The sequence below is a fragment of the Vipera ursinii genome (assembly GCF_947247035.1).
Source record: "Vipera ursinii genome assembly, chromosome: 4".
In the NCBI taxonomy this organism is placed as follows: Eukaryota; Metazoa; Chordata; class Lepidosauria; order Squamata; family Viperidae; genus Vipera; species Vipera ursinii.
In genome coordinates, this window is record NC_139514.1 from 15,479,442 (window position 1) to 15,544,032 (window position 64,591).

A 64,591-nucleotide genomic window follows, 5' to 3' on the forward strand; every position below is an offset into this window, starting at 1 on the left:
CAAGTCAGGAGGGATACACGAATCTAAGATGGCAACATTTGTAATAGAGTGCACAAGGATGCTTTTCTGCTTTTACAATTTTGTGATTCTTCTATGACCACTAGAGAAAGCAACAACATAAAATGAGCCCCTAGGACAGGGGTAGGCAACCTCGGCTCTTTTATGACTCATGGACTTCAACTCCCAGAATTCCTGAGTCAGCATAGCTGACTCAGGAATTCTGGGAGTTGAAGTCCATGAGTCATAAAAGAGCCGAGGTTGCCTACCCCTGCCCTAGGATGAATTAGAGTAAATGCCTAATTTTCAGCAATCTCAGAAATATAAATATCACTCATTCTCTACGCTGTTATAGTTAACCTCTCCACACTGATAGCACGGGTCTTGGGACTACAACTTCCAAAATGCTGCCTGGGAATTCTGGAAATACTGTAGTGACCCAAACATATCTGGAGGTTGAGATGATTGTTAGACTGTGAGAAAAAAGTAGGGCAAAACAGACCTCCGTTCTTTTCTTTTGTAGTCTGGATTTTGTCAGAGTGGTTAAAGTCACTTCCTGCTGTTTAAATTTGTCTGGGTTGATGAGCCATTCTATATATTTCAAAGTGCTGAGTTGGTTTATGTGTTTATGCAATTTATAAGGTCACTAGTCTTGCTCCTGCGAGTCTGAGCAGTTAACATAATTGTAAAAGGGTACAAGCGACAAAATAAAAAGTATATCTGAAACAACACGCTATGACAACTGAGGAAAACAGCAACCAACCCAACTTCCTCCTGCCTGGGGAAAATACACAGGCCTTAACAACTTTCCAAAAGGCCAACAAAGTTGTGCTAATCTGTTGTTGGCTATTACGGTGTTCCAGAAGGATTCTTTTTTTTTCTTGAAAGTAGTTTTTAACCTGCTATAATTAGGGACGCGGTGGCTCAGTGGGTTAGGACACTGAGCTTGTCGATCAGAAGGTCGGCAGTTTGGCGCCTCGAATCCCGAGTGCCGCGTAACAGAGTGAGCACCTGTTACTCGTCCCAGCTTCTGCCAACCTAGCAGTTCTAAAGCACGTAAAAATGCAAGTAGAAAAATAGGGACCACTACGGTGGGAAGGTAACAGCGTTCCGTGCGCCTTTGGTGTCTAGTCATGCCGGCCACATGACCACGGAGAAGTCCTCGGACAAGCGCTGGCTCTTCGGCTTTGAAACGGAGATGAGCACCAGCCCCTAGAGTCGGAAACGACTAGCACGCATGTGCGGGGGAACCTTTACCTTTACCTTTAATTAGATAACAGAAATGTCAAACTTGACATTTGAGAGATATTGGTGTAGTAGTCAAAGGTACTGAGCTAGAAACAGGATATTGTTCTAGTCTTGTCTTGGGCACAAAACCAGTTGGGTGACCTTCAGCAAGTTATTGTCAGGAGGAGGAGGAGGTGGAGGATTCTAGAAAGAGTGCAGAGAAGAGCAACAAAGATGATTAGGGGATTGGAGGCTAAAACATATAAAGAAGAGTTGCTGGAATTGGATAAGTCTAGTTCAGGGGTCAGCAACCTGAAACAGTGAAAGAGCCACTAGGAACCGGTTCCCTCATACATGCGCGCATGCGCAGAACAGGGTTTGACTGAAGAGTGGAGCCAAGGCGAGATATGCACCTACCCTGCATATTTGAATTGATTGGTTGAACTTTTTTAGTCCCATTTTTTTTTTTTGGACTGCACATGGCAGAGGACTGGGAGCGGCAGGAGACGGCTGAAAGAGCCGCATGCAGCTCCGGAGCCGTGGGTTGCAGACCTGTGGTCTAGTTTAATGAAAAGAAGAACTGGGGATGACACGATAGCAGTGTTGCCACAAAGGAGAGGGAGTCAAGCTATTCTCCAAAGCACCTGAAAGCAGGACAAGAAGCAACAGATGGAAACTAATCAAGGAGAGAAGCAATCTAGAACTAAGGAGAAATTTCCTGACAGTTAGAACAATTAATCAGTGGAATGACTTTCCTCTAGAAGTGAATGCTCCAACACTGGAAGTTTTTAAGAAGTTTTGTCTGAAATGGCATAGGGTTTCCTGCCTGAGCAGGGGGTTGGACCAGAAGACCTCCAAGGTCCCTTCCAACTCTGTTATTTATTTATTTATTTATTTATTTATTTATTCATTTATTCATTTATTTATTTATTTATTTATTCAATTTATATACCGCCCTTCTCGCGTAGGACTCAGGGCGGTTCACAAGGTTATTTAAAAAACAAATACAACAGTTACAAAATTTAAAATCAATTAAAAGAATTATATAAACCTTGAAATAAAACCCCAGTTAAAATAAAATGGGCCGCTCGTATAATTTAAACCAGGCTTGGCAACTTTATGATATCTTATGTTATTCGGAGGAGGAGGAGGAGGAGGAGGAGGAGGAGGAGGAGGAGGAGGAGGAGGAGGAGAAAACAATAGCATACTTCTGAAATCTTGCCTAGAAAACCTGCTGTTCAAAACTGATTCAAAGAGGTACACATATGTTCACACTCACATATACAACTTATTCCTTTGCAAATCTATCCTCTACAACTTTTTTCCTATGTATCCCAGTCGAGGCAAAGTGAACACAGCTGAAACTAACTAGAATGAATTAGTAACTGATCAGATAGAATAGAACTATTTCATAGGTAGGCTAGAGAGACAAAAAGCCCACATTTGTTTTCTTTATCAGAAAATGAGCCGAAGACCAAGCTGATTAGGATTTGTTTTATTTCTTTTTTTCTTTTTCATGGCTGGTCTTTGTGCTTGTTTACTTGCAAACTTAACTATCTCCTTTTTTCAGGAAAAGAGGCATCATTCAAAGCACCAGGGTGCTTGGTGAGTTGTTATTATTAGTCATGGCAGATTGTCCCATCTGATCTGGATTGACAGGGTCACTTGTTTAGTTGTCATTTTCTTAATCTTTCCATTTATAAAAAAAGGAAGTAAGATTGCTATTTCACTTTCTTTTTATCATCTTCCCATACTGGAACAAAAAAAACCCCAGAATCCACAACTATGGTGGCCTGGTCATATCAGAATCAATATCACTGCAGAATTATAATTATTCCCCATCTCCTTCTGCTCCTTTTCCCCAATGGGATGATCTTTGAAAACTTAAATGGTGTTGAAGATGAAGTTTCTACAGAAACTTTATTTTGCTGGATCCTCTCTTGGACATTGCTTTTGTTTTCAAATGGGAAAGGCCAGTTAATCCTGCAGCACAGGTGATCCTCGACTTATGATTGGTTGCATCACGACTATTCAAAGTTATGATGGACTTGAAAAAAGTTATTTACAACCATCTTGAAATTTGTGGTTGTGGCATCACCCTCACAATCACACAATCACATTTCCAGCACTTGGCAAACAGATCTCATTTACAACTGGTTGCAGCATCCCACAGCTAAGTGATTACATTTTGCAGTGTTTTTTTGCCATTTTCCAGCAAAAAACGCCCATTAGATCATAAACTAGATTCAACCTTATGACCATGTTATTCACTCAAGAACTGTGGGGCTCGCTTATTGACTGTCATAAAAATGACCATAAAATTTAGTCCAGTCACATGGTGACTCGACTTATGATCACAACAACCAAAATCTTGGTTTAATTGTGGTCATTAGTCAAAGACCCCTAAACCACAAAGAAGAGGGAGTCAAGCTATTCTCCAGAGCACCTGAAGGCAGGACAAGCAGCAATGGGTGGAAACTAATCAAGGAGAGAAGCAACCTAGAACTAAGGAGAAACTTCCTGACAGTTAGAACAATTAACCAGTGGAACAACCTGCCTCCAGAAGCTGTGAATGCTCCAACACTGGAAGTTTTTAAGAAGAGACTGGACAACCATTTGTCTGAAATGGTTTCCTGCTTGAGCAGGGGGTTGGACTAGAAGACCTCCAAGGTCTCTTCCAATTCTGCTATTCTATTCTATTCTATTCTATTCTATTCTATTCTATTCTATTCTATTCTATTCTGTTCTGTTCTGTTCTGTTCTGTTCTGTTCTGTTCTGTTCTTATTCTTATTCCAAATAAAATTAAGGCTGTTTGGGACTGAAATGAACTTTTTATGGGTTAATGTTATTTTAAGCAATAAGACTATTTAATTAGGCAAGCAATCTCTCTTTTCCCCAAGCCCTCTGGTGATCTTGCTTTGGATAGGTAGATGTAATTCTAATCAAATGTTTGGTCTGTAATATACAGTTTCTGAAGCCTGAGATAGATTCACAAAAACATTTGGTCTATTGACACCTATTTGGAGACCCTTGGGCTGTGCTGGTTTCACTTTCAGATCAATAGTCTCTTCTTGGAAATAAAGCACTGGACTGAGCTGGTGAATGCTATAAATGCAATTGTATTTTTCTACTGATGTTTTCCTCATAATAAATAGAGTGCTGTCTTAATTATTAGAGAAAATAAATGGGTTTCCAAGTATTTTTACCTAAATTTGTAGCTTGGAGCTCTTTCAACCATTAATTTTCCTACATTTATTGAAGAAAATTGAGAATATTTTTGTAGGGAATCTTCATATTAAATGTTATGGGCTTATTATCTCCATAAATGAAGCATCAACATTTCAAACAGTTTTTTTAAAATGAAAAACTGAAGTTTTGTTTTTGTGCCTTTTAACTTTGAACAACCAAAATATCTAAGTTCCTAAGTGGAGTTAAGTTACAAAGGTTTCTACCACTTGATATTATCTGAATCCATAAAATGCAAAACATATTTCTATTTCAAGCTTTCCATAAATAGATCCAAAATTTCCTTCTAACATCTTGAAATTTATTCTGGATTCCTTTGTTTATTCTGTAACCCTAAATATATTCCTTCTGGCCCTCCAGATGTGTAGACTATAATTTTCATTATGTTCAACCAGCATGACCTCTGTCTATGGAAGTGGGTATCATGGGAATTGTAATCCAATCCATCTATAGCAGGGGTGTCAAACTCAACTTCATTGAGGGCCGCATCAGCATTGTGGTTGCCCTCAAGGGGCTGGGTGGGTATGGTCAGGGTGGGCGTGGCCTACTGGGTGGGTGTGGCTAGAGTGCATATGGCCTACTGGGTGGGCGTGGCCAGCTCTACATCGTTCGCATCAAGGGTGCCTATGGGGGCCTGGGCAGGAGTGGGACAGATCTGAGGGTCTCTGGGCCAGGGCCAAGGCAGTGGGGGCCATTCCCTCACTGTTTACAGGATGGCTTTGCGTGCCACATGAAACCACTTCGCGGGCTGCATCCGGCCCCCGGGCCTTGTGTTTGACATGTCTGATCTATAGTAAAAGGAAACAGGTCAGTGAAAGCTCCATTAGGAAATAAACCTCTCTGATGTAGTCACTGACTTACCAAAATGAAGTCAACTTGATTGCTAAATCAACTAATATACTGTGTTTGTACAATATGTCAAAGTACAAAATGATTAGAAGGAACTATGGTCAACTTAGTTAATGTTGTCACCTATAGATTATAATATCTCTTGGCTGCTATTTATATTTAGTTTATTTTTTCATAATTTTAATTGTTTTTATGGTTCTGCGCTGCCCAGAGTTATTGATCTGATATTGGCAGCTATACAAATTGAATGAATGAATGAATGAATGAATGAATGAATGAATGAATGAATGAATGAATATATTATGCACTTTCACAAAGGAATTTTTTTTTCTGAACCAGAGTAAGGTCCAACCAGCTTTACATATGCAATAGATCCATTCAGTATTTAACTGACTTGATTAAATGTTTGGGTAGTCCTTGATTGACAACAGTTCATTTAGTGACCATTTGAAGACACGGTGTCACTGAAAAAAGTAACATGACCATTTTTCACACTTACAACCATTGCAGTACCCCCATGGTCATGTGGTCAAAATTCAGATGCTTGGCAACTGGCTCATACTTATGATGGTTGCAATGTCCCATGGTCATGTCTCACTTACCCTTTTGACAATGGGCAAAGACAATGGGCAAGTTAGATTCACTTAACAACTATCTCGCTTAGCTACAGAAATTTAGGGCTCAATTGTGGTCCTAAGTCAAGGACTAGCTGTATTCTACAAACTCAGTCAATGAAGCTTATGACATTGAACTGATTGAATGGTTAAACTATTTTATGATTTTCTTTAAAAAATCTGTTTTTAATAATGCTATCATAACTGTGCTTTTCTTGATATTTATTTTATTTTATTTTATTATATTTATTTTATTGAATTTATATACCGCCCTTTCCCGAAGGACTCAGGGCGGTTTACAGGGTACTTAAAACATTTAATACAAAAATTAAAAACAATTAAAAAGATTAAATTTAATCCCTGAAAAAATATTAAAAACCCCAATTAAATTTGTACTAGCAAAACGTTGTCTTTGTACTTCTTGTAATTATTGAATGAACTACAATGGCTAAATTCATGTACTCCAAGTCATAAATGATGACATATCTAAATGATGACTTACAAACTGCTACAGCTCAGTTTATAGAACAATTAACCAGTGGAACAACCTGCCTCCAGAAGCAGTGAATGCTCCAACACTGGAAGTTTTTAAGAAGAGACTGGACAGCCATTTGTCTGAAATGGTATAGGGGGTTGGACTAGAAGATGACCTCCAAGGTCCCTTCCAACATTATTATTATTATTATTATTATTATTATTATTATTATTATTATTATTGTTGTTGTTGTTGTTGTTGTTGTTGTTGTTGTTGTTGTTGTTGTTGTTGTTGTTGTTGTTGTTGTTGTTGTTATTATATCATTTGATAAACCACAACCAAACAAACTCCATTTTGCTTCAACCTGGTATTTGAACAAAAAGAGCTGAATCCAGCTTTTGCTACTGAAATGAAATCAGTGAGACCTAATAATCCAGCACTAACTTAAAGCCCATTAATTTCATAGTATCTACATCATTGGCAACTTTAAGATGTCTGAATTTGCATTTGCAATTTGATGGAATAACATGCTCATTTTGATGTCCTACATTGCAGATGTCCTGAAAGGAGATTTTACATATTCTGTAATATAAGATTAAGTTAAGAATCAATCCTCAGGAAATCACTCTTGACATTCATTCTGAAACAATTTGTTGAAATAAACTTTGAAACAGGGGCTCTTGGTACTCTCTGAGCTTGGTTGTTTTCTTGCAGGTGTTTCATTATTCAAACTAGGTAACATCATCAGTGCTGGTGAATGGAATGAGCTATATTCATTTGTACCTCATTTCAATCCTGAGCTACAAATATTCTCCTTAATTTTGAAACAGTTCGCAACCCCGCTTCCATAGGAACGCCCTCATCTGAAGGTTTGTTGTGGGAAGAGTGCAATCATTTTTTCTTGTATTTGTCCCCTTAAATCAACCTCCATTGCGTTGATTATAAAGACTTACAAAATTACAATACACTTTTCTGGGCAAGGATACAGAAGTAGTTGCCTATCACTTTTTTCCAGGATTCTTCTTGGAACTTCCCACATCATCATCACCATCATCATCATCATCATCATTGTTATTGTTGTTGTTGTTATTGTTATTATTATTATTTTGATTTTTTACAATAACAGTCCCTAGTGCTTAGTAAACAGTGTGTTGTCTGGGTTCATATATTTAAAAACAATAATAATTAATTTCTATAGTTAATCAATAAGTTAGTCAATGATATATTTCTTTGATCTTCTCTTCTTCCAGTAGTATTCTCCTTTTATCTGCATTAAACAAATATCATTCTTAATATTTTTGATACATACAAGGTTGAGTATAAACATTTTTCCAGTATTTGTACAATAACATCATATAATACCTTTTTAACCAGTTTATATTTCAATTGTATTGATAAAAGTCATCTTATTATTATGTTTTCAAGATTCTTATTTAAGCTTCATTTCCCCACTGTATTCAAACCACTCTTATCAGTCATAATTTTCTCAGAATTAAATACCTTTAAATATCCAAGCTTCCCACTTTTTGGTATTCCCTGATTGTTTCCAACTAGGTTTTAGACAAGTCTAGTCCTATTTAACCAGGACCAGGCACCTGGAGGGAATGGGGGCCAAAAAGGTAAGATATCATGATGTAGAATAATAAATTTTGCCACAGCCTGCCGGATGTATTTCTTATGCTGTTACTTCCAAGATGTAGGTATGTTCATAGGAAAAAGATGAGCAACACTTTTGTTGCAGAAACCTGCAAGCTATTGGTGAATGTGATTGGTGATTGGTGATTTTTCTTCACAACAATTAGATGAGATAGATTCATCAGAGAGAGAGAGAAAGCGATTGGTCTGGCATCTGTGGGTGAGGAACTTTCCATTGAATCTGGGTCTCCCAAGTGCTAGTCCAATATCTTTATTACACACCTCCCTTACTCTCTTAGTTGCTATTCATTAGTCAGGAATGATTTCTGAATGAAGCCAACAGAACTTTGCATCCTGATTCAGTATGGTTTGTTCAATTTAGATTTAATGCACTGTACCCAGACTTTGTGCTTTGCAAATCATGATCTACTGTTTAGTATAATGGGAACCTGTCTATGGTTTAGATAACAAATTATGGTTAAAGCAAACAATGAGCCAATAACAATATTTTTTTTAAAAAAACCATACATTGTCTTATAAGTATTGTTGATGTACATTTCCATCATTTTGATCCTTTTGTGTTTAAGGGGACTTACTCCCAAATAAACATGCTCAGGAATCCGATTTTAGATTTAGGAAACTTAAGATAATTAGCAAACAAAAGAGAGAGTCAGAGGGAGAAAAGAGAGAGAAGGAGAGGAAAAAGAATAATTTTGTCCAGTAGTCACAATAAATGCAAGAAAATATAACTCTGTTTCTTTGCTTGTACTGCCACCTGCTGATTCAGTAGTTCAACTGGTATGATTATTCACTTCCAATCCAGAGATACTATTCAATGAACTGTATATTCCTGGAAATAATGTGCATGAGACTTCAGGTTATATAGTCCACAGCCATAATAATTTAAAGCTAAAATATTGTTTTACTGCAGCATGAATGTAGGCTAAAGAAAATATCTGTCACTGGCTGAATAGATAGGCCTTATGCTACTGACCAAATGTCTGCCCTCTGGAATATCTTTTCCCACGGATTAAGGTCAACTCCAAACCTCCCGATCTTCAGTAAGAGCCTAAAGACCTGGCTCTTCCAGTTAGTTTGGGGTTCCAATGGGGAAACATCACAGTGGAGGTGATTAATAGATAAAAAACAGATCCCATCTCCTACCCCTCTGCTCCCACTCTCCCCATCTTTAATTGGATCATAGTATTTGGCTTGTATTAATTTATTTATGTTTTTAGTATCTATATTTTTATCTGTTAAGAATTGTATGCTGCTGACAGTTATCCTGTGGTAAGACAGGCAGCCAACAAACAAACAAACAAACATCTGAAGACCCCAATGTCTTATGAAATTACATTTACAATACTTTTAATTCTTACTAAACTAGAACGCTCAGCCGAAGTGGTAATAAAATTCAAGATCTGAAAAATATTGGCAGGATAGGGGAGATAAATCTTCCATAACACCTCTCCAAATTGCATTCCCAGGTAAGGCATTATTTATCTTGATGTACAACTCAAATGTCTAATGCAAAATTAGGTGACCTCCATCAGAGGCCACACTCCTAAAATATGAGCAGGGCTGGAACCCAAAATCAGAGGGGTGGGGGCAAGATCAAAATTAATTTAAGAATGTTCCTGAATCTGTAAGATGTGTGGGCTTTAAGCCCAGAATTCTGAAGCCGGTATGCTGGCTGTGTTGTGATTCAGTGTCAGCCTGTGATACTGGCAGCTGAGTCTGATGATTCTGAAGAGGAGGAGGAGGAGGGGTTTGGAGAGCCTTTGGTGTCAGAGGGAGGCTCTGATGCACTGCAGGACTCTCAGCCTGGCCCCTCCTGTCATGTTCTTCATCAGACTCAGCCATGTGAGCACAAGGTATTGGATGTAGATGATTCACAGCTGGATCTATTCAGGGATTCTAGGAGCAAGAGGCAATCCAGCAGAGTAGAACAGAGAAAGGCCATGAGGCAACTCAGTGAGAGGAGGAGAAGGCAATGAGAAGCCATGCCTTGGGACTGCTGATAAAAGGGGAAGGTGTAGGAGGTGCTGGTTGCTGAAGACAACCGTTTGAAGATCTTCTGCTAGAGTCCTGGTCTGTTATTCCTGTTTAACTTTTGTTTGAACTTTTGGTTTAACTCTTGTTTGAACTTTTGATTTCTTTGTAAATAAATTTGGTTGGGTTTTTTCCAGCCTGTTGACTATAAAAAGGGGTTGTCCCTGACATTCAAACAGGGCCGGTTGTAGGCTGGAACAGAACAGGTTGATGAATTCTGGGAGTTGATGTTCACACACTTTAAAGCAGGGGTATGGAATGATGGCCCCTTTACAACCTGTGGACTTTGACTCCCAGCAGTGCTGGCTCAGGAATTCTAGGAGTCGAAATCCACAGATCATAAAGGGGCTATCGTTCCACACCCCTCCCTTAAAGTTACTGTAATGTATTGGGATTTTTACTTGAACTGATTCACGTGTCTGTTTGAATGCTGCTTAAGGTTGCTCAATGGTGTGTCTGTGTAACAGTCACTGACTAAGCCAGAGTTGTTGTCTCCAAGATGATCATTGGTTGATTTGGGGCGGGAATGGGTTCCTTTAAATCTATTGGCTGTTGCCTAGTGGCCAACTGTATAAGTAGCTGCGCAGCAGCCTCTGTTTCAGTTCTGTTCCTGTTTGCCTAATAAAGCATGTTCCTGTTTGCAACCTTCCGTCTCGCTTATTGCCTGCCAAGAACTGGCTACACAACAGTTACCATGCTTGAAAAACACTGCTTTAGTTTCGCTCATGCTCTTGAGAGACACTTCTGCTAGATATTTCTTTGAGCACCTTTCCATGTTAGCCTTTCCACCCACGGCACACAATCTGTGTGTATTTAATGAACTGATTTGATTTAAATCCTCACAAGACCGTTCCCAAATCTGTTGAGAAAAGCTGAAAAGCAGACTTCAAAAGACAAATAAAAATGCCATCTCTGAAAACTCCATTTAATTTATGGATAAAGCAGACGTGTTTTGCTTGCTCCTCTAAAGATTAAGCCAATGGGGAGTAAAATAGGCACGGAATAAGTGAAGGGCTGAAAGGATAACATCTAAGAGGAAAAGATTATAAGCAGGTAATTTATCTGTTGAAGAGAAGGTTGGAAGTCATTGTATTTCATCAATTTAGTTTCCTCCTTCCTTTTCTTTTTTTCTTTTTTTGAATGTTTTCCTTTTTTTCTTTCATTCCTTTTTTAGTTTTATTTTTTATATTTTTGTTATTTTTTTAAGATTGATTTAGATTGATCTAAAATTCTTAATATACATAAATAAGTAAGTAAATATCAACAGGGAGTAAAATGAATTCTGTGAATGGGGCAGGGGGAGGTAGGATGCTGGAAAGCCTATTTTTCCCCCATACAAAATAAATAGGCCTGTAGTTCAACCAGGTCTGCAGACGATCTTGAGGGTCAACTCCTCAAGTAGTTAAGCTGTAGCTTTTTAGATCATCAAACTTAACACCAACACCAGAATGAATACTTGCTTGGCAACCAGTGCAAATCCTTTACCACTGATGTCACACAACATCTGTATTTCCATATCTTCTTGAGTTAACAGCTTACCTAGTCCATTTCGCACTAACTACAACTTTCTTTTTAATTTTTTTCATCCTACCTTTATTTCTTTACAGTAATTTATAGTAAAGCACAATGTATACCAAAAATGATGAGAACCAAACATTTTTTCCCATAAGGAAAAATGTAGTAAGTCACAAGGCAGTTGACACCAAAGACGTTCTAGCTTGTGCATTGAGTACCAAACAAACGATGAGTACCAGGACAAAATTTTCATATCAAAATAATTTTAGTACCAAATGTAATGAGTTTCAAAGCAGTTGAGTACCAAGGTAACACTGTATAAACAATTCAAGATGTCAGACCTGTCCCAGCTAGTTTTTTAAGCAAAAAAGACCGTCTACTCCATTGGTAGTGATATACCTTACTAAAAGTTAAGTGAGTTGTTGTTGTTGTTAGTTGCGAAGTCGTGTCTGACCCATCGCGACCCCATGGACAGCATTCCTCCAGGCCTTCCTGTCCTCTACCATCTTCTGGAGTCTGTTTAGGCTCACGCCTACTGCTTCAGTGACTCCATCCAGCCACCTCATTCTCTGCCATCCCATTCTTCTCTTGCCCTCAACCTTTCCCATCATTAGGCTCTTCTCCAGTGAGTCCTTCCTTCTCATTAGGTGGCCAAAGTATTTGAGTTTCAACTTCAGGATCTGACCTTCTAAAGAGCAGTATAGCAAAGCCAGAACTGAAGTTCATGCACCAAACTTTCTTGGTTAACTTTCCCCATTCGGTTCCTCCCCAATTCCTCCCCTTTGCTGTCCCTTATTGTCCAATAATATTTGAATAAATTGTTTTGGGAACTGCCTCTTCAACAGCGGGCTGGTTGGTGAGCCATTGCATTCTATTCCCAGCACTTTGACCTTGAGATGGTGTCTCTGGACGGCACGATGAATAGTTAGCCTTCCCCCCACCTGTCCTGCTCCGTCCCCCCTGCCCATAGTTCATGGCAGATTGGCCAGCTTGTGAATGCAAAGCTCAAGCCTGTTGGCAGTTCTGATACAAGGTGACCGACATACCTAATACTCCTTCCCCTTTCTCTTTTCCTCACCCTTCCCTGCAACAACAATCTTGTAAGGTGAGTTGTACTGAAAGTGACTGGCCCAAAGTCACCCAGCTGGTTTTGGGTCTAAGATGGGACTAGAACTCACAGTCACCTGGTTTCTAAGTCAATACCTTGACCACTACTTTCAGACACTTATAAGGGTAAAGGTAAAGGTAAAGGTTCCCCCGCACATGCATGCTAGTCGTTTCCGACTCTAGGGGCCGGTGCTCATCTCCGTTTCAAAGCCGAAGAGCCAGCGCTTGTCCGAGGACATCTCCGTGGTCATGTGGCTGGCATGACTAAACACCAAAGGCGCATGGAACGCTGTTACCTTCCCACCGTAGTGGTCCCTATTTTTCTACTTGCATTTTTACATGCTTTCGAACTGCTAGGTTGGCAGAAGCTGGGACGAGTAACAGGCGCTCACTGTTACGTGGCACTCAGGATTCGACCCACCAAACTGCCGACCTTCTGATCGACAAGCTCAGCATCCTAACCCACTGAGCCACCGCGTCCCTTAGCTTATAAGGGAATCTCCCTTAATTTCTCAAAGAATGCTGCAAACTGCCCTCTCAGTCTTTTGAAATCACTCTCTGCATTATTCCAGTCCCCTGCACTAAATATGTGCTTCTCAGTGAGGAACTTTGCAGATCCAGGAGCAATCAGTAATATGCAAATAAAGGCACTTTACTGATAACTTCATTTAGAAACACAGAGAGATTTGTCATCGTAGTACATTTCAGAGGCTACGCAACTCAAACCAGAAGTTTTTCAGAGAAAAAGCCCAGTTCTTGGACCAAATTGCTCAGTTCTGTCCAGATGTTTAAAGCAGTCTGCATCTGCTGCCACGTCAGTTAGAGAGCCTGGCTGTATGATTTCCCCACTTAATGCAGAAAACATCTTTTTTTTTCTCAGCTGCTCAGTAATACTAAGAATCATTTTAAATAATAGCTCTCATTACAATTAAAGTTAGCATGGAGAAAAGGGACCAAATAGGGGGGGGGAATGTCCATTATGTTACAACAACTGCCTCTAACATAACCTCTCCAAATGTTCTAATAAAAGAACTCCAAAATTCCAGCCAATGATTTGGGGGAATTCTGAGAGTTTTTATCTCGGAAACAAGTTGAAAAATTCTGAATAGCATATTAGAAAGCAGATAGACATTTTTTATACCCATTCTTCACTCCACCTGGAAGCCAGGTATGTTGCATGAATCCAGTCCTGGTAGTTATTTTAGGATACAGTCTAGTGTACAGGCAACCGGTTTCAGTAAGTCTGGATTGTTAACTATAGGATTGTAATATGATCACAGAGCTGTGCTTTTTTCTCTTAACAGTGCCACATAACAGAAACTCCAAGTGATAGTGTTTATTTTAAAAGGTTGTAAGAAAGCATTTGTTAAAGAAAAAAGAACACATTCCAGATATTAACGATGTAAATAGAACACCTGTACTGCAAAAAAAGCTTTTTTCCCCCCTTTCAAATAAGTAGCCTCAAATCAGATAGATAGAAAGCCTTTTCCCCAGTAGTCTTCATTTAATGACCCCAGCTGGGACCAGCAATTTGTTTGTTAAGCAAAGTGGTCACCCACAACTTTGCTTATGATCTTACTTCAACTTTCCTTTGCTTTACAGACCTGCAAAGGCCATAATGCAAGGGTCAGTCCCAACGTTATCTGTTCATCACTCATAACAATGAACAGTTGCTAAAGGAGGACTACCTTCTCTTTTCTCTAAAAAACAAAAACAAAACCACAGTCTGAGTTTTATTTTTGCACAGATATTTAACCATGTTGAGGATTATTTGCCTGTTTTCATCATTCACTAAAAAATTAAAAGCATATCTCATCCAGCCATGTTGTTTACTACCTTCACTGATTTACTACAATTGCTTGTGCAATTATAATCCTTGCTTAGCCCTTCTCTTAAATTAACGCTGGGATTTTAAATTTGCAGGTCTGCTGACCAGTCTAAAGGAAAAGAAGAGATTATCAGTGTTGTGTACTGGATTCGTTGCGCAGGAATGAAGACGAGGCGAGTGAGTTCAGCAAAGATCGTGGTTTATTGCTTGCAGGATCTGAACTAGAGAACAGGGCTGCAGATGCAGCAATTTATACCCTGGCCCCTAGGCGGCGGCCAATAGGTTTGAAGCAACCTATTGCCGCCCTAGGGGCAACCAATAGCAGCGCTGGAGACGGGTTGTCTGAGGAGCTGGGAGCCGTTAGCTAGCTTCCCTGCTCAAACAGCCTCCCAGCAATACCACGTGGTGTTAACAAAACAAGCCCAATACATTACAATCAGCAGTAGCAAAGGAATGGAATTAGAATTATCCTGCTTATAGCTTTCCAATCCATTAATGGCATGTTAATACAGTAAGTCATGAATGTATTCAGCAGGGCAGTAAAATATCAACAAATGCATGGAAATGTAATTACATTGTCCCAAAGAATGTAATTGCAAAATAATGCAATGTGCATAGTGCCTCCAACCTTTCAATAAATTGCTATACTGAAATCTTATGCATATTAGACTGAGAAGAGCTATTAGACAGCCTAATTTCTGGATTGTAATGATATTTTCCTGTTATCTGAAGTATGTTCTTCTGATCTTCATTGACACGGATTTAATTTTAACTGGCTTGTTATCAATCTTCCAGGTGTCCCACTGGATACCCGATACCAGTAACTTCCTTGTGAACCGGTGGACACCGTTAAGATTTGCAAGACCGCATTGGTTAAACCACCAGCCTGTTTTCTCACTAAAGTTACTGCAGCTCTCGACAGGTGGTTCTTGGAGAGCGCAGGCTGGATTGCAACCATCGTTATCCACATCAAAGGTACTGAAAGGTAATGTATCCTGATTATCTTCTTTTCTATATCCTCGAAACGCATCACCTAAGCAGGAACAAAAAAAGAAAAGAAAAAGGGAAAAAAAGGAGGGAACGATGGTTAAGATCATTCAATTTACCTCTCCACAAGTATTTGGAATTAATGAGAGTCATAATCATCTGCAAATCAAACACTCAGAGAAACCAAAAGAGTCTCTGTTAATTGCTGTTACAAATGAACAGCAGGAACAACTCAGAGGTTATGCAATCAAGGGTTCTTTCCCCATTGCAGAATTGAACTGCTTGCCAACAATATAGAGCATCATCCCACAACCCTTGAGTCAGCAGAAAGCTACCAGCATGAAACTTGTTGCCCTCGTTGCCAAATCCTATCCTGGCTCTATTTTCTCTCTTCCCGGTGTCTGGCCGTCAAGGGACTTGGTTTCTCTTCAAGGGAATTGATGAGAAAACCAGATTTACACATCCTCATTCTTTCCTTGAACACTCGTACAGCTAAAGATATTAGGCTGCTTCTCTATAGGCTATGCACAAGATGAAGGCAACATCATAAGGACATGGAAGAAAATAAAATATTGCCAGGACACATTGTGCTATATTAGAGCCTTGGTGGAGCAGTGGGCTAATGCCTCCTTAAGTAACACCAGCTGCCTGCAATTAGTGCAGGTTCGCATCCCACCAGGCTCAAGGTTGACTCAGCCTTCCATCCTTCAGAGGTAGGTAAAATGAGGACCCAGATTGTTGGGGGCAATTAAGCTGACTTTGTAATAATGCCGCTTGGGGGGTGTGTGAAAGCCCTAATAAGCAGGCATATACATAGAATGAAGGCTACTGCTAAGCTTGTAAGCCGCCCTGAGTCTTCGGAGAAGGGCGGGATATAAATGGAATTAAAATTAAAAAAAATTAGGTGCAAGTTTTGAGACTCTCTCTCAGTCTCTTCCTCCCTCCCTCCCTCCCTTTCTCTCTCTCCTCCCTCCCCCCCCCCCCACTGGTTGCTTCTGGATGCAATTCAAGATTTTGTTCACTACCTCTAAAGAGGGCATAGAGCAGAGGTCCACAACCTTTTGGGCACCAGGGACAGTTCCATGGAGAGAGGTTTTTCCACGGACTGGCGGGTGCGTGGTTTTATGTGCTGCCTGCATCTCGTGGATGGGGCTTTGCCTGTTTCTGTGGCCTGGTTCCTGGCATTCCGTGGCCCGGTACTGTTCCACGGACTGGGGGTTGGGGACCCCTGGCACAGAGGGCTTGAGGGACCACCTATTATAATATCTGCCTGGCCAATCTAGTCTGGCAGGGTTTGTGCACTCTGGCTTCCTTCAATTAAACAATAATATCAGAACCCCAGAAACTTTTTCTGTAGGAGGTCCTGCCTTCTGGATTGAGTTTCCTCCCGCCAAGGTTTGAAGACCCCTCCCCATCGTACTGGGCCTTTGAAAGTCCTTGAAGACCTGGCTCTTTGCCCAGGCCTTTCATGAGCATGATTGAAACCTCTTTTCTTGTTATCGCTGCCATCTTTGCTCCTTTTGTTTTGTTTTGCACTGGTATCTTTTTTTTTTGCTTTTAAGTTTTTACAACTTATAAACCTCCCAGACAAACTGGGAGAAATCAGGTGGCATATAAATTTAATTTACAGATAGTCTCATTTAATAAATACAAAGGGACCAGCAATTCAGTTGTTAAGTGAAATGGTCGCTAAGCAGGTAATGGCAAACCACATCCCAAAATCTTGCCAAGAAAATTGCAGGGACTAGTCCAAGCTGTCACCAAGAATCAAGAGTGACTTGAAAGCACCAAAAAATAAATAAAACAAAAAATAATTGCAATATGAACAATTTTACAGATTGCAGCAGGGAATCAGGGGCCAGATCTCACTTTCTCCAATGACAGCAACTTGATTTAATTTTAGCCATTTACGTATAGCTGACAGAATAATTTATTCTGGGAATGGCCCGTGGACTTTTTTTTTAATCAAAGAGCATAAAACTAGATGCCATTTGGCCAATGTAACATAAAGAGTTGGGTTAAAAGGATCCAGGTGTATTCTTTCTTTGTAATTTGGTTTTAGAATATCCAGTGCAACCACAGACATTATTCATTGCCCCATTTTCCCATTTGTAGAAACTTGCTTTGGAAAGACAACTGTTTGGTCATCCAAATCTTACCAGCATTTCCAGAATAACGTCCTAGATGTATTTTAAAGGAGCACATTTCATCCTCTAGCCAAAAGCTGTCATACGATGCATACGCATACATGTCATCTTCAGACTCCAAGCCTATATAAAGCATGAAACTGGTTGTTTTCTGGTTTGCTGTGTGGAAAATCTTTCGGAGGCCAAGCCAAAATTCCCCTATTAAAAAACAACAACAAAATATAGACTTGAAAAACCCTTATCCTTGCTCATGTTCTCGGCTTGCTCTAAAACTAACATTAAACAATTCTAAGGATCTGAAGTTCAAAGGTTTGTCTGCAGAACATCAACCTGCCCATCACTCGCTTGTCATCAGAATTGGGAGATCTGGGGAGCTGAGAAAAAATTACTAGACACATTAGGCTGGCTTCTTCTCTAAAGTCCAAGGGAGGGAGGAATGTGTTACTAAATGCATAAACATTGTATCACATTAGTACAGCAACAGTTCTGGCATGGCCTTTTTCAAAAAATAAAAATAAATAAGTATCAATACCTACAGGATATCTAAGTATAAATAAGGTTGGCATGTATCTTTTGTAAATTTGTGCAACTCAGCCAATAATCTTCAATGCTTTGACACAAAATGTTTACTGATGGAGGATTTATTTATTTATTTGCAAATCCTTCTGGTGTAAGCTTTTCGTTAAAATTACGCAATTACAGGTGTTTGCATGCAAACTTTCAGAAACAGACTGTACCCTGAGGTACAGTGGAGTAACTAGGAAGAGGTGTAGCATGAATAATAAATGGATACCTGAAAGGTCACCAAATCCATCCAAATATTCCGACCATGTCCTTTGAAACTCAACTGCTCCTTCAGTTCTCTTCTGAATCACTGTCCATCCCCCTCCTCTAAAATCCATTTCACACAAAACCTAAAATGATGAAAGGCAGGGGAAGAATCCTGTAATCAGCCAGTGTAATGCATCAGATAACCCATCAGTGTGAAGGGTTAAAACAGAGGAAACGTAGATTGACTTCCACTCTCACCTAGTGATTTGAGGCCGGTCTTTCTTTTTCAACCTAGCCTAATTCAAAGCTTGCTTAGCATGGGGATAAAATTAAAGATCCTCAATAATCCAACTGGTGGTCTCAGTGAAAACTTGCCTCATGAATCTAATGAATCATATTTTTTAACAAAACAAGTTACAAATCCAGCATATGGATTTTTTCGCCTAAATGAAACAAAATTAATTCTCATGTCCATATGGAATGTGAATGTGTATGAAGTTGGATCTTATGTTTTGCATGCAATTGAGAATCAGTAAGAGTCTGGTAGCGTATTCAGACTAACAAATTTTATCAAGAGTCATAAGCTTTTCTTAAAAAATAAAATTTTATCTGCAATGTAAAAAAAAAGCAGACCCTGAAACTTCAAACAAAATAAAAAAGAGGTTTCTTTTTTAAAAAAAAACTTTAAAATTATTTAAAAATGGCTTTGAAAGTATATTCTGCATAATTTTCTCTATTTAGAAAAGAAATATCATGATCCATGGTTACTGGATCAGTAAAATAAAATGTGGTTGCATCTTTAATTTTAGAAGCAGGCAAGAAAATTTTCATGGGCTGCTGCAGTGTAAAATAATTTTAACAATTTGGAGCAGCACACAAAGGTAGCATAATACCTTAATTGTAAGTATTTTGTTGTTTGATGTCATATGGGGGGGAGGAGTGTTTTTTCTGCTACATGTTCAGGAGTATAATTTCTTTGGTGTTTAAAACAGGAGACCTATCTATCTATCTTTCTATCTATCTATCTATCTATCTGTCTGTCTGTCTGTCTGTCTGTCTGTCTGTCTGTCTGTCTGTCTGTCTATCTATCTATCTATCTATCTATCTATCTATCTACACACATACATACACACAGACACACACACTTACTTCTTGGTTTTAATCCCTCTGAAACTTGAAATTTTATTCCTCATTTTATTATCTGTCATGTTTTCCACTGTTTTCTGATCTACATCCATTCTTTTAACTAAGTATTTCTACTTATTTGATGACTCTGATTTTTGTAGACACTGGTATTAATTTCTAAGAGTTGGGAAAAAGTTAACCTTGGTTGAAAGTACTCCTTTCTGAAAGTATTTGTCCTTTCTGAAAGTATTCCAGTGTATGCTGAAACATTCCATGCATTTTAACTCAGGGGGAAAAAATCCATGAATGCCTTTGGGGGAAAAATGCAAATGATTTAAAAGTATGCTTGTTCGAAAATTCAAACTGCTTAGAGAGGGCTGTAATGCACTATGAAAAGGTATATAAGTCTAAGTGCTATTGCTATTGCTATATAACAGCTCACTTTTTATGCTGCGTTTTCTCTATGAAGTTTCCTGCATAGTTTCATCAATGTGCTGAATTAAAAGCACATTTTCTTAGTTTTTTATTAGTCACTCATTTTGTAAGCAACAGTGTTGGGATAGGCCCAAGAAGGGTGGATGGTTGACAGAGCAGCTTAGAACTCTGGAACTGTTTTATGTGCAGTTCTGTTCTTAGTCTGTTTTGTCATAAATCATAAAGTAGCTAACGCTTAACATCAAAGAAAATACTTTTTTCTCCATGAGCTTTCTGTTGATGGACAGGTGAGCAAAGGGTGGGAAAGACAGGCTTACGATTCCAGATATCATGAGGTCCTATTGTTTTGATTTGTCAAAATTACGGTTCCATACAAAATAATGTTCCTCTTTTGGGGATTTTCCAAAATTTTGCCTAACTTTGCCACTGAGCTTTTTATGGCTAAACCCTTTTTAGCCCAGTGAGTTGTGTGAACTCAGCCTGTGAACTGTGTGAACTTGTCTAGCATTCTGAGAAGCCAGAACACGGTATTAATTGAATCAACCTTGGTCAGGTTTCCTGTGGATAAGCTGTCCTAAGGGAAAAAAAATTCAAGCAAATAGTAAATATGAAAAATCAATATTACCTCAAAGGGATAACTTGCTCCTTCTGGATGGATTATATATAAACCGCTTGGAGTTTTTGTAACTGAGCCAATGGTATCTTTAATATCACTGCAATCTAAACCTACAGGACAACATTACAAGGGGATGTTTTAGTTAAATAAAGGAGATCCTTCATGCCAGTTATTTGTTTTTTTATTAAAGAGTTTTACAAAAACAAAATTTTACAATATATCCCCAAATCCCTCCCACCCCAAACCCCCCCACTCCCCCCCCACTTCCCAGAGCTAAATACAGGATTATAGTTACAATAATCATATACTAAATAAAAATTATGCATAATATACAATTAACCAAATTCATAATGTGCTTTAACTCCCCTTTAACATAACTACAAACAACGTACCAATAACAATATCCTACTAAAATCTACTCATAAGCTAAATGGAACTTTTTAGTCCCATATTTGTTCTGAATATAATTTATCCATCTCCTCCAAATTTAAATATATCTTTCCTGTGAATGATCTTTCAAATAAGCAGAAATCTTAGACATTTCTGCAAGATTCAAAACTTTAAACACCCATTCTTCTATAGTGGGCAAACTATCCTTCTTCCAATATTGTCCCACCAGTAACCGTGCTGCTGTTATCATGTTCAACATCAAGTTAGTTTCTTTAACATCACAATCTACAACAATACCCAATAAAAACAATTGCGGAGAAAACTTTATCTTTCTCTTAAAATCCTTTTGAATGTTCCACCAAATTTTGATCCAAAAAGCTTTTATATTTCTACAAGTCCACCACATGTGAAAATAGGTAGCTTCTAAACTACCACATCTCCAACATTTAGACTGTAAATTAGGATACATGTTGGACAACTTCTTGGGATCCAGATGCCATCTATAAAACATTTTATAAAAATTTTCTCTTAAATTTTGAGCCTGAGTAAATTTAACATTTCTGACCCAAATTATCTCCCAGGTGTCCAACGAAATTGGTTCCTGAATATTTTGTGCCCACTTTATCATGCAGTCTTTAACCAGTTCCGTTTCTGAATCCAATTCAATTAAAGCATTATATATCCTCTTTATATGTGCACAATTTAAATCTCTAATTTGTTTTACTAAATTTTGATCTTCATGCCAGTTATTTGTTCAATATTGCAACTCTTGAACATGGATTTCCCTGTACAATAGATCTGAGAGATGTGGGGTGATTTTTATTTCATTCCACTGACAGAACTATTCTTTTCTCCTCAAGTTCTGGCTAGTTATGATAGGTGGAAATCTTCAGAAGCCAAGAAGTTCTGTAACTGTTCTGACTCCTATATTCAAGAAAGATTTGGATTTGTTCCATTACAAAAAATGATGTTATCAAAGCTCTAAATCAGGCATGTCCAACCTGCGGCCTGCAGGGTGCATGTGGCCCCATAAGAGACTTTTTTTGGGCACTCGGTCTCTAAAAGGTTCGCCATCGCTGTCCTAGGCTATTGCTCAATCACATCATATATTAAAGTTGCCAAGGCTTCAGATCCATGTGCATGGCGTAAATTGAAATTTAAAGTAGGGGGCTGTATAGGTGATTAGTAAAATATTAATAATCATCTTACTCTGCTCCTTTTCCCAAAATTAGCTATAGGTGATTTGACCCATAAATTCTTACTGTATTCCAGAGAGTGAGCAGGCATTTGTGACCTATTCAGAATGAAACAAGCAACCGTCAAACTTCAAAAAGGGTAATAAAAACTGTTTGACTTTCCCAACAATCAGACTTTAAAAATGTTAATGCAGTAAAAGCCACTCTATCGGATGTTATCTCTTTTATGGTAGAAACATGTGGTCTTATAGTTCAATACGTATTACAGTAAATACTGTAAAATCTAAGCAGGAATTAATAAAAACTTTTACCATGAGACTGGACTGCTCGATGGGGAAATACATCAATTGGTTTTCTGGACATGTCTGTATTTAATTGCATAACTCGGCTCATAAGTTCATTAATCTGCATACGCAAAAAGAGAAATGTTTAAAAATCTTCAACATGTGGAGGTACTCAATAGTATATTCCTTTGGTCATTGCTTTGTAATGCTAATACTAGATGTGAGCCAACTGAAATTAAATAATTCCTGTGCTGCAGTTAATTTATTGGAGGAAAACTCTATTGCACAAAAAGGGCAATGCGTTGTTATGAATATGGCAGACTGGTTAGGATAACCCCACAAAAAGTGATTTTTCTGTACTTCTTGAGCATAAAAAGTCAGCTCCAAGATTTTTAAAAGCTAAATATTTGAAAGCAGCACCTTAAGGCATTGTGTTTTAGAACTTTCGTTGCATTTCATTGGCTCAAGAAAATAGAAGGGAGAGGAATTTTCCAATAATAAATAAATAAATAAATGTTCAGATATACAGATGTGCACCACAATCCAGGGGAATGCCATGAGAAACCAAAGGACTTGCAGGCAAGAATTTGAGGGCTATTTTCCAGTCAGGAGCCCCTCTTTATTCTATTGAAAAAAAGATTTTGAAATAGTAAAGGGGCTTCATTGTTGGAGATAATAAAAAAAGATCCACAGATCACAATGGTTTGCTTTATCTTTCTCCTGTTTTTCTGGTTGTTCTTTTTCTCACAGATAATAGCATGTGTGCAGTTTGGTCAGGAGTGCAAACTTTTTTGAAAATCAAAATATCTTGGGGAGGGCCGGTGGCAGGTTGGAATTGCGTCTGCAGTAGAGGCCCCCTGTTCGCTAAAGTTCTTCTTTGTTCTGAGGTAAACTTCCATTAGGAAGTTCCATTCAGCCATGACAGCGCAGTGGTTAGAATGCAGTTGTTGCAGGCTAATTCTGCCGACTGCCCGCAGTTCGATCTTGACCGGCTCAAGGTTGACTCAGTCTTTCATCCTTCCAAAGTCGGTAAAATGAGGACCCAGATTGTTGGGGGCAACATGCTGACTCTGTAAACCGCTCAGCACTGTGAAGTGGTATATAAGTGCTACTGTTATTGCCTCTGAAAGTTTTCTTTCGGCCTGCTATGGCAGCATGTACAAGAGTGGAGTTCTAAAAAGGACAACAGCAATTAATATGATTCAAGACTGCCTTTTCTTGTATCACTTCCTGTTCTATCTGAATCCTCATTACAGGTAGTCCTCGACTTATGACTACTATTGAGCCAAAAGTTTCTGTTGCTAAGTGAATTTTGCCCCCATTTTACAACCTTTACTGCCACAGTTGTTAAGTGAACCACTGCAGTTGCTAAATTACTAACGTGGTTGTTAAGGGAATCTGGCTTCCCCATTGACTTTCCTTGTTAGAAGGTTGCAAAAGGTGACCCCGGGACACTGCAATCGTCATAAATACGAGTCAGTTGCCAAGCATCTGAATTTTAATCACACGACCATCAGGAGGCTGCAAGTTGCAAGTGTTCAGTTTTTTCAGCGCCGTTGTAACTCTGAACGGTCACTAAATGAACTGTTTTAAGTCAAGGACACCTGTATGTTGGCAGTCTGGGTTTTTGAAAACTTGCTTGCCTCACGAGACTCATGTCCCTTGTGACCAGACTTGAATTTTGGCATGCATTGACTCTCCAATCATTTAATAACCTAAATTAATAATAATCTAAATTAGGGCTGATTAAGTAAATTACACCTAATATTTTATTGTATAGATCATATCTGTACTTTAAAAAAAATCAAAATATCTAACTATTTGTGGTCAAACTGAAGAATAATTAAGAAACTTCAAGACTCTTATCCAGTGCTTTTTTTGTAAAAGAAAAAGGTGCCGGAACTCACACATGTCATACAACCCGCCTTGCCTACCCTACAAGGTTCCATCCAAAAAAGGTGCCGGAACTCCATTCTGAGCATTCTATGAGAAAACAAGCCCTGCTCTTATCTAGATTTTCAGTGATATGAATGGCTTTTTCATAGCCTTTCAAGGGTGGAATTATGTTTTTTCAGACATTATAAGAGAGAACAATATTTTTTTCCACAACAATATAACAAACTGTTTTTGGAGAAATTGCCCAATTTATCTGTTAATTAGAATTTTTTTATTTTAGTTATAAACAGTTCAATCATATTATCGTTGCCCAAAAAGAAATCCATTTAGCAAATATTGGCCAGTACCTGATCGGAGAGATAATCTAGAGAAGACTGGTGATCATCCATCATGTTCCGTATCATTTTCTTAGTACTTCTTGCATATTCAATTAGAGAATTCTGCAAATTCCCTTTAAACATATAGATTGCCAGCTATGTTACAGTAATTAAGAGAATGCATTGTATAATTAAAAGAGGCAATGTGAAATTTTTTTTCCAGTTTTTCTTTTGTTAGCCATATTAAATGGATTTGTTTGTACAAAACCTTTTGAAACAGAATTTTATTTTATTTTAATTGAAAAGGAGTGCAATGTAAGCTCCAGTTTTTACAAAAATCATAACTGACAGGAAAGGAAAATCATCTGCAGATATAGATAATATTGAGTTAACAAGCCAAATACTTCCGTATATATGCTTGTAAATGTCAGTGTTACTAGATGTAAAACATTTTGAAACAAATTAGAATTCCAACAGAATGAACTGATCTGGAAAATGACATTTATTTCATCACCATGGTAAAAAAAATAACTATTAAGTGTCTTTCTCTGAAAAGATCAGTTCACAAGTAGTGCACTGCCAAATACCAGTATGGATAGGCCCTTGAGCAGAAGTCTAGCATGCAGATAGGAACATATTGTATGAGAGAAAGCAGTATTTTATTTCTTAATGTGAAGAATTCCATATTGTGGGAAATAATCTATACAAGGGGCCATGACAGTGATGGATATGGCATGCATAAGAAGAAATAGATAAGCCATCAATTGATGAATTAGCAATGGCCTATAATAGGGGTCCTCAAAGTGGGCTGAGGAAAAGCAAAGCTGGCTAAGGAATTCTGGGAGTTGAAGTCCACCAGTCTTAAAGTTGCCATGGTTGAGGATTCCTGGCCTATAACATATAGGTTTATAGCAGTAGTCTATAACATATAACATATAACATATAGGCTATAAACATCTCGTCAGAGATTTGACTTGATGGGTTGCAAACTCTTGAAATCTCACATATATATTATATAAGTTGTTTGGGCTCAAATAACAAATCATAGGAAAGAGTTGTTAAAATAAAAAATATACATACGACACATGTAGTGTTTTTCTTTTCTTAATAGTTTAGCTTGAGAATCACAGGATACATGACTCTTTTTTGTCTCTAAATTGTCCGTGGACAGATTTTTTGTTACTAGACCTGCGGGCTCCACCGCTACAGTTGCTGTAGAATTGCCCTGTAACATTAAATCAAACAAAACTTTATTAAAAATATTCTTTAATTTTTGCTGTATACAGTATAGGACCAAAGTGTCTAACATCATACAAACAAACAGCAGAAATTAGAAGCCTTTGCATTTCAGAACTGAGAGAATGACTATTTTCCTTGTTTCAAATACCCTTTTTTTACTTCCATTCATATCATCCATATAATTTTTTTATAAAAGATTTGTAAGTTTCCCAAGACCAGACCGCCTTCATTCAGATCAATTACATCTTTCCCTTTTCTCTTAGTTTCACAAACATACATGTCTTCCTTTCCCTCTCTTTTTCACTTTGCTTCACATGTGATGTTTACCAATGACACCTCTTAAATCACAGTCATCCAGATGTTATTGCATTACTGGATACTCCATAAACACTGACCTGTGCCACCCATCCTATCTTTAGTTAATTAAAGCCTTCACATAATTTTTATGTGAAGACAGAAAAGACGGGTACAATATCGTTTCCAGCCTAAGCCACATCCTTGCCATATGAAGCATTCTTATACATAGTAAGAACAGTGCCAATCATCCTGTCACAGTGAACTATGAGCAAAACCAAACCCCATTTTAATCTCAAGTATACTCACTCTGTTCTATGCAAGCCAAGATCTCTAATCTGCGATGTATTTTGCAAGCCAATATGCCGTTTCATACAGAACTGTGAAAAGGTATATAAGTCTAAGTGCTATTGCTATTCATGCATCCAACTGGTAGGTGTGTGCGGAATACTAACACATGCTTCGGATACAACTTCGCACACATAAACTTGGCACCAGTAATGGGATTCAGCAGAACCAGTAGCTAAATTTTGCTGAGTTCGGAGAACCAGCTGAATGCACACTGCTTCCGGAAGTCCATTCTAGGCCTGGGAAGCCTGGAGGACGCCTCCCAGGCCTAGAACAGCCTGCTGGAAGTGCATGGATGCCACTTCCGGAAGTCTGTTCTAGGCCTTGGAGGCCCGGGCCTGCATCCAATAAGAGAACTGGTTGTTTAAGCATTTGAATCCCACCACTGCTTGGCACCTTCCAGATGTGTTTGGGCTGCCATTCCCAGAATTCCCAGGCAACATAGTAGTTGGGACATTTCAAAAACTAAATTTTTAAGATATCTGGAAAGAGTCAGTTTGATCTAGTGGTTAAGGCACCAGGTTAGAAACCAGGAGAGTGTGAGTTCTAGTCCTGCCTTAGGCATGAAATCTGACTGGGGTACTTTGGGCCAGTCACTCTTTGTCAGCCCAACTCATCTCATAAGGTTGCTGTTGTAGGAAAAAGAGGAGGAAGAAGGACTATTAGGTATGTTTACCACTTTGAGTTATTTATAAAAATAATAAAGGGCTGGATTTTTTTAAAAAAAAAGTAAAAAAGCTTCCAGAAAGCTATTCTGGGATATAAACATACGCTTTTGGAAGAGTTTCTACATCAAATTTGAAGTCAAATGTTTGTGATAACCCTTTAAACATTTCTTTTTAGAGTAAAAGATAATATAATTGAACTATTTTTTGAAACTAGGGTTTAAAAATGTTTTGGTTATTTAAATATTTCTACTGGGCCTTTTTATCATATAAACATATATTCCCTTAGAACAGTTCATAGTAAGTGACACTCGTTGTAGAATTCCCTTTAACTTAATTTGTATTTGGAAAATTCTTGAATGCATTTAGTACAGATTAAAATTCCACTGAATGCAATGGAATAGACTTCCACTAAATTTCTGTGGGGTGTTCATGTAATATTTTGTTTGTTGTTTCTATAGAAAATCATCATTATATCTTCAGTTTCTGAGGCCAATAATATCATGCCAGAACATCATATGAAACACATTCCCTAAAAGAATAACAAAATGTAATGGGCAAAGGCTGAAATTAGACACTTTAAGGGATAGATAAACTGAGAATAAACTAATTAAATCTCTTTCACCTAAACCTAATCCTTTGACAGGAAAAAAAAAATTAAAAAAAAAGAATTTCCAGAACTCTTAGTCACTTAAAACAGAGTGAAAAATAAAGTCCACACTTAAAAGCAAAAAGTAAATTTGTCTTTTAAAACAACCAGAATTTTTTCAAATTTGGTTTGTCTCCAGATAAAATTATAATAAACAAAAAGAATTACAAAAAAACACCAACTTCCCCCCCTTTGTTAATATAAAAATATGAAATAGAACAAGCACTTATTTCCAGATGCATCTAGGAACCAGACTAAAAGATTGCAACACTCCCATATAATTTATCAAGACATGTCTCTATGTTTTACTTTTATTAATAATCTGGTAACTTTCCCTGACTTTGCAGAAGTTAATGTCAAAATTCTTAATAAGTTTCAAGAAAGCTTCACAGAATCGACATCAACAACAGGAAAAAGCAAGCACAGTTGCTGTTCCTAATTGCTCCAATAAAGCTTTAACAGAAATCTTTCAAAACAATTGAAGTGGTTTGGAGTGAAATAAACAATGCCATTTAAAAGTAGGATTTGCCTTTATCAAGGAATACAACACAAACCTTACCATTGCAGAACATGGTGCGACACTATGAACTATCGAATCAGTCCAAATGAAAAATATATTTAGGAAGATCAGTGAGGTGGATCTATTAGGGTAGATCATGTCTGAGTTGGAAGAACAAACATTTTTTCAAACGGTTTCAAATTGCCTTGAAAAAAAAAGGCTATCTACTGGCCAATGGAGTCTTGAATTAAGAATTCAGGAATGTGCTTAGCCCAAAAGCCAACCCTTTCACATCCAGACTTCATAACCTTATATAAACTTGATTTTAGGTCATCACAATGTAAAAGATGACGAGAATCTAGAAAGAGTACAGAGAAGAGCAACAAAAACGATTAGGGGACTGGAGGCTAAAACATATAAGGAACGGTTGCTGAAATTGGGTATGTCTAGTAAAGAGAAGGACAAGGGGTGACATGATAGCAGTGTTCCAATATCTCAGGGGCTTCCACAAAGAAGAGGGAGTCAAGCAATTCTCCAAAGCACCTGAAGGCAGGACAAGAAGCAACGGATGGAAACTAACCAAAGAGAGAAGCAACCTAGAACTAAGGAGAAATTTCCTGACAGTTAGAACAACTAACCAGTGGAACAACCTGCCTCCAGAAGTGGTGAATGCTCCAACACTGGAAGTTTTTAAGAAGAGACTGGACAGCCATTTGGCTGAAATGGTATAGGGCACAGGTCTGCAACCCGCGGCTCTGGAGCCGCATGCGGCTCTTTCAGCCATCTCCTGTGGCTCCCAGTCCTCTGCCATGTGCAGTCCAAAAAAAAAAAAAAGTGGGACTAAAAAAGTTCAACCAATCAATTCAAATATGCAGGGTAGGTGCATATCTCGCCTTGGCTCCACTTTTCAGTCAAACCCTGTTCTGCGCATGCACGCAATCTACGCGCATGTGCGCTCATTTTTTGCGGCTCCCAGTTTTTCTTTTTGTGAGGGAACCGGTTCCGAGTGGCTCTTTCACTGTTTCTGGTTGCTGACCCCTGGTATAGGGTTTCCTGCCTGAGCAGGGAGTTGGACTAGATGACCTCCAAGGTCCCTTCCAACTCTATTATTCTATTCTAAGTCAGTTTTTGATTCTTGGTGTCTGCCTGGACAAGTCCCTGCAGGGTTTTTTTGGCAAGATCTTTGAAGTGGATGCCATTGCCTGCTTGCAAGGGCTGACAGAGACGGACTGGCCCAAAGTCACTCAGTTGGCTCTATGCGTGGTGGAACTAAAAGTCCCAGTCTCCCAGTTTTTGATCTGGTTCCTTAATCGCTGCGGCAAATTGGCTGGTCATTATCCTTTACCTAATGTGCAGTTTGAATTTTTTCTGGTGATCAAAATAACAGTTATGTTATGATTTTGTATGTTTTCCCCACACACCTTCTCCTGTGATGCAAAGTTTAATAGATTTTTGTGTTACGATAGACTGGTGCAAGATCAGTATTAATTTGTGCCCTTGAGTCAGCCTTGATTACTTGTGATTACAAAGACAGTTTTCTTGGCAGCTTTTTGGGATGTGGTTTATCATTGCTTCTTTCTAGGAGTGGAGATGAAGACTTGTTCAAAGTTATCCAGCTGGATTCATGGCTAAGGCAGGACTAGAATTCAGATTCCTTTGCTCAAAGTCCATACTTTAATCACTAGACCAGGGGTAGGCAACCTTGGTTCTTTTATGATTCATGGACTTCAACTCCCAGAATTCCAGGTTTTCAAAGTAATCTGTTCCATGGAACTGTCTTTTGTAGATTTGGCTGTGTGTGAGCATGATAACTCTGTTAAACAAATGATTTTGTTGTTCATTTTTGGCCTCGATCCAAAATAAAATCAACCACATTCAAATGAGTTCACCTATGGCTTAAATAGGATCTGCTCTGTGTTAGTTATAGTTCCCTTAAAGGTAAAATAATCTGCAGGATTAAATCATGTTATAGTTTATCATTGGCCTCAGGAACAAACTATGTCTGGACTAGATGATGATGATGTTGGAAGGGTCCTTGGAGGTCATCTAGTCCAACCCCCTGCTCAGGCAGGAAACCCTATACCATTTCAGACAAATGGCTGTCCAGTCTCCTCTTAAAAACTTCCAGTGTTGGAGCATTCACCACTTCTGGAGGCAGGTTGTTCCACTGGTTAGTTGTTCTAACTGTCAGGAAATTTCTCCTTAGTTCTAGGTTGCTTCTCTCTTTGGTTAGTTTCCATCCGTTGCTTCTTGTCCTGCCTTCAGGTGCTTTGGAGAATTGCTTGACTCCCTCTTCTTTGTGGTAGCCCCTGAGATACTGGAACCCTGCTATCATGTCCCCCCTCGTCCTTCTCTTCATTAAACTAGACCAGGGGTAGGCAACCTCGGCTCTTTTATGACTCATGGACTTCAACTCCCAGAATGCCTGAGTCAGCTATGCTTCAATTCTGGGAGTTGAAGTCCATGAGTCATAAAAGAGCCGAGGTTGCCTACCCCTGAACTAGACATACCCAATTCCACCTCGTACGTTTTAGCCTCCAATCCCCTGCTCGTCTTTTGAAGTCACCCGCCCAAAATAACCAGAGCATTGCCGAAGAGCAGGGGTCTTCAAACTTGGCCCTTTTATGACTCGTGGACTTCAACTCCCAGAATTCCTCAGCCAGCTGGCTCAGGAATTCTGGGAGTTGAAGTCCACGAGTCATAAAAGAGCCAAGGTTGCCTACCCCTGTCCTAGGGCAAGGGTCTTCAAACTTGGCCCTCCTTTTATGACTTGTGTACTTCAACTCCCAGAATTCCTCAGCCAGACACGCTGGCTGAGGAATTCTGGGAGCTGAAGTCCATAAGTCATAAAAGGGCCACGTTTGAAGACCCCTGTCCGAGGGCTAGGGAAACAGCCCAAAGTTTAGCTAAAATAATCCAGATTTTTGCGGATAGCCCCCTTCCTCCTCAGCCAATTGCCCAAAGCTGGCTGAGGAATTCTGGGAGTTGAAGTCCACAAGTCATCAAAGGGCCAAGTTTGAAGACCCCTGCCGAAGTGCGACAGAAAGCCCTGAGGGGGAGAGGCGGCGGCGGGGAGGGGGGGAAAATGGGGAATACGAGGGGAGGGGCCAAGGAAGAAGAAGAAGAAGCGCGCCTGCTTCAATTCGCCTCCCTTTCGGACGAGGCAGGGCATTCTGGGAGTCGGAATCTCCGCGTCAAGCGAGAAAGCTCGGCTGGGCCGACGGCCCTCGGGCTTCTCCCTCCCTCTCCGAAGCTCCTCCCCATTCGGGCCGGAGGCTTGGTTGCCGTGGCGACGAAAGCGGCGTTGCCGGCTGTTGGCTCCGGGAACCCCCCGAGGGGCTTCTCTGGCTGCTTCCCGGGCGGGCAAGTGGGGCTCGCGGGGGGCCCGAGGAGCCCCGAACCCTGTCAGACCCACCGCGCGCCGGGGCGAGTGACTGGGCCTGTGTCGGGCGGAGGCAAGGATGGCGGCGGAAGGAGGCTAAGGGTGGATGGAGCTCGGCGGCGGTGGCGGCGGCGGCGGCGGTGGCTACTACCCCGGCTCCTGGAGGCCGGCGACAGCCGTGGCGGCAGAGCGCAGCAGCCCGGCTTTGGGTAGGGCGTCCGCGGAAGTCGCTGCTGCTGCTGCTGCTGATGCCGATGCCGGAGCCGATCTCTCCGCCGCTCCTCCAGGCTGGAGGAAGGGCTTCTCGGAAAGCGCCCCGCCACGGGGACTTGGCCGCCGGTCCTTGAACGCCTTCGTCCCTTGCACGTATCCTTCCCAGGTAGCTAGCTGGAAGGGAGCCGGGCTTCGTGGGAAGCAGGGAGGCGGGCCGCCTTGCAAGCCGAGGGACGCCTTGGTTCAACCTAGAACTAAGGGGAAACTTCCCGACAGTTAGAACAATTAACCAGTGGAACAACCTGCCTACAGAAGCTGTGAATGCTCCAACACTGGAAGTTTTTAAGAAGAGACTGGACAACCATTTGTCTGAAATGGTATAGGGTTTCCTGCCTGAGCAGGGGGTTGGACTAGATGACCTCCAAGGTCCCTTCCATCTTCTTCTTCTTCTTCTTCTTCTTCTTCTTCTTCTTCTTCTTCTTCTTCTTCTTCTTCTTCTTCTTCTTCTTCTTCTTCTTCTTCTTCTTCTTCTTCTTCCTCTTCTTCTTCTTCTTCTTCTTATTATTATTATTATTATTATTATTATTATTATTATTATTAGCCGTGCTTTGCTTCCTCACGGTGGCACTTTTTAAGAGCGGCGGACTCCAACTCCCAGAATTCCCCCCCGCCAGCCCTGGAATCATGATTTGGATTCCAGTAGAAAGGGGGTACTTGGAGTTCAGGGTTCAACTGTTGTTGTTTCTGAACTGTGCTTGTGTTTTGTCTTATCTTGCAAGAAAACAACCAAGCCAGGCCAGAGAGCATCAAGAAGCCAAATATTGTCTGGGTTTGTAGAGATGCACTTTAAGCCAAACACGGGTGTTTCCAAGGGTGCTGTTCTCAGTGCTTTTTTTGTAAAAGAAAAAGGTGCCGGAACTCACACATGTTATACAAACCACCTTGCCTACCCTACAAGGTTCCATCCAAAAAAGGTGCCGGAACTCCGTTCTGGGCGTTCTATCACAAAAAAAGCCCTGGCGTTTCTATTCAGAAGGGCATCCAAGAGTTAGGGGGCATACAGATGTTACAGGTATTTATTTGAAGTTGGTACCTAACAGATTGATTGGATGGGAAAAGGGTATGGCTTTCATGGGTCAGAAACAGACTGAGGAATTAGAAGCAGGGAGGTCAAATTGGCAGAATGTGTAAAGATGGTAAAACAATTTGTGACCAACTTACAGTGTCTAGAAAGGATACAAAGTTACAAGTAGGGAGGTTTCTAGTTATCATTCCGTGCTTTTCAAGGTAATAAAATAAAGGAATTGCAAAGAGATTTAAGAGGATCTGTGTAAATTGGAAGCAGGGAACTGAAAATAGAAGAATGCAATTCACTGTGGGTAATGCAGTATGATGCAGGCTAGCTTCCAATGTTCAAAACTTCACAGATTCATTACTAAATTTTCGACTGGCAGTGGCCAAACAGGAAATGGATCTCAGAATAATGGGGTAGGACAGGTCAATGGAAATGTCAAATTTGTGTATATCTTTTATAAAAAGTTAAATGTCATGCTTTGATTCATTAGGAAGGGAATTGAAACTCAAACTGCCAGGGTGGTCTAACATAAATCTGTAGTGAGACTATACTTGGAGTACTGTATGTAGCTCTGGTCATCATTTCTGAAAGGAGATAGTGTTCAGCCAGAAAGGAAAGGGCAAGTAAAATCACTAGAGGACTAGAACTGCTTCCATATAAGGAAAGATTAAAGTATCTGGACCTGTTAACTTGTGGCTAAGATATGTAAGGAAACATAGAAATAGAATAATGCATGGTATTGAAAATGTAGATAGTTTTTCTTCCTTTCTCACAGCTATAGTTTAGGGTTAGCATGATGTACAGATAACCATTGTCTATATGCAGTTTCTATATAGATTTGACAAGTGGGATAGGTATTGACGTATCAAAAGTTTCCTACTTTATGAACAAAATGGTTACGTTCTGGATTTGCATGCATGTATAAATCTATGTGTACTGTTGATTAAGGTTTTATGTAAAATATTTAAAAGAACTTTAGTATTCATTTTTAATTAATGCAAAATGTGCAGATTGCTTCTAAGAGATAGAATTGGCTTGAGTTCCCTGTCAAGTGGGCACTCTGTTGCAAATACTGATTTTATGTAATGCATTACGATAGAAGAACTGGGGGCCAGTTTGGTGTAGTGGTTAAGGCATCATACTAGAAACTGGGAGACATGAGTTCTATTTCTGCCTTAGACACAAAGCCAGCTGTGTGTCTTTGGGCTTGTCATTCCAAATAAGTGTATGTAGTGTACGTGTTTGTACTAAACTGAGCTTGGAATAATATATCATTCTTTAGATTAACTATTGGAGAAAGAACAGGAATCAGAGTAAGGAATAAGTAGTTTAAACCTATTTTAAACAGTGATTCTTCTGAACTCATCTGTAAGTGACACAGTGCAAAATTGGCAGTGGGTGGACCAGGTTTGCTGATACTTAATTATTTAGTAGTTAAATTTAAAAAAAAAGATTGAGAAGATTTACAAAAGAATCTCTTTAGCCTGGTTGTGTAGAGAATCACACTGAAGCAATCAGAAATTTTTTCCATATACATTAATAGGCTTTGACAGAGATTTATGAACTGTGCAGAGAATGAAATAAAATATCTAGCATAAACACTGTAGAAGAACAAATTCCACGCATAGAAATATCTGAAAACAAATACTTAAGGTTTGAAAGCTGAATTAAAATCAGGTTCATCATTTGAAGATAAATTTGAAGAATCAAGATTCTTAGTTAAGCAGTAGAATGTAATGGGGTTAGACAAATTCATGGAGAACAGGGCTTCCCCAGTATGCCCTACCATTAAGGGCAATTACAAAGAAGAAGCATTTGAAGAGAGTTACAATCTTCATCTTTGATTGTACCTGATTGGCCTCAGTATGACAGAATGATAAGTTAGACTAGTCTTGTACTTATTTGTTTAAAGATACAACAACGCAGTGCTAATACTACATCTGGATTGAAACAGTTATTTTTTTACAATAAATTGGACTCCTATAAAGGCAGCCACAATGCCAGTACACTATAAAAAGCTTAGTTTGTAACTGTTATTAAAACTGGAAGCTTATACTCTGTGTTTAGAATTTTTGCTAAAGTTTCTTAATCTCGTAATCAGAAATCTAAAGGTTCTCCTTGAAAGAGATTTATCAAAAGAGCGTCATGAGTTGCTAAAAGACCAAAGATTGTTTCGTAATCGAGCAAGAAAACATTCTATAGAAACAAATAAAAGAAGGAGGTATGTAAATATCAGGGTTGCTTTTTCTTTTTCTTTTTTTTATAGTAATGCAGATTAACTGTTCTCTGTGTATGTTGACTTTCCAGTATGGTGTATGACAGAGCAAGTAGCAGCTTCTTACAGTTCAGTTCCTTTATAAGAAAAGAAATGTGTTGGATCTTGATTAGCTCTTTTTTGAGTGGCTCTGTTTAAATCAATAATTTTTAAAAATTAATAATGAGTTACTGGATAGTGATCTTTTGAAATCTTAAAATCATGACAATAATGTATTTTGTTATTTAATCTATGTGATTTATGTAGCAACCCATTCCACAAAATTGACATTGGGTGATGTACAGTGTTTAAAAACACAAAAATTAACTCTTAATATATTTATGTTTATGGTTGCAAGGTGCAATATGCCTCATAGGAACTTTTCCAGAACTATTTTCTAGGGGAATAGCCCTGGTTTATTCCGAATAAATTGGCCTGATAAAGAAAAAATCAGAAGGCATACATCTGTTACTTCTAGAATATTCATTTTCAGCATAGATTTTAAACCACTCTACAGATACTGCTAAACGAATTACTGTGGGTGGAACATATCATGCCTTCAGATAATCAGAATTTTCAAGGTTCAGAGTTTGTTTTGTAAATAATGTTAATCATCTTTAGATCTTATGTTGCTGTCTTATATTTTTTCCCCAAAAGTTAAGGTTAGCGAAATAAGTTTTTTTTTAATGAAATGGACTCTAAATGACACACTTAAAATGTAAGTTATTATTATTATTAAAAGCTATAGTTTTTAAATAGAGCACTTGAAGAAAAATGGAAAGAGAATGAAGAAAAAGAACAAAAATTTAGAGAACAAATATTGCTGCAGAGGAAACTGAAACATCAGGAAGCTACTGAAAAATTCCAGCGCAGTCATATTTCTTCTTCACAACGCAAGAAAGGAGGAGGTTGGTAAATTGTACAGTTAAAATATTATTTATAATATGATGTCAGTTAATAAAGATATGGTTGTTGTTGTTATTATTTTGTGCCTTTAAGTCAGTGCTAACTCCTGGTGACTCCTGGGTTAGTGCCTGCAGTTCTCTTGGTAAGATTTTGAAGTTGTTTCCCATTGCCTCTTTCCAAAGGCTGAGAGAATGATTGACTGAAGGTCACATACCCACCTTCAGGACCAAGGCAGAACTAGAATTCATAGTCTCCTGGTTTCTAGCCTGGTGCTTTATTTATTTATTTAATTTCTATACCGCCCTTCTCCCGAAGGACTCAGGGTGGTGTACAGGGCAATAAAAATACAATAAAAATACAATATACAAAAGTTAAAAATAAGATTAAATAGAACTAGCCCATTACAATAAATAATTAAAAATTACTAATTAAAATACCCCAAACCCATTAGACCAGGCCAGCTTGTTCAAATAGGTAAGTTTTCAGATCACGGCGGAAAGAGCGAAGGTCAGGAGCCATCCGGAGCTCAACTGGTAATTGATTCCAAAGGGCTGGCGCGCCCACAGAGAATGCTCTCCCCCTGGGGGCTGCCAGCTGGCACTCTCTGACCGGCGGCACCCTGAGGAGGCCCTCTCTGTGGGAGCGCACAGGACGAAGGGAAGTTGATGCCGGCAGCAGGTGCTCCCGTACGAAATCTGGACCCATGCCATTTAGGGCTTTATAGGTCATCATCAGCACCTTGAATCTCACCCGGAGGGCAACTGGAAGCCAATGCAGCTCGCGGAGTAGAGGTGTTACATGGGAGTATCGGGAGACCCCTATCACAACTCGTGCGGCTGCATTCTGCACCAGTTGAAGCCTCCGAGTGGTCCTCAGGGGCAGCCCCATGTACAGAGCATTGCAGTAGTCTAGCCGGGAGGTCACGAGCGCATGGGTGACTGTACGCAGGACATATCGGTCCAGATAGGGTCGCAACTGGCATACCAGGCGAACCTGGGCAAAAGCCCCCCTGGTCACAGCTCCTATATGATCTTCCAGACTGAGCTGTGAATCCAAGAGGACACCCAAGTTTAACTGCTACGTAAAACTTGCTCTTCCAGATGAATACTAATCAATGAAATGAATTCTTGGTCTTGGAGCATTCCATTAGAACATGGCTTTTCAACCAGTGGTATGGGTACCACCTGTGGTACATTGGCACCTGGCAGGTGGTACGCGACCATCCTAGAAAAGTGGTACCAGGCAAGGGGAATGAGCTGAACTGGTGGCAGCACTGCACAAGCCTGAGGGAAAGATGGCTGGAGCTGCAGGGCTGTCAGAGCTCAGCTGAAGCGCCAGGATCAGCGGTTCTTCGGGGCTTTCAGGGCTCAGTGGAAGTGCCAGGATCAGCGCCAGGCTCCAGCTGGGCTCGGCGCAGATCCTGGTGCTTCTGAGCCCAGAAGAAGCACGGATCAACTGGAATGTTGTGATTTACATTCAGATGCTTGGCAACTGATTCATATTTATGACGGTCACAGTGTCCCAAGGTCATGTGAAGTGACCAAAACCTGCTGCAACCACCCAGCAGAGGTGGGGAGAATAAAACCAAACACCACCCTACCCCACCCCCACTGACAATAAGGAGGAAGAGCGCCACTGGGCAGGCAGGCAGGTGTCTTGCTCGGCTGTAGCATGGCACTTTTTCAGTGCCATTGTAACTTAGAATAGTCACTAAGTGAATTGTTGTAAGTTGAGGACTACCTATACTTCATCACTTTTTTCGTTTTTGTTTTTTTTTGGTCATCAAGTTTTTGATACCTTGCTAGGCGACTGGTGGTACTCGGATGTTGCCGTATCCTAAAAGTTGTACAATGGGTGAAAAGGTTGAAAAGCCCTGCCATAGAATTTTTTTGAAATGTACACAAAGAAGAAATACTTTCATTTTTAAAAAATAGAATATTAATTGAAAACAGCGGTGAAACTACATAATATCAAAGGGGTGATGAAAGCTTTTCAGGTGTTTAGAATCAAACCATTTGTTAACCCGAATTCTGTCTGCTGTCAATCCAGTTAACTAAAATATCTTAGCAAAAATATAAATTATGCAGTAAAATACATATATCATTTTACAGGAGGAAATTCTACTAGCCACTGCAATGCAGTTTAGTATGTTAGCTTCATATTAATTGTTGAAGTTCTGGCCATGGACTCTTTTCCTATGATAATTTCTCTTCAGCCTTGTGTATCCTACTTTGCTTATATGTATTTTTTGAAAAATCTAGTAATAGGATTCAGAACTTTGGAATACCAAAAAAAGTGCCTTGGATGTAAAGGTAGGTATAGCAATTATCAGATTTCCAGATGATACAAGAAGAGTGAGAGACCTAATATCCTAAGAAAGAAAAGTCAAACCATTTTGACAGAAAATCAGGTCAAGACAACAGAATGAATTTTGACAGATAAAGGCAAAAATGATTTCTTTGAGACCCAGAAATCTAATGTACAGATACAAGATGAGGGTTGTCAATGTGTGTGGAGCCTTCTTGGCTGCAAGATGTTTTCTGCCCTGTGTCTCTTCACTGTTGAAGACAGGCACAGATTGTTGGGGATGAGTCTGTGTTGTCTGCATCTCAAACTGAAGCCCAAATGGTTCCTGTAGTCTGCAATGTTTTCTGGAAATCCGTTCATACTCCCTCACCATTCGAAGGGCATTCATCCCAAAGTGCATAGCTAAGTGTCTGTGGAGATTCTCAATCATCCAGGTCATGGTTGTCCCAAAGGTGCTTTTTCAGGAGGCAACCGAAGAAATGCTTGACCTTGGCTTGGCAATGAAGAGATGAAATGGCAGCTTCAGTGAGAGTGGTAGAAGTAAAAAAAAAAAAACCAACAGCAGTGAAGCTACAACAGAATAAGAACAGTGGATAAGCTACTAGCACATGCTCTCACTCAGCTGTTAGCCAGGGTATCACTCATGATGAAGCCACAGATTTCTCATCTGGCTGAAACATTGATGACCAGCCTCTTGTTAGGTGCCTCTTTGATGTCTTGGGAGTGAGCTGGTCAGGCCACTTTCACTGACCTTTCACATTCAGGGAGGTGGATGTGATTGAATCCCAGCTTCCTGGTAGTAGGAGATCTGGTGATGTTGTAAGAGACAGAGGGAGTTCTGTGGCTGAGATTTATCTCTTGAGATAAGTGACAGTGCCCATCTTATTTTCATAGTCCCTAGTATCTGGAAGGGGAGGGCAGAGACCATCTTACGATATAGCAGCTGAAGTCGTCATCTTGTGGAGGCATTGGGATTTTTTTTTTAGTTTTTCATCTGAAGTCTGATTTCAGAATGGTTTTCTGGACTGTGGTTTTTGCATAGTCTGCATTTGGATGTAAATAACAACAACAACAACAACAACAACAACAACAACAACAACAATAATAATAATAATAATAATAATAATAATAATAATAATAATAATAATAATAAAGTTGGAAGGGACCGTTGAGGTCATCTAGTCCAACCCTTGGCTCAGGCAAGAAACCCTATACCATTACAGACAAATGGCTGTCCAGTCTCTTCTTAAAAGCTTCCAGTGTTGGAGCATTCACAGCTTCTTGAGGCAGGTTGTTCCACAGGTTAATTGTTCTAACTGTGAGGAAATTTCTCCTTAGTTCTAGGTTGCTTCTCTCTTTGGTTAGTTTTCATCCGTTGCTTCTTGTCCTGCCTTCAGGTGCTTTGGAGAATAGCTTGCCTCCCTCTTCTTTGTGGCAACCCCTGAGATATTGGAACACTGCTATCATGTCACCCCGCGGCCTTCTCTTCATTTTAATATGGTCTTTCGGCAGTAGGGTGTTATAGCTGCTTATGCCTCCATCCACCCGAAAGATAGGAAGGGATAGGGCTAACCCTAGCTGTTGGGTTTTTATTTTTATTTATTTATTTATTTGCCGGTTTCCACTTATGAGAACAGGGGATCAGAAGGTGGATGACAATGGAACAGAGAAGGAAGCTGGCAGCCATCCTGAAGGTGCTGAATGCTTGCCATCCTCATTGGTGCTGATGACCAATCTGCTATGACTAAGTAAGGCTTAACTGGGATAGGGCTTCTGACCTAGGAGGTGAAATGGCTGAAGTTGGGTTAATTAGTATGTTGAGGGGGTCAGGCAAGCAGAAAGATTGCAGTGGTGATGGGCAAAAGGAGATTTTGAAGAGCAGGCCATTCCAAGGGAATGTGGTCCAAAATCTTGTACTGATCCTGTATTCAGGCCTCCTGTGCTTATTCCTGGATTAGCTGAGTTTTAATTACAAACTGACCTGGCATTAGGCAACAGCAGCTGCAACCCAAGGCTACATACGGCCCGAAGAATAGTGCATGGAAACACACACGGGCATTTTTTAAAAAAAAATCCTGATACTATCCATATTGTATTAAGATTTTTATATTTAACCAAATGTTTTGCCTGTTTTTCACTTTAGTACAGAGAAAGCCAGAAAATAAATTGGATGAAGCCCAGAAATGTCAGGTTGCAGGATTATCATCTAGAGTCATTGGAAGGTAAATTATTTTATTTAATTCAGGAATAGGATCAATGAGACAACAAATAACGATGATGATGAAATAATAGTTGCACGAAAATATCTGGCATAAATTAGCTTATCTTCTGAAACTACAGTACTGTGCAAAATACTGTGATAAAGAGGATTGCTAATATTATATTCCACTGTGGTTATTCTTGTGCTTACAATTAGATTTTGAATTTCTTAGCTTATTTGCTTTAGGTATTTGTTATGTAGAATTCTGAAATACCACAAATATTGCCAAAATTCCTTTCTTTGAGGTTTTAGATACTATGCTGGCTGTACTCACAGATTCTTCTGGGAAATTTGATACCATTTATCAAATTATCTTAATTTCATAAGAAGGTATTATCTTCAGCTCTGAATAAACCTCTGTATTCTGAATTATTTAAAGTTCTTATTTATCCTGTTTTATGCTTTGATCCTTATTAGTTTTATACATGCTAAGTTCTTCATTTCAGATGCAACATTGAGTTTATATTTATTTTTAGCTTTGAGCTTTTAGCTTTGTTTTATAATGTCCATACAAACCACAAGATTCAGTTTCATTAAGATTTAGATTTGAAATGAACAGTCTAGTTCATGTCAAATCACAGGCCACTTAATCTGGGCTGAATTCGGAAAAAGGCTCAGAAACTTCCTCCCATTATACAGCACATAAACTTGTCAAATGGCTGTAGTATTTTAATTTTAAAAATAATAAGATAAAAATTGTTGCTATGCCAGATTTTGCTAGGGGGAGGGATAAATCCATCCAGATTTCAGATGCAATAGTACAAGGATTTTGATGTCAAAATTATTTACGTTATCTGTTAAAAAATTATATAACTCTAGATAGGTAGATAGCTAGGATGGTACTTGCAGGCACACTCGTCCATTTTGTAGGAATGAATCAATGTATGAGAATTCTTTACTGATATTTATTGAATAAATATTAACTAATATTTCTTCTTGGGGATCAATTTATATAAAAATGGTAGTCATTGTAGAGCTATGAAATGTGGGTCAGTGTGCTTGATTTTTTTGAAAGAAGTTGTTAAAACCTAGTGGTGATAAGGAGTAGTTTATTTCAACATCCACACACTGATTTTTGTAGGTATTGCTGAAAATGGAGTACAATGGCAATTTGTGTAGTGAAAGCATGACCTTCCATTAGGTATTGATCTTGGCAAATTTCATCAGGCTGATTGAATGGTCATTTACCATCAACATTTTACCAGTGATAATTGTCGCACTGGAAATAAATATCACCTGGCCCCATATCCTCCATGTTGACCTTTAAAAGTCTCTGTTTCTTGTGTTTCTGGGAAGTTCAGTCTGAACTGTTATGCTGTTTTTTCCCCATTGCATTATCACTTGACTTCTCTATTCCTGTCAGAATAAATATTTGCTTTGCCAGGGAGGGGAGCAGGAAAAGAAAACCCAGTGATCTCTGTAGGCAATCTCTCCCATTCCTGCCCCATTCCCCCCCTCCCAGAGTGTAAACATTGGAGAGGAAAGGATTACAAACGAGAATGCAGGCATATCAATATACCAGACTGTTTGTATAGTACATTCAGAGCTGCCAATGCCACCACATTTCTTTCAGTGTGTATTTCCCATTGTGTCTGCTTACTCTTTTCTAATCCCTTCCTCTTCGATCTCTCCACTATGCAAGGGGGAAGGGGGACAACAGGTGAGGCATAGGACAATAGGACTATAATGGTGATCATGTGACTGAGGGATACTGTAAAAGTCATAAATGTGGGTATTGGTTATAAAGGACTTTTTTAAAGCCCCATTGTAACTTTGAAGAGTCACTGAATGAAGCAGTTAGTAAGGTTTACCCATATGAACCCTCCATACTATTCTTAATTACAAACTTATATGAAATAATTTTTAAGTTTCCAGGTACCAGAACATAAGGAAAATAGAACAAAAAAAATCTATGTAGAAAGGGACATGTAGGGAGAAAAATACTACTACCATGTGGATTTAGAAACACAGTGCTGTACTTATATTGTGTTATGAATTATATCAGCGATTCCCAACTTTTTCTATATCCCACACCCCTAGAATGCTTCTGATATATTCTCACACCCCTTATAAAAACTCAAAATAACAGTAATGAATTATGCATATACACCATAATTTTGAAAACCCAAGTTTTTACACCACCTGGAATATCGTCTTGCAACCAGCGAGCACCCCTGGTTGGGAACCCCTGAATTATATATTCAAAACTTCATCTTTCACATTAAAAAAGCAAAATGTTTTTTTAAAATAAATTATCTAGATGTGTCTGGACAGGGGTTAACCAGTTTTGTTAGGCTGGTAGAGTACCATCCTCAAACTGAGATACAAATTAGGCATTTTTACAGTGGAAAAGATGCTAACTACTAAAAAAGAAGATAACTAGGAAATGCAAACAGTTTTTTCCATTATATTATTTTAATGTGCCATTAACAGAAGTCAGAAGAAATAAGAAAAAAATCATTTATAAACATATGAAAGCATTTCATAACATAGCAGAGCTGCATGATTTTAGTTTGATTCATAGGTTTAGATGATATTTTTTTTAGTAAAATACAGTTCTTAGGAATATTGTGTATTAGCTATTGTCTATTAGATGGATTCTGTTTTCTACAAGTTGCACTTTTAATTTATTTTAAAACAGCTAATATGACATTTTGTTCATAATCTAATATACGTTATCCAGAAATAACAGTAATGTTTCATCCTTCCAAGCTCTATTGGGATAAATTCCTCAGTTACCAGAAATGGCCCTTTTCAATGGAAACAGAACTCAGCAAAAGCTATTTATGATAGAATGCTGCAGGTAAAAAACAGGATAAACCCATGCAATGGCCAGCTTCTCCTCCAACAAAATCTAGATGAAAAGCAGCATCAGTTACAACAGCATTCCGGTAACTCTCAGGTATGATTGTTTTTAACTTTTGATTCTTAAAATAAGGATTCTCAAAATATCTAAGCAGGCATGCTTAGTATTCTAATTGCTTTTGATGGGTTCAATAGAAATACCCTGACTTCAAACTAGAATTCCTAAGAAAAATTAATATAACCCTTTCTCACATCAATAAGAGCCTTGGTGGAGCAGTGGGCTAATGCCTCCTTAAGTAACACCAGCTGCCTGCAATTAGTGCAGGTTCGAGTCCCACCAGGCTCAAGGTTGACTCAGCCTTCCATCCTTCCGAGGTAGGAAAAATGAGGACCCAGAATGTTGGGGGCAATTAAGCTGACTTTGTAATAATGCCGCTTGGGAGGGGTGTGAAAACCCTAATAAGCAGGCATATACATAGAATGAAGGCTACTGCTAAGCTTGTAAGCCGCCCTGAGTCTTCGGAGAAGGGCGGGATATAAATGAAATTAAAATAAATAAAATAAAATAAATAAAATTAGATTGTACTTTTAAAATATCTATCTGACTAATATAATCACCAAAAAAGAAAAGATTAGCTCAGAACACAGTACCCAACTAAACTGCTGTTTTTGAGTGTTTGGAAAGTACCCAATATTTTTTTTTGAAGTTTAATGAAGTACTAGAAGTATGTTTAAAATTAAAAGACGGCCTTACTTTGAATAGATATTTATTTACTCAGACCCTAAATCATTGTTTCTCAACCTTGGCAGCTTAAGGATATGTGGACATCAAGTCCCAGAATCCCCCCAGCCAAAAATGTTATGGTTTGGCACTTGTACATTTCCTAGTATAAAAAGTGTATATTTCTGTCTTACTATTTATGTTCTATATTTTTGGTGGGGCAAATTTTTGGAGTTATGGTAATGATAGAACTAGAAGTTTGGACCAGATATCCTATCCCTTCAATACTGTGCTCTTGGATGCTCAGAGATCATTTGTGCATATTGTTTTTAACAATGCTGCCCTTTCTTTAAAAAATGCACTCATATCTATTTTTGAAACAATTATATATAATGTCATTGGTTTGAGGTACTTCCGCTAATGGCAGGAAGGATTTACTTTAAATATAATTTTTCCTGCTATATATAGTTGTTTAATCATCTATCCTTTTGGTGAAGTAAATATTTTGGTCTAGTAAATTATTCTGGCTAGGCAATTGCTATTCTATTATTCTTATTGTTCAGAAGGCCTCTGAGCTGAGGAGTTGGAAGGGAAAAGGTCTGCAGTTAGTTGAATTATAAAACAATTCCTCTTTCTTTCTTTCTTTCTTTCTTTCTTTCTTTCTTTCTTTCTTTCTTTCTTTCTTTCTTTCTCTCTCTCTTCTTTCTTTCTTTCTTTCTTTCTTTTTCTATCATCAAACTACCACTAATTTCTGATTCTTTTGTAATGAACCATACTTAGCTGTACAACTATAGATGCTCACTCCTTTTCTGATTATTATACATATTGAGATATAAACATATAGTTAAATGAAAATCCAACAGAATAAATATTGAAATTGTTTCCCCAAATGGTAGTTATCTTATTCTTCAACTGTTACAAATGAAGGTCCATTTTTTATTAAATAAAGATTGAAAATTGTGGCACCCTAAAATTGTGGTACCTAAAAATGAAGTTGTGTGGTGTCCAAAAGAAAGAAACCAGTCAATTTGGCATTCAGTCAGTGAACTTATTTTATTGCCCTGAACTCCTGGCCTAAATATTTCTTACTATTTTTCATGAAATTTCTCAGTTGTCTCTAAAACTCAGAATGAAAGTTTTGATGGAGTCATGTTAAATTATCTTTGTATTTTATTTATTTTTCTTGCGCAGGATTTTCATCAAGAAGTAAATGAAATAACCCGTTCAGGGAGTGTTTGCAGCGTGGACAGCCTTGAGGCTGAAGAACAAAATGGAAGTTGCACAGCACCCTGTAAAATCTCATCTTTATCTCCTCAAGAGGAGTCTTCCATCCAGCATCCAGAAGGATCAAAGAGCAAAAGTAAACACTTCTCTGCTGAACACGATACTTTTTCTACAAATCAGCATGCGAATAATTGGCTTCTAAATTTAAAAACTTCAGGCATTAAGACAACCTCTCCTTTCCACGACATTTTAATTAAATACAATGTTGTCCCATCTGATGAAGTCAGGTGCAACCCTGACCTGAAATCGTTAGTGCCAACTTCATCTGAACAGAGAGAGTCTGAGCCAGGTGCTTCTGATGGCAATCTGCCTTCTGTACAAAATAAAGCAGAAGACAAAAGCCTTCTGTTGAAATGTCCATCTTCAAACCTAATTAGCACAGGGGATCCTTTACCTGCTGACAACCCTGCCGCCAAATTAAATAAAGCATGGCCTGTCCCTAATCCTTCTCCTGCAGTTGCAGAACAGGAGAACTTTGAACTTTCTGAAAGCCACCGAACTTCATCCACAGACATGTTCGTTCCCATTGTAGAGGTGTCTAATCAACAGTGGAATGTCACTTCCTACTTCAGCAACAGCTTCTTACTCAATTGCATGCAGAAGGGGAAAGATATTCATTCAGCAAGGTGTACTGAAGATACAGACTATGCCGCTGAAGTGAAAGGTGAAAAGTATTCTGACCACATTAACGTTGAGGCATCTACATTTGAAGAGCCTTCTAGAGGCAGCACAGATCAGCACAAAGACAATGAAGAAGGAAAAGAGGCTGAAATTATTACACCTGTGCCCCAAGGAGAGGTAGCAACCAATTTATCTGACCCCGAGCAGCAGCAGCATGACAATTTTTGTGAGAGAAAAGTGATGAAACTGCCAAAAAGCATTTTAAAAAAGGAATCCAAATATGAACTTGGCTGTTTCAAAGCAATGGTTGTAAACAGGGGTATCAAATTTGGACATCAGTCTGTGGCTTCTGTTAGAGACAGTGTTGAATTGGCAAAAATAAAAGGGAAAGATGGGGAAGCTCAAAGGAATTGTAAAAAGCTTAGGTGGTTTGATGAAATTAACAGAGTAGTGGAAATTAATAATAATGAAAAAAGTTCAGAGTCACCTGTCAGTGATATATCTCAGGCACAACCCCAAGCACCTGGCTTTCAGCTTAAAACCACTGCTTCTAAAAGTAATCTAAGAAGTATTCCCTCCTGTTTGCTCAATTCTGTTTTTCCAGAAAACAATTTAGAGAATTCTCAAATATCTGCCAAACCTGCTACTGTCGGAAACTCAGAAAGAGATAATGCAGTGCACAACATCTTGATGCCTAGAGGACATCATATTGCCAAACAAGCATGGATGGCCTCAAGAAGTGAAGAAATGATACCTTTTATTTATAATTGTGATCCTAAAAATCCAAAAACTAATCCACGGAAAGGAAGAATGAAAATGATCAAAAGACCAAAATCTGCCAAAGTCCCATCATCAACCATTATAGCTAAAAATCGGAAGAGTGCCATTATCCGACCACAGTCTGCTAGTGAAGCTACTAAGATTGTAAGAGCTCCAGGCAAAATCATAATACCCCACCCTCCATGTAAGCCTATACAAAGCATAAAGCCAGATGAAAATCCTACAAATGCCTTGTGTCAATCATCAAATTTGGGTAAGCCTTCCACAGATGTCGAATATAATCAGAGTGACAAGAATCTTTTGCCTGAATGTCAAACTTTGGGAAGAGTTTATACAGACGATCCTTCAACCTCAGGTAGCTCTTGTCATTCTCAAATAACAATGATCAGACCTTCTTACAGTATATACACCTATGAGCCTTTGACAAAGTCAAAGTGCATTATGAATTCGATTCCACCAGTTGTCCACTACAGCAATATTTCAAGGAGAAGTCCCATGTTCTCAGAAAATGGATCATGTCCGGATCGTATACCAACTGATGAAGAAATCACAATTTTGTGGCAAGGAGTACATCGTGCATTGGTTCAAAGGGATGGTGCTGCTGGTAAGATGCAGGTTTTTTATAAGAATCTTTTACATTTCTGATTTTATAAAATGTGCAAAGAATCTCTTCAAGGAGAATGAATAATTAAGGGTCACAGATATATCACAAAAGAGACAAATTTAATTCTAATTCAAAGTAAGCAGTCCTTTTCCTATTTCAAACTTACTCTACCCATTGTATGTGAAATAACTGGTTACTGTCTAGCAGTCTCCTCAGCAGGGATACGTTGTTTTCTCCTTTAAGTATTAAGCCAAACCTGTATTAAGTATTAAGCCAATCTCTAGTCTGTGGACCGGTACCGGGCCGCAGCATGCCAGAAACCGGGCCACATAAACAAGTGAAGCCCCATTTGCAGGATTCAGGCAGCACACAAAATCATGCACCCTCCGGAATTGGTCCCTGGGACTGCTGCTCCAGAGGATTAGTGTGGAAGGGACAAATTGGTTTATAACAAAGGGGTGACAGCAGCAAAGGAATCTAGTTGTCCAGCCATTGGTCACTACTTGGTTGCAGATTATCTCAGAACCAAAACACCTTGTGGGACAGATGGTTCAACCCTGGGGGTGCCTACTATATTATAGTGGCAAAAATAGAATCCAGCAACAAACCCCACTTGTATTTTTTTCTGAAAGAAAGTTAAGATCAGCAAATTTTTTTTGAAAAAATAACAGATAATAACCATATTTTTAGTAACTGTAGCTTCTGATTTTTTTTTTATTATTGCATGGCAATACCAGACGGTGAATACAGATAGTCCTCAAAATTATGGCCAAAATGGAGCCTGCCCATGATGGTCATGATGGTCATAAAGTAACTGACCTGACTATTTTGACTATTTTGCAGCAGAATGCCATGGTAATAATAATAATAATAATAATAATAATAATAATAATAATAATAATAATAATAATGATGATGATGATGATGATGATGATGATGATGATGATGACAAAGTTGGAAGGCACCTTGGAGGTCATCTAATCCAGCTCCCTGCTCAGGCAGAAAACCCTATACCATTTCAGACAAATGGCTGTCTAATCTCTTCTTAAAAACTTCCAGTGTTGGAGCATTCACAGCTTCTGGAGGCAGGTTGTTCCACTGATTAATTGTTCTATCAGTCAGGAAATTTCTCCTTAGTTCTAGGTTGCTTCTCTCTTTGGTTAGTTTGCATCTGTTGCTTCTTGTCCTGCTTTGGAGAACAGCTTGACTCTCTCTTCTTTCTGGCAGTCCCTGAGATATTGGAACACTGCTATCATGTCCCCCCTCGTCCTTCTCTTCATTAAACTACACATACCCAATTCCAGCAACTGCTCCTTGTATGTTTTAGCCTCCAGTGGATTAAGTGAATCCATTGTTTGCTGACAGCCACTTTTGCTGAAAATAGGAATGAAATACCAGTTTTCAGCAAAAATGTAAACCACAATCATGTAACAGTGGGATTGTAGAAGATGATCAGGCTGAGCCCGAGGGAGAGGTCAAACACATCATCAGTCATAGGCCTGCACACCCACAAGAGATCTAAGACCAGCCCAGCTTGAATGCCTTCTTAATTCCTGCTTATTTCCCTTGACCCAGAGTAGCTCAGATTTTGGGGGAAAGCTTAAGCTTGCAATAAATCTTTATACTCATTTGAACTGCTTGAATCTCCTGATTTCCCTGGCACTTAATAGGGATTCTGCAAATGCTGTAAATGCAGGCCGGTTGTCGAGCGCCTGAAATGCAACCGTTGTAACTTGGCAACCAGGTTGCAAGTACCTTCCGGGCAGTTTTTCTTAACCTTGGTTAAGCAACATTTGTAAATCAAGTATTACCTATAGCTATAATCAGGCTATCTTTAGTATCTATATCTTTATTCTCAAAGGTAATACTATTAGTCTTAAAGCAATTATTAATCACTATTAATATTACCACTAGTAGTATTAATAATGGCATTAATAATAGTAGTTCTATCCCCACCCCTCATAGGAAACAGGTACAAATAAGTGTGATGTTTGGTTGTTGTTGTTTTTTAATAAATTAAAACAACGTCTTCCTGGTTTAAGAATAATAAGTCTATATTCTCAAGCTGAATTATGCTAATGTAATTGTATGATTCTGGTTTTTTTTATTACTTTCAGGTGATTCACAGCATTATGCTTCCTTGTGCAATAATTCAAATAATGGTGACTTGCAGCACGCTCGATCTAATGTGTCTCACATCACTATAGATGGTGGCCATCTGATGAGCAATATGAAATCAGGTGTTAGGGTGAATCCTATTTTGTCTTCCCAGCCAAGTGGTAAGATTTTTGTTGCCAGGTTTTTAGGCTGAAAGAATGCCAAAAGATACACTAGCAAGCATTTCTTCTAGTCATTGAGCTCTTCATGCAATTCAGTTTAAAAAAAAACAACTAATTTTAATTGGTGCAATATCTAGAAATCGGTCGTTTTTATTAGCATCTTTTAGTGCGTGAAAAACTTACGGAAATGTATATTGAATATTGGTGTTTATATTGGAGGAATTGTTAGTGATGCTTTTATTCAGTCGTTGTTTCTTCTTCCTTTACTTGTATATTACTTGGGACTGTTTCTGTTTTTTCTTTTTCAGAACATTCGGACTAAAAAGGCAGATCAAATTTTTAAAAACTTATACCAGAACTGAACTGATTATAATTAACCATTTTTCTTTAGCTTTCAACTCTGCTAATTGTTAATGACATTTAGAACTTGCTGCTACTGATAAACCAGGATGCTGGCTGATTAATCTAACCAAAGCATTCAACCCAGTGGTTTACAACCATGCCTTAACCATTGCCATAACTTTTAGCATAGGCATGTCGTTCATTGGATGAGCCCCTATTTTGGCGAAAATGGCAGATTCTGTTTTCAACTTCTTGTACTAAAAACATCTGTTCTAGTAAGACTAAGAAAGGCTCTGCTATACACTGTGGAGAAATGATGCTTCCTTCAGAGTTAATCAAAAATCAGTGATTGAATTATATTTCATTTTTTAGAAGGAAAGTGCATCTGTGGAGAAAATGAGCGCTGGTTTTTAATTCTTTTTCTCTCAGTGTTACCCTGATTTTTGTTTTTCTTTATGCCCTCATTGCAAACTTGACATTCAAAAAAAAGTGTATATATAAGTTAGGAAATCTAGCATTACCAAGATAATTTAAAGATTGAAAAGAAGTTATGCAATCTATGCATTTCTTTTCTCACTTGACTTGGGGAATCTTTGGGTTAATGTATGATTTGTCTGTTTTTAAATATATATATATTAATGCATATATATATATATATATATATATATATATATATATATATATATATATATATATATATATATATATCAGAATTCCCTGACCTTTCTGGGTTTGCAGCCCAATGGAAGGAGAGGGGGTGGTTTTACATGAGCCGCAGGCAAGTGCACACACATGCACTCGTCCACAACTTCCGCGGCCCGGTTCCGAATGTCTCAAGGCCCAATAGTGGACCATGACCCAGGGGTTGGGAACCCCCGATGTATAGAAGTGTTCAAAATGGCTTCTAACAAAAATATAAATTTAAAAGTACCCTGATAAGACAAATTTAAGATAATCCGTTCTAATTTTTGTGACACTTTTTCATTACTTTTAGCCCATTTTGCTTTTGCAAGACGAAAACAAATTAATGAAAATAATGAAAATAAACGCAAGGCTCTTTTAGAACAGAGGAGACAAATGTCAGCCTCTTCAGCAAGGAAACCCACTGGTGCTGGGCAGGTAGGTCTAACAAATTCTTGTGTCAAAATATCAAAAATAGCTTTTGGTCAAAACACCATATTAAAAAAGTTCCATGAGTAAATAGAAAAGACTTCAAATAAAATAAAGGTAAAGCAAACTGGAGCTAACAATAATTGCAAGTTATTTAAAGTCTCAACATTCTGACATTTATGTGTTTTCAATTTGTACAAGCATTAAGAAACGTTGCAATTATCTTTATCAATAGTAACACTAAAAGTATACTGCCTTTTTACCAACATTCTTTATTTTCCGCAAATGTTACATATCTTGCATGTAATCACAATAGATACGTATTGCTTTTTGACCGTGAACTGTTTTATGTAAATTTTACATTAATTTTTTTATGTGTAAAATTTTACATATATTTTGGATACATAGATTTTTAATTCATTTTGATTGCATTTTTAAAAACAGCTTGATAATTTTTTTACATAGAATATATCACAGGCCCCAATTCAAGTGCATTCTCAATGTATGTTCGAGCCAGTCCGAGTCACAGGTGGCATCAACCATTCTGATGAAGGTAATGCAGCATAATTCAATCTGATTTGGGATCTGAATAATGAGATCATCATTCATTCCTATAGATGTTATCCTCGTTCTTTATTAACACTGATTGGGACTGGCTTCGGAGAAGGAGGTGAGCCACCGTAACACTGTGTCACCTCTGCCCAACTCCCAAAGTCAGCCCAAAATGATAATGGTCAAAGGTACCAAAAATTACCGAAGAGCAAGAATGGATGCACAACCTCCATCACACTCCTACCATAAATTATCCATAAGTGCAACCAGTACCATTTCTGTCCCATATCCTGACCTGACTGAAAAGGGTCTAGATCAAGGGTAGGCAACCTTGGCTCTTTTATGACTCGTGGACTTCAAGTCCCAGAATTCTGGGAGTTAAAGTCCACAAGTCATAAAAGAGCCAAGGTTGCCTACCCCTCGTCTAGATAATCCATTTCCTTTAGGATCTTCTGCAGTTGTATGTATGGCTACCATCTTTTCAACCACCTAGGGAAGGTGGTAGACTGTACAAAATTTGCTCAGAACAATGGGATCCAGTGATTGCTTCTTAAGTAGGGGCACACTAGCGCCTTCTTAAAAAGAGCTGGAAGCACCTCCTTCAAGGATGAATTCCCTATTGCTTAGTTTCATCCGGGCACTTCCTGGATGGCCTTAACCTGCAAGGAGAGGCATAGATCTTATGCACAGGTGGTAAAGTTTGCATTCCATAGGACCTTATCTACTTCCTCAGGTCCAACTGAATGAAGCCATTTCCAGGTAACTGGGTAAATCCAACCCCTGGGCATATCAACAGGACATGCATCACACTTGGGAGTCAACTAGAAATGAAACCGAGCAATTTTATCATCCAGATGCCCAGAGAATTCGTCCGCACGGCCTTGCAAGTGAATCTCCAAGCCACCCTTTCCAAGGATAGTCTGGGTGATCCTAAACAGGACTGCTGAGCAACATTCTGTGGATGCAATAAGAGTGGTCAAGTGTTGACCCTTCGCTGCTCTTACTGCCACGAGTTGGATCTTAATAGCAGCCTTAACTCATGTTTGGTCAAGTTCATTCTTGTTCTTCCCAATTGCGTACTGAGAATGTCTTGTATTGATGCATTAAAATATATATTACACTGGAACTCTGAAAAGATGAAGGTATATATATGATGTACACTAACTCAGATATATATTCCTACTGTCACAGAAACAGAACCAGCCCTGAACTGAGATGATTTAAACAGTCAATATGATATGCTTTGAGGAGAAAACCTATTCATTGTCTGCTTATGTTTCATGCATTTTGTTTCAGCAGCCCTCCAATATGGTACTAGTAGTGCCACAATTGCACTTACCCTAGCTACACATAAGCAATTTGTTTTTTCTGAAAGTTGTTTAAAAACCTGTCACAATATTTTCAAACCTTTGAAAGATACATAAAAAATACAAAATGCAATAGCCAATCCAGATATTTCTAGCCCATCTTTCTTAAAAGCTTTTCACAGTATACATTTTTGTTCTAAAATTCAGATGGTACTACACAGTTCCTAATACCAGAAAACCTTGTGAATTTGTCAGCTGCAGAAGGTGACATTTTGGCTGGGTTGGATACACCACAACCATATAGGCAGATTGCAGTGCGAAATAAACCCCCCCGGCAAGGAATGAGTTCTCTGTCATTTGAAGAGCACAAAGTTCTTCAGTCCCTTGACCGCATCAATCACCGGCTACAGAGTAAGTATTCTGAAAATTATCCACTAAATTGCACCAAGGTGATTTAATAAGTCACATAAATGTAAATTAGTATGATTCTCTTTTCTTTTTCGCCTTACGTTGATTGCCAGGCAGGAACTTCAGGTCCAAAGGTCACTCTGATGTTTCACTTGAGTAATTAAGATTAGTCAGAATATATTACTTTGAGTATGTTTTATTTTATACTGTCAGATCAAAGGAGCAGTCTCTAAATTGAACAACTACTAAGATGTACTATTTTTCTTCCCTGGAAAATTAAAATCTATACTACTGTTTGCTCAGGTATTATTACTATGATATACTAGCATTTCAAGGCAAAACATACTTTTCTCCTAATTTAGAAATCTACCACCAATCAGTATAATACACTTTGGGGATCAGCTGACAGCCCTGTATGCTCCACAGATAAACAAATGCTGTTTCATTGTTTAGGAGATACTGAAATTGAGCAAAAAATATTAATGAGAAGAAAAGAGGAAGAAAATAAAAAATAACGAATAAGCCATTGCCATTTGGCCTTAAACCCATTTTCTATCAAGTTGTCTCATTACATATTAGGAAGACAGGAGTAAATACATTTTTTGAGTCAAAGCCTGCAGCTGATCTTTGGTAATGGCAATCCTGTTCAAACAAGAGAACAGGAGGAGCAAAATATAAGAAATATATGATTGCAATAACATGGAGATTTTATTAAAGGTAAATACAATGAAGTAAAAATGTTTAATATTATTTATCCCCTGCATTTAGCCATTCTTCCCTTCTATAACATTTAAAATTTGATGGTAGTGCTTGAAGTTAGTGTGAAAATATTGTTGAAGACTTTAAAGGTTTATCAGGTTATTTTTTACCATGGCCGTAGAACATTCAGCAATATAAAGAAGACTGTTGTTGTTGTTGTTGTTATGCTTCAGTTCTAAGTCATGTGATGGATGATAAATTAGTGAAAGCTGATTATAAATCAGTATCACCTAAATGTTGAAAAATAAAAATGTACAACTATGTTGGTTGCTAGATCTGCATAGTATCAGAAGGTGGCAGTACTTGACAACCTTGTCTTGGCTCAGAAGTTCAGCAGGCCCTGGACTGACTATTACTGGGATGGGAGACTTCCAGGAGTACAGGCTGGAATGGGAAGCCCAGAAATGGGTAATTTCAGTCCATTTTCAGGTGGCTGTCAAGAAGGCTACATGGGGAAGCTTGACTCAAAAGAGATGTAATCAGTAATAAAATAGTTGTTGATACACAATCATTCTCCTTAATTAAAAATTAGTTATTCCAAAATTAAAATGAAGTTTGATTCTAAAATAAAATACTTTCACACATGCACCAATTTAAAAGTAGTACACTAGATCACATAATATTCAAGGGAAAGTCTATACAGGCCACAATTTATTTCTTACCATACAATTGAAGGTTTTTTTATTATTAAAAAGTTTTACAAACATTTTTAAATACAAAAAACTCCCTCCTCCCCCTCCCCTCTCTCCAACCCTCCCCTCCCCCCCTCCCCGACTTCCCAGAGCTGAATACAGGGTATAGTGATATAAGCATAGGCTAAAATATGCTAACAGCAAAAGTAAAACATTGAATTCTATCGCACTTTAACTCACCATAGTCATAATATTACGTAATAACTAATAACAGATAACTAATTATGCATCATAAAAATCCCCTACTTATTCAAATGCTAGATGAAACTTTTTAGTCCCGTATTTATTCTGAATATATTCAATCCATCTTCTCCATTCCACAATATATCTCTGTTGCGATTGTTCTTTCAAATATGCTGAAATCTTTGCCATTTCCGCCAAGTTAGAAACTTTCAAAGTCCACTCTTCTATAGTTGGCAGTTCTTCCTTCTTCCAATATTGCGCTACTAAAAGTCTTGCTGCCGTGATTAGATTCAACATCAATTTAGTGTCTATAACAGTAGCATCTGTAATAATACCCAACAAAAATGTTTTTATTGTTTTAATTGAAGTTTTATAATTATTTTATACTCTCTTAGATGTTCATGAAACAATTAACAAAAACCCATCTTCTACAAGCGTTTTGCAGACTATTTCCCCTTTGGTAAGCATATTCATTTAATGTAATGTTAACTAACATAATATAAGCTAACCAAATTAAAACTTAAACATTTACTTGCGAGTTTCCAGATACACATGGCTTACCACTGTTAGCACGGCGGATTTGGAATTTAGTTCTAATGCACCACAATTTATTTCCTGGTCACATTTAGAACAGCAAATGTGATGTTGTACAGCAGGGGTGTCAAACTGCCGGCCCGCGGGCTGGACGCATCATCCAGAAGCCGTGCCCACCTCATTGCCGGCAATGACAAAACCATCCCAATACATTGGGCGATGTCATGTGACGTCGTGAGTTTGGCATGTCTGTTGTAAAGGAATTGATGACTGCTGCTACGTGAGATCCTCAAATCATATTTTCCCTTTCCCCAAATACGTATGTGCTCTGTATTTCTACTTGTTGTCCATTTCGCTCACTGACTCTTAACTCCTTAAGTTTTCAATGTTCAGATTCCAGTTAGAAGGAACAGTAGAAAAGAAAGCAACTGTAATCATGAAGTCTGTGTATGTGTGCTCCATGTGCTATGTGACTACTTCTAGAGTCACTTTATATGGAGAGGAATTAGGGTATCAAGGAGAAAAAACAGTCCGTATGAAATTAAGCTGTCTGCACACACTGTCTGGGAGAGAGAAGGGTAATTACTTTTATGAGCCAGAGACCAGTACAAAGTACATAATTTATTACTAAAGTAAGAAAAGAATAATACAAACAGAACTTTAATGGGAACATCAGCAATTAAACCAGCAACTAAGACATGGTCAGGAAGGAAGGAAGGAAGGAAGGAAGGAAGGAAGGAAGGAAGGAAGGAAGGAAGGAAGGAAGGAAGGAAGGAAGGAAGAGCGGGGAGAATGAAACTGCTTCCTAATAAGAAAAAAACAACCTTACATTTTCATAGTTAACTTCTATTATACGAGGGAGGCAAAAAACAAGAGTCAGAAAATAAGAGCCAACTCACAAATATTACCTGCTCATTTATGGACATTGGTAGATTTTCAGTCAATTTCCTGCTTGGGAATAGATCATCAAATTTGGGAGCAGGCAGTCTGGATCACTTGAGTTGTTTGCAATGAAAGAGAGAGCACCTGAACCTTGTAGGTTTATTTGTGCAATATGACCATTTCAGCAGAAATAATCTTAAGGAGGAACATATACTTTGCCAAAATCTATACTTTTGTAGAACTGGGTACAATACAATAGTAAATAGTAAACATGTTGGTGAGAGCTAACGGAGAGTACTGGGGGAGAAAACTGAACAAAAACTGATTCAGACCTCGGTTTTACAATTCTCTTTGAACATCGTTACAAGCAGGTAAGTTTTCCCTTAAACTGAAGAATGGAAATTGGACATAAAAATTAGAAAGCTTGGCCCGTAGCTTTTACTTAATGTACTTTATCTAGAAAAAAATTCTACCCATGCTATAAGTTCCAAGTAAAATTACCAGCTGGGAATAGAGAATAAGGAAAGAATAAAACTATACTGATATTATAATAAAACAAATTTCAGTCTTTATAGCAGGTAGATATTCAACATTTGAAATAAATGTACAGTATATTGAACCTGCAGCTGAACTGCAGATTTTCTATATTTTCTTTATTTTCATTCAAATATTAGTAGATAGTTAGCTTTATTAATTTGGGTTGTAATCTATGTTTATTTAATTGGAATACATTCAATTTGAGTTAAATTAACCTTGTAGAAAATTATATTATGCATCACCTTCCATCACCTGTTAATCATTACTTTTCCTAGGATTGTCCTTTGTAGGTTTTTGCTGTATTTTACTATTTCTACTACTAGCAAATATGTAATCCATATTCACTTGGGTATAAATTCATATTTACAAATGGGTTATAGTAGGAAATAACCTATTCTTATCATGTGTGTATATATATATATATATATATATATATATATATATATATATATATATATATATATATATATATATATATATATATATATATATATATATATATATATATATATATATATATATATATGTTTTCTGAGGTTTTCGCGGGTGCCTGTATGTGGATCCTTGGTTTTTCGGGTTTTTCCCCGCGTAGAATTAAAGGTGTAGGCGCAACGTTTCGATGGAATCCCATCCATCATCATCAGGCTTCTGTTTCCTTCTTCTGGGAGAAGCATGTGGCTGTTTGTTCCTCTTTTTTAAAACTGCCAGAGGGGGTGTGTTCTGTGGAGGTGTGCTCTGATTGGGTAGGGGACCAAGTGTGTTCTGATTGGGTGGGAGTGTGTTTTGAATGGTGGGGGTGTTCTGATTGGGTGGGGGTGTGTTCTGAGTGGATGGGCTGGTCTCAGCTGCCAGCTCCAGACCTGAGCTGGTGAGTTGTGCTGCTTTTGTTCGGCTTCGTGTTTGTGGTGGTGCCATGTTTTTATAGTGGGTGTCAGTTTGCTTATTGTGTGGTTTGGAGGGGTTTAAAGTGGCTGATGTTGCAGCTGTAGTTAGGTTTCTGTTTTGTGGTTGTGTGTCTTTATCGTTGTGGGTTCGGATTTGCTTTTTGAATGGTTGTGTGGTGGTGATGTCATGGTCTGGAGCTGGCAGCTGAGACCAGCCCATCCACTCAGAACACACCCCCACCCAATCAGAACACCCCCACCATTCAAAACACACTCCCACCCAATCAGAACACACTTGGTCCCCTACCCAATCAGAGCACACCTCCACAGAACACACCCCCTCTGGCAGTTTTAAAAAAGAGGAACAAACAGCCACATGCTTCTCCCAGAAGAAGGAAACAGAAGCCTGATGATGATGGATGGGATTCCATCGAAACGTTGCGCCTACACCTTTAATTCTACGCGGGGAAAAACCCGAAAAACCAAGGATCCATATATATATATATATATATATATATATATATATATATATATATATATATATATATATATATATATATATATATATATATATATATACAGTGTATACAGTGTATACAGTATATACATATTTTTATTTTTTATTTTAATCCCATTTATATCCCGCCCTTCTCCGAAGACTCAGGGCGGCTTACAATTTAAGCACAAACCAATGTGCTTAGCAATAGCCTTCATATAATATACATATACATATACATATACATATACATATTAATGTTTGCTTTTTATTCTTACAGGTCACATCTCCCTCATACATGGATATAATGCCTCACATGCAAAGGTATAGGAGCATATTGGATGCCACCCATAGCCTAAAGCAAAGAAGATACTGACTTGGCTCTAATAAAGGTTGCTGCACTGAGATTTATATAATATATTCTCAGTTGCTATATTTGTAAATTATAATTATTTACAACGTGCCTTAAATGCTATTTTTTTAAAAAAAATTCTTCAAAATAAAGATGTAACACAAGTATTGACTGCTTGTTACCTAGTTTACATTTAGGGCAAAAATTATTTTATATATGCACTTTACTGTAAAATGTATTGTATTTTTCTAAGAATGGAAATACCTCAATTTTAAATGAGTGGCAATGTTTGTAAATTTATTGTAAATTTTAATTAAAAGGAAAAGAAATTATTTTGCTACTGATTAAAATTATGTATGAGTTCATCTCCTAACTTTATGGTTTTCATTAAGCGCTAATAAATTTCTACTACATTTTCAAAACATGCATTGTAGAAAATGAAACTTATCTATAAAACTCACCAATTTAATAATTTTCCCATTTTGACTGCTCCAGCTTTAACTACAATAGTGACGATAGTACAATAGTGATAACATTTTAAAAACTCAAGGTATTAATATATAGCTAGCTCAATTCTTTGAACATATTTTTAAACTGAAATTATGTGGAAACATGTCTATCTCATTTCTGCAACACAGGGACAATTCAAAAATCAACAACAAATCTATTAAACCCATGTTTGGCATAAAGAAATATGATTCCACTTCATACTTACATCTTTAACAACGGTTTCCCCCAAAGTTGTATTAACATATAATAACCTGAAACCAAATTGTTTTTTAAATATTATTTTGGGAATTCAGTAAACATAAATAAGATTTTCTGATGAATACAGCTAATATTTTTAGTTATTGTTCAAGATTTAAGAATTCCTTTCCATGTGCTTTCTTGATATACTATTGTATTACAATATTTCAAGTATTATATCAAAACTCCTGAAAATTTGGTAAACTTTTCAATCTTTATGAAAATATATCTTTAAAATATTCAGGATTAAGGATCAGTTTCTGTATATGGAATGAAATATGCCATCATGCTTACAAATGATTTTGGATTTATCCTAAAAGTATCTTCATGGAAAACTATCCATCATTTGAGTTCTTATGGGTTAAACACCAAGGTTCTTTTCAACTGATTGAAGTAGATTCACCTACTGCGGGAAAGGAAACTTCCCAATTATTTTTTTACTATATTTCAAAGTATAATAAACAAGATACTGGAGGAGGGGTTCAAAAATCAATCTTCTTCCAGGTACTTCAGATCCTTGATGAAATTCAACTGACCTTAATGCCTTACTCATTTTAAACGTTATCAATTAATTCCAAAATGTCATTTTATAAATAACAGATGCAGATGTAGTACCTTTCTATACTTTGTTTCATGAAAAAAGTGCAATTCAGATGATATTCCTTCTAGACAACTATACATTTTATTTACTTAAAATGTATAGTTGCCCATCTTGTAACCAACTCTGAGGAGCTCCCAATCAAAAGTTAAAACAGAATAAAAGCATGTTGTCTGATTTTCACTTGGCTGTGTAGCCCCTGTGATACCTTCCACCCTGTTTTGGAAGCTCTCACAAGTCAAATGAAGTATGTTTTCATTGAAACGGGTCAGGAATCAAATCACTTCCCCACTTCTTACAATAACAGTGCTATGTCAGAAGGGTTCTGATTGTGGGAACTCTGGATGCAAGCCAATATTTTCTCTTAACAAAATGCAGGAAATGTGGAATTAGCAGGAAGCATATCTACTCCCTGGATTCAGGCTATTTATGATATTTGAATATGCTCACAACTTCAGGATATTTCTGGGTTGCTGGCTTTCCGACTGACTAGCTTGTCTTCCTTTGACTTGTTATGAATCTTGTTATATCACTGTTTGCTTTTGTCACCTTCACACAAGATTAATTCAATATCCCATAAGTGAGACTCTAAGCAGGGGACATTGTTCCATCTGCTGAATGATTTGAAAATATTGTTATATTCCAGGTCGCGTACATTGCTGCCAGTTTGATACTGCTTTGGTTAAATTTTAATTTTATAGGCTTTAGAATGAGGATTCATCCTGGGGAGAACAGAAACTACTAATTAAAGACATATATCACTACTGTACCTCACCTCGATTATGTTCACTTAAAAATATTTTTTTTCAAAAGGAGGCATAGCTAATGTATTTCAATGGAATAATTGACTCAATAGAACATTAGAATATTTGAAATAATTTTCTATCTATATCGGCAAAAAATAAATGGCCTGGATTTTCTTTTGTTAAGTCTTTAAGCAGAGGCTGGATAGTCCAATAGCAGAAGATCCCATAATAATAATTAGCCTTCATTGGGAGAGGGCTGGACTGGATGATCTTTCCAATTCTGTAATTCTGGTAATATTTAGTCATGTTGAAAACTTGGGCCTTAATGTTTTTGCTACAGTAAAATATTTTGGAAAGAAGATGCCTCTAACTCTACTTGTTTTGCTTTCAGAACAGGCACAGCATTTTTTTTTAAAAAAGCTGATATTTCTTGGCACACTGCATAGCTTTGGGCACCTTGTTCTGTAGCACTTCATAAATTTTATTTGCACCAATATAAACAGGTGAGAAAGAGAAGATAAATTTGCAATAAAGTTATTTATATAAAAGCCAATGGAAAAAACTTAAAAAAAACAGGTGTGGCTCAGACACTATTATATAGGCAGCCAGCCAAAATGTTGTTTTTCTTTTGTACTGTACAGGAGTTGGAATGTTAAAAAGAGATCCATGCTTGCTTAATCAAATATACATAAAATATTTGTAAGTAACAATATGAATTGATGTTTTATTTAAAACTTGATAACTTTTTAATTTTTAATGTTTTTATTTTCTTTTGAGAGTGGGCATCAGAATTTCATTTTTTAATGTATGTCAGTGTGTTTACAAAAAAAAGTGACAATAAAAGTTCTCTAAATCATTTCTTAGCATTGCTTAGGTTATTTTTTTAAACAACCTTACAGCTCTGACAATATTGTAATGTGTGGTTTGGGGCATAAGTAATAAAATGCTATTAAGGTAACTCTGGGTAGCTTACAATAATAAATGATAAAAACCATATAGACTAAAAACATAAGTTAAATGCATGATAGCAATGAGAATGTATCTCGAATGGGTGAATTGTAGTGAGCGAGGAGTGGGCACGTTTTACTGGGCTCGCAATTACCTTAATCTCCTCGTCTCCCTCTTTCTCTACACTGCCAGACTGAAGTATTCCACGATTATCTTCTAAATATTTTCCAGACTTTGGCTGGGCTACTATTAACTGTAGAGTTCACATGATCCAAAGTCAATCACTATCCCAGGGGTCTTCAAACTTGGCCCTTTTATGACTTGTGGACTTCAAGTCCCAGAATTCCTCAGCCAGTGTGCTTGGCTGAGGAATTCTGGGAGTTGAAGTCCACAAGTCATAAAAGGGCCAAGTTTGAAGACCTCTGCACTATTCTAGTGGCTTGCACCAAAATTGTAATGGAATGAAAGCATGGAAATAAGTAAGATAAGCTACTATCACTGCAGAAGGAGAACAAGTTGAAAATCTCTTTCCCTAATGTCACAGCAGCAAAATCATCTCTAACATACTAAAGTCTCAAATATATCACCACAATTACAGGTAGTCCTCATTTAACAACCCTAATGGGGACTTTGTTGCTAAGTGATGTGGTAGTTAAGCAAGACATTATGTGACCACAATAGACTTAATGACTTTTACCCGCAAACATTAAGTGAATAACTTGCGATCATTAAGCAAGACATCATGTTACCACAGCTTGTAATTTTATCACTGGCTTCTCCATTGATGCTGCTTTGTCGTAAGTCATCAATTGCACTACTGGGATGTTGTAAGAGTTGTAAACTCTTCTGCCATTGCACAGCACCTGAATCTTGATCACATGACCATGGTTGCAACAGTTGTAAATACGTTACTTTTTCAGCACTGTTGTAATTTTGAACAGTTGCTAAACAGGGCAGTTGTTAAGCAAGGATTACCTGCAGTTCTAACAGTGGCCAAGAAAGGGATTGTGTTTAGTTTTCTTTTCAAGAGCTCTCTACTTATGGCCTAGAAGCCGCTTCTATAACACTTAAAATATCATCATCCTTTGGATATTATCTGGTATACCATCAATAAACTTGCACGCTTGCTTCCGTCAAACTCCAGCCACCTTTGATGTGCCTTCAGTCTATTGTTTTCATATCTAATGCCTGAGGAATAAGGTCAGTAGAGTATTTCTTCTTTTTGAGGGTTTCTGGAACTACTACTTTGCCAAATCTGAAAATGGTACCTGTCTTTCTATAAGTTGTTTGAACAGGGGTGAGAACACACTCTGGCTTGAGTGTCTGTAGCTAGCTCTTCTGCCCAATTATGGTCATCTCCCTGAATCACATTTGAAGTTCAGGACTATGTAAATTCTCCCTTGCAATAACAGGTGTGGATTCACCTGCACTTCCTGCCAACACCCTCTAAGTGCCTTTCCTTGCCCTTTCCTCTCCTAAAGAACGGGAACAACCAGTTGGAGAAGTGAACACACCCTCAAAGTCTTCCTTACTCAGTGGTTGAGCTGGCAACATTGCACGGTCTGAGCAGGTGGATCTCATGTACAGTACTTGATCCATGCTTAGTCATTTATTTATTAAATTTTACTTTGAAGGCTTCCCATTCCCTAAAACAATCAGGGTGGCTAACAGTATTAACATGGAACAAAGCAACAATTGAAAACCCTACGTATACCTTTAAAAACACATTTTTTCAAACTGAAAGATACAAAAGTTACACTACTATATTTTCTAGCGCTGCACAAAAAATTGCAATTTTTTTGTAAAAAAAGTGCTTTTACATATTTTGGTGAAATTGTTATGGATCGCATGCACGGTTCAGGCACATAGAAAACAATTATCTTTCCTTAGGCTTCAGGCTAGCATGCTCAATAAAATCTCGTGCAGATACATTATGACACGATTCTTCTCATAGAGCCTTTTAAAATCAGAAATTACCTTTTCTGTAGTGGCTGCAAAATAAGGGAGTTGCCTAATCAAAGAATACAAAGAACAGGATAACAGAATACAATAAACTCAGAATTACCATAAAAAAAATTAAGGTAGCTGAGAAAGAGACAAAAAACAGGAGACCTTTACCTTGAAAGGAACACTTGAAGGACAATTTTGACAGACAATCCCTTAAAATTATTTCTGTAGAATATAATTGTTTCAGTGATAGCTAAAGAATAAGGAACACTCCTATCAGAAGTGCAATTTAATTCAAAACAGGCTAAATCACTGATATCAAGTTCAGTTTTCTATTTACCAATAATGTCTTCATCTTCATCTTCATTTTCTTTGGATTTAATTCCAGCGTGTCCTCCCTCATTTAGCTAATTATTGAACACAAATATCAATCTAGGGTGCTGTTCATTCCTTGGAATTGAATATAAACAACCATGATATCAGATCCACAACAAAACTCCAGGTGATCTCCTGTAGGGTTTCACGTAGATGCTGAAACAGTTTGAAGACAAGACCAAAACCTTGGCACCAGCGCTTTCTAGGTGGCTGACAGGTAAGCCTGAACCACAGGTTGCAGTGATGCAAAAATGGCTAAGTATGTGGTCACAGCTAAAATCCCAGTCTTTTGTCCTT

The 64,591-nt window shown here is 38.1% G+C and overlaps 2 protein-coding genes across 2 annotated transcripts; one reads left to right on the plus strand and one right to left on the minus strand.

Moving 5' to 3' along the window:
• Positions 1-14,789: 14,789 nt before the first annotated feature.
• Positions 14,790-28,563, minus strand: ANGPTL5 (angiopoietin like 5; the record flags this gene model as incomplete). The annotated part of the gene is made up of 8 exons (XM_083361482.1): positions 14,790-15,579; positions 17,693-17,878; positions 18,474-18,594; positions 20,637-20,737; positions 22,525-22,618; positions 24,741-24,844; positions 25,791-25,935; positions 28,465-28,563. 8 exons carry the CDS (start codon positions 28,561-28,563, stop codon positions 15,269-15,271), a joined length of 1,161 nt encoding a protein of 386 aa, XP_083217608.1. The 3' UTR covers positions 14,790-15,268.
• Positions 28,564-31,892: 3,329 nt separating this feature from the next.
• On the plus strand, positions 31,893-59,192 carry CEP126 (centrosomal protein 126; the record flags this gene model as incomplete). Its single annotated transcript, XM_083361475.1, is given in 13 exon segments — positions 31,893-32,159; positions 32,161-32,165; positions 35,176-35,295; positions 36,088-36,236; positions 40,685-40,763; positions 43,514-43,703; positions 45,519-47,616; positions 49,734-49,895; positions 51,232-51,356; positions 51,813-51,900; positions 53,462-53,617; positions 55,644-55,708; positions 58,862-59,192. Coding segments are annotated over 13 exon segments (3,600 nt in total). The 3' UTR covers positions 58,958-59,192.
• Positions 59,193-64,591: the final 5,399 nt, after the last annotated feature.